The sequence below is a fragment of the Mya arenaria genome, chromosome 5, assembly GCF_026914265.1.
Source record: "Mya arenaria isolate MELC-2E11 chromosome 5, ASM2691426v1".
NCBI classification, from domain to species: Eukaryota; Metazoa; Mollusca; class Bivalvia; order Myida; family Myidae; genus Mya; species Mya arenaria.
The window spans coordinates 74,073,798-74,145,886 of record NC_069126.1 but is presented as its reverse complement, the minus strand read 5'-3'; the positions used below and the strand labels follow the sequence as shown (position 1 = coordinate 74,145,886).

Below are 72,089 nucleotides of genomic sequence, written 5' to 3'. Positions count from 1 at the left end.
AGAAATATTTGCAGCTGCCTGATAGGCTGTTATTCGATATACAACACAGTGTGGAGAAATAGCAAACATATATACACCACAGTTTTAACAAAGTATGTAATTCAAATCAACCATACAGCTTCTTGTGACATATAGCTACACTTTAACGAATAAAACTACAATACATATTGAAACAGCACATACAGTTTCAGTTAGGAAGGATATTGACTGTACGTTTCTGTAATATTTTACCATGATCTGTTTTCACTAAAGCCTAATATTAGTGTTTGATTTTGATAGTCAAGACATTTTCAATGGTGATAAAAACAACAAAGTTAAATGACGCTCATGCAAATTGTATGGCCGTACCTTCCTGTATAGACTTTAAGACTTTAAAAATGATACTAAATACTGTTCAATGTCAAGTGAAGTTTTGACAAGAACATCATATCAGTCAGTACCTTAATGCTTATTAATTTCTCATGCCATTTTTGACAAAAAGAACAACATCAATTATTGATTGTTTAAATAATGGATAAAATCACCATTAATTCAGCCGACGCATATTTGTAATTTCCGTAAAAATTAGACTATGCATAAAATGACAAAGTATCAAAAACATTTCCAATGGAACAGAGAGAGCTGTTTTTAACAATACTGAGGTGTACTGAAGATAACATAATAATATGATTGAATTTGATTTATATGAATTGAAAAGAAAACTACATAAGGTCAGTATATTATTACTGAAGGAAATATGAAGTCAGGAAGTCATGCAGACAAAACACCGGGAAAGCTATCATTTTTTTTTATACACATTTGCATCAATAAAATGATCATTATGAGAATAACAATGTTGCACTTATCATTACTATCAATTAACAACGTCAATCATAAAGAGGAGACTTTCTCAAACTCCAGATGCACCTTGTGAATTCTAAATAAATGTTAAATGTGTAATAATGGGATATTTGAAAAGTAACAAGCAATACTCATAGCTTTATTTTCCGATGACTTAATGGCACCACAGAGTTTGTATATTTAATATATGTATATAGCAAACCACATACATTGATAGCAACATGTCCTTGTAAAGTAATTAGTTGAGCAAACTTTACAAAAAACATTTTATCAGACTTGAATAAAGAATGATTTGTAATCTTAATATGAAATGTCATTATCAAACTTAACAACAAAGTTTAATAAACAATGTTTAGTAGCTTTGTGGTTAAAGCAACTATGGTAGATAATTTTTCCTGTATTCACGACATGTAAATGCAGTATGGGAATAACTTAGAACACGAATATAAATGCAGTACTTACGACAACAAGTACAGATTGACTAAAGCAACAACCAAGGCACCACAGCCTATCATAATACAACTTTATACAAAGTTTAAAATTTAAGAAGATTGATGTACGATATAATCTCAAAAAACAAAAGTCTTTGAAAAACAGTCGGGTTAATCCAGTACATCACTTTCAAAACTAAAATGAAAAAAATACAAAGACAAGCCTAACATTTTTCAAAGTGTACCGAACAGTGTGCTTGTTACTTTTAAATATCTAATATACTGGTTGAGCAGACCTATTTGTTAAAAACAAAGGAATCTATTAAAGGATTTCCTGATTGAAATTCAACAGAAGATCTTTGCAAATAGTAATTTTTTGCTGCATCAGCCATTTTTTTCACTGCAATCAGTGCATTTTTTGTTCTAAAAATGAACACTTTAAAATAAAAATTTGTTGACTGTTTCGAGCAATTCAACATGGCTGTACAGTGTACAAACAGTCAAACAATAGACTGGTATAGCTTTTATAAAACATATATGAATGAAGGATAAATACCATCTGAATCAAATCCACCGACAATGCCCGTGACAACTGCGTGTGTGGCAAGATGATCTGCTCCCCTCCTGAAGATGCCTAAGACCACTGACTTTGTCGATGCAAGGAATTGATACTTAATATCATATTTTCACATCTTACTGTATTAAGTCAACCAAACATCTAGAAGATAACTGATTACTTCAGCGGGAGTTCACAATGTTTTAATTGTGTTTGAAATATTTTGTTTAAGTTAATGATGTATTGACACAATGAGACTTGAGACAATGAGATGCATATATATTAATACATACGTTCAGTAACTTCTGCAAATTCTTATTTACATCTCTTAAATTGTTTCTGCCTCTGTGAACTAGTAGCAAGGTAAAGGTATTTTATCTTAGGTACTTACAGCGTCCCTTCACATTCTGGAAAGTCTTCCGACGCTGTTCGGAGGTTCTAGACTCATAAATTTACTGCAATATAACAACATGAGGTGTTATACTTAACATTATTTTAAACAGAGCAACTCTTAGTTGAACAGTCTATTGTAAACTGTTTCAAAGTATTTCATTAGAATACTTTTAAACGTTTAACTAAATAACCTTTTTGAACGATTTTCATTCATTTACAAAATACACTAACAAGTGTATCATATCACTACAATGTTGATATATATATATGTATTCTCTAAATTAGTACAGTATGTTTCAGTGGAACAATGATGAGTCAGTAATACAGCTCTGCACGGCCCCGTTAACACTAATTGTAATGCAATTGTTGAAAACTGTGTTTAATACCGCATGCAAAATATAAACAGTATGGTTTTTCCTTGATGTCATGCTGTCCCAACAAGAATGAACAATTACAACACATGTACAAATAAGGTAAAGTCTTTTTCAACTATTAAATGTACTGGCCGACAACAGAGGCAATTTCTTACCACTTGGCCGTGCATTTGGTGGAAATCTTTTCTACCCCACACCCTTTTACCTCGCCGAAATGGAGCTCCCAACTATCACGGATGAAACAGAAGGGTCTTACTTTTGCCTTTTGTTTACAAACCCTAAAAGAATAACAACGTTATTAACTCAAATTTCAAGTCCATTGCTAATGTATCTACGTAAATGTCTATGATCAGCATGTAAAATAATTCAAACAAAATGCACGCTATCGGTATCAATAGTTTATTGTAACAATACCTGTTGACTCCATTTACGTCTGCCTATGATGTAACGGCGCGTGCGAGCACCTGCTGACGTAGTCAACGAAAAATACGCTTGCATCATCGACATAAAGTATTCTCAACTGAGTCTGAGTCTAAAATCGTTAGTGAATACGAAAATCCAAATAGTCTCAGCATAGCCTGAGACTGTGACTGAGGCTGAGTATGAGTTTGAGTCTATAAAAATGTACGTAAAAACGGCCCCAGGATGTGACAATCCTGTTGGGAATGAAGATAACTAAATATTTTGTAATTCGATATTTTGCTGATATTATTTTCGGTGATAAACTGTACATACATAAAACACATATCGCATCAATTTGGATATTTGGTGTATGTTTTGAACATGTGTGGAAGTATGTGTTATATACCGAACATCATGTGTAGTTGGTCGAAGATTTGACATTTGACATTAATTGATTTGGTGCTATTGATTTATTCTCATGTGCTCGGATCAGGCCCTTCTATTGCGCAATTTTATGCTAAAATAATCAAAAACTTGCTTGAAATGAAAGTTGTATTTCGTCTCTTTTGCATTTTACTATTCTTGCAAATTATTGGTGCTAGCATTTACTTTTGCGAAGTTTGAAACTGAGATATAAGAACAATGCTCGAATTTAACCCTAAAGCGGTTAAAATGCACCTCATGTTATTTTGACATATTGTTTACCATTCCTTCAATATTTATGCAAAAAGCTAGAGAAACAAGCTCAGTAGCAAAAGTTTAAACATAAACTCGGTTAAGTGGCACTGGGCAAACGCCAAAGACATAGAACACAAAATCACAAACAAGAAACATAGAAGAACAGCACAAAACTCCACAAACAGCTTACATATAACATTAATCTCTGCGGCATTGCTTTTGGTCAGACACCGTTCAATACATGTCATATGTATTCTATAGAAAATGCTTGCGAGATAATACTCATTACACCATATATGGATAGTATTTCCCACTTGTGTATCAATCATTAAACAACATTAGAGAGAGACAAGTTCGTTATAGGCCAAAAATGGTTGAACGTAACCACTATTCGGTATAACTATCATAGCCAATCTATGCGTTCAAGCAGTGCAGTACAAATGAGAACAAAAAGTAGATTAAGTAGATCCAGCATGTTCGGCCTTTTTTTAAATCACCAGCCGGCTTCAAAGCCTTTAAAGATGAAAAGTAGCCAAGGTAATAACCATTCTTTGATTCACTGCCATGTATGAATGATAAGAAAAAAGCCATGTGACAAGGAGCCCATCTTCCCGAATTGGTGTAATTTGCCCTTTCGTCGGATGTTAATCCTTGTGCGACATTCTCAACGGCTTTGCACCGTATTTTCAATTGCGCATCAGCTCGTGAAAACACTTGATTTCTTAAATACTTCCTCATTGTGAAAAAGTAAATCTTCAAGTGTTTGAGTATATCGTGTTATCTAGTATCCAAGTGTACTTTAAAAGGTTATGACTTGCATGAAGCGTTGTCGAATTACTCACATACATAAATGTCCTCAGTGTAAACGTCTTTGGTTGGCGATTTGCAGAGTATTGGTGTTGTAGGATTATCAAAAGATAACTGAGAAGATTATTTTTAAAACATAAGTGATTATGACCTATGTCGCGTTTTGAACTGGTACTCTCCTTCTTGATTACATTGCATGTCGGAAATTGTCCAGTTTGATATGAATTTGTTCGTTCGTAAGGTTTCCAGTTGAAGCGAGGCTACAATTCAAATACTGGCCAATGCAGCAATTTCCGCCTAGACATATAGCTTGGAAGATGCTTCAATTAGGAGACAACCTCATTTGTAAATCAGTATAGGTTGTCCTTGTCGCGATAAACATGCCCTGTTATTTTGAATTGCCATCAGATAAAGAAAAAAGTACATGTTTTTAAACCATAAATCTACAGTCACACCAAAGCCGGACCAAACACGTACCACTCGAAATTAACACGGAACACCTGGCTGGTCTTGGTGGAATTGAGTCGACGGTCCATCGACGGTCTCAAAACATCGGACCAGCCGGGATCCAACACGGCACCATACGGATGAACATGGATTAAAAGCGAGCCAACACGGAGCCAACAAGGAAAGAACATGGAGCCATCACGGATTACACTGGTAACACCACGGCAGTACCACATATTGTCTCGAAATCATCCGGATCATTTCGATCCAACACGATGTCATCATGGATGACATCCCGGGTCATCTCGAATCAGTTACGCCCAGGATCAACGGGGTGCCATTAATATCTTCCTGGGGCCAACACGGTGGCTATATTGACCCTCCCAGACTACCCCTATTTGAAAAAATCATCTCGGGGGGTACCGGACGGTCCTGGATCGCCACGGCAATTTCATTCAATCAACACAGCAGCTTATGAGGCTTTAATGTATTGTTGTGTATGTGCGCCGAAACAATTCCAATCCATATTTCATTCTTACCTGTAAATCGTATTAAACATATGAAATTCAAGTAATCCGCCATTTTTAATATACAAACATATAAACACAAATACAGAAAATATTTAAAAGCTCCATTTCAAAAACACTTAATTTTAAATTATTTTAAGACAACCGACAAGGTAGTAAACTATTATAATTAACCCACATTCCTACATAGACGCAGACATTCAAGCAATCAAGAGTAATTTATTACCAATCATTATTGTTTGTATTTTCAATTAAAACATGTTTTTGACGTTATCCATTTATCTTTTTGGACTCCATATAGGCTATTGGACTGAGTTCTGTACTTTATATTAAGAATGGACAGTCATTGTTCAAATAATGGACAGTCATTGTTTTAATAATGGACAGTCACTAGAAATAGTAGTATGGTAGAATAAAGAGGTGTGTTGACAAACTTGTTTGCATTTTATTGTGTCAAAATATGCACTTATTTAAAGAAAACACTTTCAAAACCTTCTTTTATTAAGGTTTAATAAATAAATAAATAAAATAAGTATAAAATGTAGATTTTAATAAAATTCCGATTTTTTGGTTGTAACAACTCAATGCCCATTAAAGATGTGACTGAGGTTTGCGCAGCCGTTAGGGCAAAGGAAAATGTTTATTAGTTGAATGTCCCTTAAAGAGTAGAAAACAAAATAATTTTCCGTATAAAGTGAATAATGCACAATGAAAACACAGTTTGCACTTGTTATACATCTGTAGAAGTTGAGTTTTAAGTAATAGTAAGATGACATGATTTAAAATCTTGCTACGCTCACTCTGCCCATTCTTAATCTTAAGATTTTCATTCAGTTCATCTAACTGACTTAGAATATAACCTCATTGGCTGAAAGTGAAAGATTATCAACGCAAAATCTGACGCAGGGATTGTGTATTGGATGAGTGGCAGCGGTTGGATCTTTGAACACCCACGGAGTTGAAATTCATGATGATTAAGCCTAGTACTTAATGATTGCCTGTCTGCAATTTCTGTAAATAGAGAGTTGTATTCTAAAAACGATTATTTTAAATTAAAACCAAAAGTCATTACAATTTATATGTACATGTAAATGAACGCAAAACTATTTTGGTTTGCTAAAGAGATTTATATGATTAGTATCTTTCAAATGGTGTGACAGTGTCCAAAAAGATGACAATAGCGCCATGAAATTCATGATATGGGCCTCGTTGTCTACATGTTTTTAGGAAGTGAAACGCCTCAAACTGTCAATTATGTCAGCAAAACAATACCGCCTCGGCACTGCATGCCTCGTAGTCTTCTTTCTCTGAAATAATTTCCAACCTTTCACCCTTACTTTACATACACATACTAACAGAGTTAAAGAATAAACTCAAATAAAATTTCCCATAAAAAACACCACAATGTTAACGCTTTACATACACTCAGAGAGAATTTTGTTTGCAAATTTCTTTCTACAACATTTCAGATACCCTGAATTTCATGATCTTTTCACATCAATGTTTGCTCTGATTGGCTTTACTAGAATTGGGATTGTAGTGGAGAGTCCCACAAACACAATGACAGATGCTCGGTACTCTGGAAACATTGCCCTTAATTCATAACTCTTTCCGTTTTTTATTCTTAATATTAACAAAGACTTACACATTAAAGTATACTTTACAGAAAACAAATTATCGATGCGTTTATTTCTTACTAGTTTTTGAATACTCATTTACACATTTTCGCTATTTTCGAGAACATTTGAATGAAAAAAATAGTCACATATACCTTTGTTTTGTAGTAAATTAAACTGATTATAGATCTATACAACAGATAGAAAAATATGCATGAAATAAAAGGGGCATAATCGAAATCCTCAGTTGAAACAGTATAACAACATTTTTATACAGACACACTTGGGGAAGAGTACTTGCTTGTGAGCACATATCCTTAGGTTTTACTCAATTGTTTCAGTAACGAAGCAGAGGAATTAAACATCATGAGATGAACTACTTGAACGCGTATTTAAATACAGCGCACTTGATTGTTTACGCTGTTACAACAAACCATTAAAAAAGAATAGAAAAGAAAAGGACAACACTTCTACGTTAAGTGCATCATTCAATTGTTGTTGTTTTCTGGTTAATGGCACGAAAGCAATTTTGTTTGGGAATTTTCAACAAATAAATTTAAATAAAAAAAATCTTAATAACCACAAGAAGTTTACGGAACAATGTGCTCATCTTTTAAGGACTGATATATGCCCCACTTGCCTCCCATTGACTTAAGAAACTGTTTTTTGTCGAATACAACATGAGCTGCTGCTTTTTTGAAGTGGTTCCTTGTTTATTTCAAGCGGATCACTGTATATTGGAAATCCATAGCTCGTCTTAAGCTCAACAACCTGATAGAAATTCATGTAACAACATCTGAATGTCAGTCATGTACTTAATTTGTTTTGAAAGAAAAAGGTCAACACATTTAACAACGTAACACTGCATTAATGTGGAAGGCTACCGCTTGGATTTCACGATGGACAATATATGTGTTGTTGTGTTAATTCTACTTTATAATATAAAAGGTAAAACAGTTCATCCTATTCTATTTTTCAACTGGTTAATACATAACTATTTTGAATTAAAATTATTCATACTTAATATACATATTATATCAATGGTAATCATTCAAATTATGGTAGTGGTGATGATGATGATGATGATGATGATGATGATGATGATGATGATGATGATGATGACGACGGCAACGGCGATGACAACGACACAGACGACGCCGATTATGATGATGATGATGATGATGATGATGATGATGATGATGTTGATGATGATCAAGCTCTAATTAAGCAATGATTAGTCAAGCGGTTTAATTTAAATTTTCTCAGAAAAACCAGCAATTTCACGAAATCCGACGGAGCAAAGTCTACATATGTTTCATTATAATACATTCAAGACAAACATTTTCCACCTACCGAGTCCGACATAATTATAAAACATTTTCCGGCTAGTTTCTTAAACAGTTCGTCAACGTAAATCAACTTGAATGCGATTAATATTTAACCCTTATAGTTTGGTGCGTGCTGACATTGTTTTGAAAGTAGACAGATACCAATATTCCGAAAGATAATCCCGTTAGCTATGCACTGGGTTATTGCATATCAATCAAAACATGTTTTTTTCTGCAGATGTTGGTGCCACCTGTGGACATTTAACGTACCAAGAACCTGCAATACAAGGGAGGAATGTAACATTCGTGTTCAGACCGAACACCTTCAAAAAAAACAATAATGTTACTGTGAGATATGATAAAACATCAATAATATATCGAAACTTCCCATTTGATATAAACGATGAGGTGTATTATATACATTTAGATACAACGGTTGACGACTTAAACAATTCCTATATCTTTGTGAAATATGGGAATTGTTTCACAGATTGGAGGAAACTTACATTAATGAGTAAGTTGTAGTAGATAACGTCCACAACCTGCAATAAGGACATAATTTGTACTAATACTGGCTGCACCTCAATCACGTACACCAGAGTGATGTTTCTATGCGTACCATTATCAAACCTCTGATGAATGAGAACACTTCACCTAAGATGGGGTTTTCTTATTAACAAAATGATAGTAGCAAAGTAAAACACACAACAATTTATGTCCTTCTAAACAAATGTAGAATATATTGTGAATATCCAAGAAACATTCGTGTTTTAAGGAAATACCAGTATTGTGATTAACTAGAAGTGAGTTTATTGCTAAGGTGCACTTTATACAGAAACTATATGTAAAAACTAAATATTGATAAACTAAGCATGCATTCGTATGCTATTCCAGCAAAACGTTTTGTTTAATCGCGCGTAGTTTGGTTTAAAGTTCACGGTTTTACAAATAGTATGTTCAACGGTGTTCTCTTGTACGATATCAGATAAATTATTAATAAAAAAGTATGTTGATTTACAAATTCCGTCTGCCAATGAACTCTGGAACAATCTTACACACGTACGACACCAATTATGGATTGATCGCATGTTTCCGGCGCAATGGTGTATTAAAGTAGGGACTTGCGGGCAAATACGTAGAGCTCGCCAGCGCGTCTTGGTAAATTACAATATGCACACAAAATAAATTCGACATATCATTGCATTTCAAATATTTTATCATGTAATAAGTTTAGTAAAGGCTCTTCTGAAACTGAATTAAATGAAAATGAAGTATTCAGATTATGAACGTTTTGATCTTCCTCGCCGACTTTGGGAGCACAACAGATTAACGTATAATGACATAAAGTATAAATGTATATAAAAGACATAGGCATCTGTTAAATCAATATCTACAGGGTCGTCGTCTGTTATTGTTCATACTATTTTTTTTAAATGAGTACGCATTTCTTGACATAAAACAATTAACAAATTATATAATATATTCACCTAATTAGCACCGTGATTGAATAATTCACTCTTGGCCGGGTCACTCGTGCACTATTTCTTTTGGAGCTTCCTCGGTGAAATATATTCCGATCTTACACTGAAACAAACAATTTTCCTTTATTTATTATGTAGTTAGTATACTTTGTTGCTTATATGCAACGCTTCATATCCACAATATTTCATTCTAACCTGTAAAAAGTATATACTTTCAAATTATCGTCCATTTTTGAAAATAATCGTATGAAAGACAAACAAGGAAATAGAGAAATATTTCAAGACTTTATATCACACATACTTGTTTACAGGTTAATGTAAACACAACCGACAAGGAAGTATGCTTCTGTGATTAGCCGAAATTCGTATAGAGGCGCAAGCATTTAAGCAATATTTAGTTTTTCTATTCACATACAAACACTAACATAGTAAAGAAAAAGCCTCAAACATAACTATAATACCTTAATATAGTATGCTTTTAAGCGATCCAAGGTTCTTTATTTTATGCTTGATATATGCTTATGATTTTATACGTTGAGTGTCTTTCGTGACAAATTATAGAAATTGATGAATGCCGGTAAAAAGTGATATTTTGTAAATAAATCTGCGTGCATTAAAGGTCGTGACCTCTCTCCTGTTGTCGGGTAACACATGCATGACTAGATTGTATGAGGCAGAAACCCGCCGTTTCGTTTCGCGATTTTCTTAGGCAGTACTAGGGTGGAAGGCTGAAAATGCCATAATTGGGTAATCCTTATACTAAGTATATAGTTTAATTTGTTTGGTAGCGCTGTGTTTGCAACGATCCAATATATCGTACTTATGTTGTTTCTGATCTTCAAGGAATCTCTTATTTGATAATTTATCTTGTTGTTGAAAATGTATGGCAGTTCAATAACAAAAAAAAAGACTTTTAGACATGTTAACATATAATAGCCCACTTGAAATATATCCTTCTAGATCAGTCAGAAAAAGGACAAACTACTATTGTTGACTCGGGACACACTACTATTATTGACTCGGGACAAACTACTATTCTTGAGTCGGGACATAAAGCAAGCGGAAATGCATTTCTAGACTGGATTGCTGCTGGTTTTGGAGGACTTGTGCTTCTCACAGCGACTGTGGTGCTCATCACTTTATATCTGAGAAAAAGTAAGATTTATCTTAATTTGTTAAATGATGTACAATCTTGATTAAAATAATAAAAATAATCAAATATTAAATTGTTCGTGTCCTTCAAAATAGCACATGTACGTTTGCATTCTGTAGGAAAGAAGCGTGCCGAAAAGCCTGCCCAAAGAAATGATCCGTAAGTTTATTTTTACCCTTTACATCGACCATTTTATTTCAAACGTTACATGTAAATTTCTAATCTTACAATATTTGCAAAGGGGTATTCCATTAAGATCCTTACGCAAATTTTACAAGAATGACATATAAATGCGTCAAAGTACAGAGTATGAATTACTTGATTTCGGAGATCATATTTATGCAATCAACTCAAGTCAGTTTCAATATTTCAGAGACGTTGCTCAATATGGTGAGTGAGATATTATACTTTTAACCGAAACTCCGGTCTTCAGCCGAAATCAAATATAATGCTATATTATTAAAAACATCATAGTTTATCCGTAAGAACTGCTTTTTGATTAGGTAATAATGTTCTTAATTTTTGAATAACAACATCATTCTTATGATGGTTCATTTATTGTGGTCCTTATAATAATACAATGAAAACTACACGAACATCCCAAGTAATCCAAAATGTAAATATAAACCCAGTTTAGAGGAAAGGGCCCTAAAGATACTAATTATAGACACAAATGACAAACACCACATACAAACGTTCGAACACCAAATACACACGTACGCACAACACATACACATGTACAAATACCACAAACCACATACGCATCAAAATAGCTTTACCGATACATAATGGGATACCATTAGACATTTTCAGCGGATCTATACTAAGGGATGGCATGTCGCTGTTTTAAACGAACGGCATATATCTAGAATAACATACTTAATATATCATACACAGTGTGTGTATACCACGTGATAAATAACGTCATATATGCTACGTCGGAAGGCAACATTTGCTAAAAATGAAGACAACAATAACTTTCCTTCTACAACACCATTTTAATTGAAACAAAGGGCAGTCTATACCGCTTAAAGAGCCCCGCCTTCGTTTAATTACCGAAGTTTGATAAGGTGATTAGTTTCATCAATTACTTCGACACATCTGTTTTCAAAATCATGATTTGACAGTGCTCCGTCAGACGGCCCTTTTGTGAAAAGGTTTGTCGAAGTGTTTAAAGAAACTTAACTCTCAATTAAACTCTGGTAAAAGACCAAAGGTAGGGCTCTGTAAGCGGCGTAGACTGCGCTTGTTTCATTTAAAATGGTGAAGAAATAGTGAAGTTATCTTTGTTTAAAAAAAATTCAATCAAAATATTGCCTTCCGACGTAGCATTAATGACGCAATTTATCACGTGGTATACACACATTGATACAAATAGAGTCCTGTTTCTTTAGTGTATCGGCCGGGTCAATGCGAACACAATTGTCTGCTTTGGTATGACCCTACAATGATTATTTTATAAAGTCATCACGATTCCAGTTACACGTGAAGATAGTTCGACCCTGAGCGAAGAAGTAAATGGCACTGATGTAGTGAAGCCTCGCACTGTTATGTCAAACACAGAAGGAGCAGTTACAAAATCAAAGGTAGATTGTTTTCTATTCAAATAGAAACTCCAGAAACAAGCCCTAAGACGGAATATTTCGACTTGAATTAAATGTATGTTCTTAATTGTACTACATCGCATTTTAATTTATTTTCAATAGGGACATTGGGAAACACATATCATTTTCGATTGTTTAAAAAAAACATTAAATGTTGTAGGAATGTTGTACACAAGTCTTTGTTGCATCAACAATTCTGTTAATTCCATGACAGGAGAAAACCACGGGCGCATTGATTTACGCAGACCTTGACATTGAACTCTTGGAAGCGGCACGTAAAGCGAGGAAGGAACAACCCCAATCGGCGCCTACGGAGTATGCGGACATCCGGTTTGCAACGAGGTCACAATTTAGGGGACAGGAAAATTGACATGCATATTAATTTGATATCCAAGCAGAGTTCATTTTCACGCAGTTGACTTCAAAATCAGTCGACGATGGTTTACTTATTTACGTGTGTTGTTGCATCTTTTGGACAGAAATGTAAACTATTAATTTGTGTTAGGTATTTTCGATTAGATGAACTGTCACAGAAAATGGCACCAACATGCATAATCCATCAAGATTATTAACACACTTTCATTCAATAGTTTCAACTTATTTCTTTCATAAAAATATTGATTTTTGCGACAATTATATCAATAGTCTATTAAAGATAATCAGCACTGATAAAAAAATAAACCGGTATCAATTAAGCGAGAGCACCAACACTTCACGTTTTCTTATTACAACATACATTAACTACTACAAACGACTGGTCATACTTGCATTTTAAGGATAGGATAACATTTTTAACAAAAGTTGCTAAAACTTTGCGAATTCATCTATTGCGTTGGTTTGCTTTATGCCACTGTCACATGACATTTTTTACATATTGCAATTTCACATGCCATTTTTACATATTGCTTGTGTTAGATGCATGCCAATTTCACATTACACATTTACATATTGCGTGTGATTGATGTTTGCCAATTCCACATGCCTTTTTCACATATCGCGTGTGATTGATTTTTGCCACTTTCAGTTGACATTCTCACATATTGGGTGTGTCTGACTTATACCAGTTTCACATGCCATTTTCACATATCGCGTGTGATTGATGTTTGCCACTTTCAGTTGACATTCTCACATATTGCGTGTGTCTGACTTATACCAGTTTCACATGACATGTTCACATATCGCGTGTTATTGATGTTTGCCACTTTCAGTTGACAATCTTACATATTGCGTGTGTCTGACTTATACCAGTTTCACATGACATTTTCATATATCGCGTGTGATTGATTTTTGCCACTTTCAGTTGACATTCTCACATAATGCGTGTGTCTGACTTATACCAGTTTCACATCGCATTTTCATGTATCGCGTGTGATTGATGCTTGCCACTTTCACATGACATTTTCACATATAGCGTGTGTTCGATTTATGCCACTTTCACATAACATTTTTACAGATTGCGTGTGGTAAAAGCATTTCATTTTCATGAAATGTTCACATATTGCATGTGCTTGAAGAATGATCATAAGTGTTCCTTTGTGTATTCATTAATGACATAAAGCATTGCAACATTTGATATTATTTTCAAGCATCTGGATACAGTAAACAGCATGTTTTCTATAAAAAAAAAAAGTCAACGTGGGCTCTTCTTTAACGTACACATGTGGAAAAAACGGAGACGTAAGCATTGTTTTGTTGTAAATAGTTGCCAAACAGGTTTAATTTTAGGCTAAAATGTCTTTGATTTGGAGCATGCATTCATTTCAATATTTAATTTACCAAAATTGTCAAGACGATGTATGCATGTTTTCATTATATCCTACCTCTTGGATTTTGATTTTGCTCTTCACAACATTAATCCCTCGAGTTCTTCTGTTGCAAATCCTGGCTTGTAGCCGAACAGCTTGTAGAGTAAAAGACCAAAGCCTAGAGGTCATTGGTCAAATCACGTTTAGTGGTTGCAACGCTTGCTCTCGTCATACAATTCAGAATCACGCGTGTTGCTTTGACTCAAATGTACGATCATCTAATACATTCAATAATAATTATTATATTACACTCCAACGTTAAAAACAACAATAACATTTTTTTTGTGACACAGATGTAATATAACATAGATATGTTTCTGTCGGCCAGACGATATATCGCTCCGCGTATTTGTACACAATTTAATTGCAAAACGAGGCTTAATTTGCAATATTCGTGCAATTAAAACATTTTATCTACTAAGCGTTGTGTTAAATATTGGATCATAATTTTAAGTAAAAATAATGAAAGATAACTAATATCATGTTAGGAGTTGCTTTTGTTCTATGGTAATAAAGGTATGAATCTTGGTTTTAAAACATAAAAAAATTATTTATATACTAATGGTTGGGCTATATATGGGAACGTGTTCGCAATCAAAACTTGTTTTATATCTATATGTTTGAACGACTGAAAAACAGTATATACAAGACTGGAGGGGAATATTTTCTCTAGAAGCAAATTGTTTCCTTATGTAAACTTTAAGAATAACCATATAGTTGAAAAATACAAACATGATATAGGCCACAACAAATTAATCATCTGTTCTTCGGATTTGCCGCACCTAAAAATCGAAAAATGAAAACAAAATAAAAATTGCTCCCGCACATATTATTTGGCTGCGCAGATTTTTTTGTTTAATTCTGAATTACCACTATGTTATATACTAATCACCTCGTACATAAATGACACTATCCGATTGGCCTTGAAAGGCCACATGCAATCCATTCACCCCACCCCTCTGTAAATTTGCATACCTCCCCTCTAATGTTCATACCCCGCATAAGACATAACAAAATGGCTTCAAAGCGAATTACTTCAACATATTTGAAACAATGTCGTCAAATTAAAATCGCACTTTTTTATGTTTGGGCGAGACATATACAGGGGAGCTAACTTATGTTCGCTAATATACTATTTGTTTATCACAAACAATCTGTTTATTGTAACCACCGAATGTTGTGGATGAATCATATCATAGAGGAATCTTACGAGAAATGGTGATAGAAGAAAAAGACACGCAAGTAGTGAGGAAACCAAATGAATTTTAACACAAACATAAAAGGAAGCAATTATTCATCGTTTAAGATCTTAAAGCATGTTTAAGCACGTTACCGAGTGGGGTAAAGCCTGTCTCAATTGCACTTTTGACAGATGTAAATCTAAATTCAGTTTATAATACTTATACCACTCCGAATTTCATCCACATCCTAAATATGAAATGGGGTAAGTTTAGAATTAAATCACTTCCAAAATAAAGCAGATTTTCTATAAAGCACCTTTCTATGTATTTTGTTAATAATACATGTATTGAAACAAATTAAACCTGTACCAGGTAGTGTATTATAAGTCTGGCGGAAAACACTCAAATATAACGAAACACCCTGTTTCACCTGTACAGCTGATGAGCCACATATCGCATAGCAATGCCATTTCGTGCTTTCCATGCATTGCATATCCGAGTTTTAAAATCTACGTTTGAAAATAGAACAAATTTTGACATACAATGCATAAGTAAGTAAGACAAAACAATGAAAACTGATAAAAATTGCCTCTTTTAAATCATGACGTCACACTTGTTTTTATGACATGTCTTTAGTGGAAAAACTATGATATACATAACATATTAAACTAGAAAAGAAAATGACTTCTTTCTTTCTTTTATTATTTTCTATTAAAATCATATTCTCTACTCAAATTAAGAGTAATTATATAAACAAAGTGAGAAAGAATCGTTGAATATAATGTTAAGTATCATACGAGTATATGGCCTCAGACCAAATTATTTATCAATTAAAGGAATATATCATTATAAGAGATGCAAAAGGTCCGACACTTTCAATATTATGAAAGGCAACATAAAATACATGCATTACGTCTTGTTAGTTTCATAATAGGCTGCTAAGTCACTTGAATGTTATCCAGTTCATATTAAACTGCTGATTCAGATAAATGTCTTAAATGTTAAGTCTCCTTTGTGTGTACCAAATCTTCGTACGCATTGCCGAGAGACGTCTTGTTAGTATCCAGAGTTTCATAATTGGCAGCTAGGTGAGTGATACTGTCTTGTATGTCAAGGTATTGTTGAATGTTATCCATTTCATATTGATATGGTGATCCTAATAAATGTCTGATTTAAAAATGATTTTAAAACATTTTGCAAAATAAATCCTACATGAACCGCGAATAATATATCAGAATCAAATGTATTTCCAGTACTTATCTAGTTGCGAAATAACACAGTTTTATATTGTTATTCTTGCTCACCTGTCTGTTTCCTTGCGTTGAAAATCAGTTGCTACAATGAAACAAAATATACATTAAAGATTCAGGAAGTGACAAAAGCACACAATCATATACCTTTAAATGTAAAGGTAATCCAAGTATCGTTCAAATAATAAGTAATATCATCTTGCATTGGGTTTTTTAATATTTTTGTAAACCTAAAACGTTTAATACAATCGTAAGTACAACTTCTTAAAGGCAAAGTGCGGCCTTAACAACAAACAACGCTACCGTCAATAGCCCCCAACTAAATACATCTGGTCTCTTTAGAATGCACGAATATATGCGATATGTGTCGATGATACTCCAGTTGTATCAGGTGGTCAAAAGCTTAATACCAAATCGTTTACAGAGAACAACTAATGACCTCTTATCACTTAATTGCTATAATTTAAAGCATGTAGACTCATGTATTTCATACTTTTAATTACTTAAGGATGTTATTATAGGCATATAGCACCATTGCATAATACGCAAAAAGATATATCCCAAGATGAGAGATAAAAATCATGTTTATTAATTTAGATAGCATTTAGTAGTGGAAACTATTTAGAAAAGAGCAGCAGTCATTCATATGCTTTAAAAAGATTTTCATACCGGTTTTCAGAGAACTGTCAACAGTGTCTCATTTAGGTGTTTCTGTATCATGATTACGTAACGAGATGATCCCGCACATTCATTGACTTCAAACGATACATTTGCAATTGTACCTAACGTCAAAATGTAATGTTTAAAGGCAGATATAATTTTTTCAGTTTGATATAGATCTATAAATTTATACGCAGCCTTAGTTCTAATGTCATGTTCTAGTGGATATACATGTACCCAAACGGGACCAGAATTTGAGTAGATATGTAGTTTAATTTTGCAGATACAGTAGTTATCCAACAGGGCTCTCCATTTTGGAAATATTAAGGCTTTTTTTAAAAGCACGTAACACGATAACGGTAAATGCACGACGTGGGCGTTATACATATTATCAAAATGTCTTATATTTTGTATGTACATAGTTATAGGGAGACGCTACGTCAGCATTGGATATTTAGCCTTGATCGAAATGTTTCCTAAGGCATTGTTCTTTATATTATTTGTGGCGTATTCTACGAAATCGTTGCTCACTGGGCAGTACCAAATCCCAGAATTTAGCGACATAAAAGGCTATAACACCATAACCAGGCCAAACACTGAGCCCAGTCAGGGTATACGAAATTGTTGGGAACGCCTTTGGCAGAACATCGAAGGGAAAATTCGGAGAATGTCGAAGTAGTGTTAACTGCTTCAATCAGAACATCTGGTTAGCCTGAAATGAACATTGAAACATAAACAAAATCAATTTTCGTGGGAAAAACGGCATCGTGTTTCGCTGAAAAAATGCGACTACCTTTATTTTTTTTTTAAAACCTGTTCATTTTTTTTGTTATTTTTTTAAATATATATTTTCTTCAAATTGTATTTCAAATCTAAATTACTTGGCATGGAATATGCGTAAACACAGCATATTATAATTACTTTATACAGTATATTTAAGCGTTATCTGAAAGACAAATGCTTAATGTCTTAACGTACATTGAACAATAAGGCTAAGTGTAGAACTATTCTATTTTAGGTACGCCTTCCACGACAGAAAGAAAACAAGTACAATTTCCAGAACGATATCGATATGTCCTAAGAGAAAATATTCTGAAAAATGTCGCTGTGGTATTATCTGTATCGTTTTTGAAATTCCACAATTGTGTGCATCCGGGCTTGCAAACAGATGTGCAAACAATTTGATCCATTTCCTCTCATTTAATGACGACATACGGTGTCTTGTCGCTTATGAAATAAGCATTTGGCCCAACTACAACTATACGACGTGGTTTGAAGTGTAGCTTTAGATATAAGCCACGAACATAAGCACTTACAAAAAAATTATTATGCGGATATCCGATCTGGGTCAATAGTTAGATGTAAGTTACTACGCTTACAGGGTTTAACAGTAGTTTATTAACATATAACATTAGACGCAGTAGCATTGCTTTCGTCGGAGTTAAATTCTTGTGTGTCTTTTCCAAGGGCTTTGTACTTTATTTACAATTGTGCATTAGCTCCTTAAAGCTATTGAGTTGTTAGATACTTTCCTCATTGTGAAAGAGGAAACTCTTGAACTGTTAAAGTATATATTGTTATTTTATAAGTGTAGTTTAAAAAAACAAAGGTTACGCTTGCAGGAAGTGTTGTCAAACTACTCGCCCACATGCATGTTAGGGTATTGCCCTAGTTAAAGCAATATGTAGTTTGTTGATGTGGTAGGATTGCCTTGAGTAATAAAATACACTTTATTCACATTTTAACACTTAATTATATGGAGTTTCAGCCAATGTGTGTCAAATGATAAACGTTTCAATATAATAGAACCTCACATCAATTATTGCAACAGTAACTACACTTATAAAAATAGGAATGTCAGCACTTATTATAAGTCGAATCAAAAGCCTACTCCTTTTAATGACGTATTTATCGTTATCGTCTTATACACAATACAAAATGTTATGGTATAGACATTTTAGAGACTACTTTTGAAATAGGACACACCACCGGTACCAAGAATAATCAATTACTTACATACCGATCAAAAGAAGGGTAATTGTTTTTAAGATACCGCCTGCAGATTTGAACGGGTACTCTGCTTAATAACTATGTCGGAAAGTGTCCGGTTTGTTGTTAAAATATCCATTCGTATGGTTTCCACTTGACGCAAGGCTATTTCAAGGACTGGTCATTGAGCAGTTGCCACCTTGACATATGGCTTGAAAGATGTTTCCATTTGGAGACACAATGACAACCGAACCATCGTTTTTTATAGTTGTGGTTTTAAATCGGTTTTGGTCGGTCGCCTGGTCGCAGAAACACGCCCTGTTGTTTGGAATTGTCATAAGATAAGACAACAGTAGTGCATTGTTTTGTAACTATCACTAGCATCTTTTTCACATTATAGTCGAACAGAAACAACTCACCAACAATACTAGACATCTCATTACAATCCAACACCTAACTTTAAAGCATCTCTCGCAAAATGGTTCTTCCTTTATATGAAAGGTGTTATGTTGTTTTTTTCTTTTGATGTAAGTGCGTTAAACTATTGTAAACTGACGTCAATTTCGATCCTCCAGGAACCGCAGAGCAGACAGAGTTTCCCTCGTCTTAAACTAAAACTATAGAGGTCTTTAAGTGGCGTTTATTGTCCGAACATTTGATTCTAGCCGGTGCAGGATTGAACATTGTGGACATGGCTGATTATTGCTTGTTGTGGAAAGCTAATTTACGTCTGAGGGACCACTCCAGCTAGGATAGTCGACAGTAGCATTAGTACAATATCTATGTAAAAAACTACAGAAACAAGCCCAGTAGCTTATCTTCATACACTCTGTTGCAGCTCACCTTTCCAGAAATAATAGAGCCCACCTTTCTGTTCTAGCCAGTATATTATTTACGAATAAAGAACAATAAGCAGATTCATATATAGTTTTGTTCTAAAGAATGCCATTTTTAACCAAATTAATAACAATAACCTCTCAAATGATAAGAAATTTCGTTACACTGTTTTTAAATTCCGCCACAATTACAGGTATTGTATACATGGTTCACAAAACCATCTGTATACCCTGGTGTAATGGATGTTTTACATTTGATCACATACAAAATCAGCTAATGTTCCTTTAATGTCCATACTATCTATGGTATGTAGACCATCCATCTTTTGCTGTGTATGTGGCATATCCAATTCATTTTTTGGGGTCCTAACCTAAACGTCTGCTCAATTCTGGCCACTTTAAGACGTATAGTTCAGCTAAGTCGTCCATGCACCATGGAGTTACTATCTTATATAGTCTTGAATGGGGTTAAGAGCTACTCGAAACCTCTAACTTCTTTGCAAATATCTTAACTTGAGCAAAATGAAAAAGAGGAAATAGCTAATTCATCCAATAAATGTATCTAACGTTAGTAAAAAAATATAGAAATATATGAACGCCTTTGCTAATGTTTGTTCAAATTTCCTATCGGTTAAAATCTTTTGCGTTCATAAATGATACATAATTAAGAAATGTGAACAGATTTGAAAACATGATACCAGCATTAAACTTGAGAGAGTTGGCATTAGGCCTTTATATATGTAAAGCAAGATTTAGCTTTGAAAACCATGACACTAAATTGTCAAATATACAAGACAGCTGAGATTTAGAGAAAAAAAGTTTGTCAATTGTGTTTGCAAATTTATTTCTACATCATAATTATAAGATATCGCCTATAATGATTGGCTCGAAAAGAAACGCGATTAGACTGGGAATGGGCCATTAAGACAATGTCATATATAAGGGTATGTTTGTTACTCGTTATATTAAAGAAACGTTTCGCTTAATGCGTTATTTCTAACAAGTGTATATTTCTTACACATTTAAGCTTATTAAGATTATTGAAAATGTTGCATCGCATACAACTTTTTTTGTTGTTAAAAGAACTAAAAATTAATGTTGACAAGACGATTATCCCTCTAAACATATGCAAATATAAAAAGGGGTTATGAATACCACTAATTTAGATGGTATAACCACATTTTCTAAGGCACACCCACACACCCAGAATTGAGGAATAGTTATTTGTGTGCGTTATTTCCTTGTGAACATTTGTTGAAGTGCTTTTAATTTTTTGTAAGTAACGAATAATTAGAAACTGAAGTTATACACTATTCGAACAAATATTTAAACATAATGCAATTGATTGTTTTCGCAGAAACCACGAAGGGATTAGACGTCCTATATCACATATTGAAGCAATTAGAATAGGAGATGGGTATACACATTTTTAGTTTTAAGCACAATATCTTGTTTTCATTCAGGTAAATGATACACGACCAATTTAGCTTTGGATCTTTTACCAACAAATTGTCATATAAAATGTTAAAACATTACGTTAGTGGTTAATTGCGCTGTCATTATCGTAATAAGTATTTTACTGCGTTACTTACAACAACGACTCTACCGTATAATGGGGCCATTTGACAAACGTGCGTACGACAACATATATTAATATTCAAGATTTTCAGTTCAATAGTATGTCCGTGTTATCAATTTAATTGAACTTTCTATTAGCAAAACTCCCAAAACTGACTAATAAAGCTCTAAGTTTCAAAAAAGATAATACATCTTCTCAGACAAATTTACTCGAAAAGCGATCGTACGATACCGGCGTTGATAATATGGCCCCAAATGTTCTTATCTTTTAGAGCTGTCATAAGCACCACTAGACTCAACTAACTTAAGAAGCGATTATATTATTTACAAAATACATCAAGAGTCCCTGCTTTACCGAACTTGTATTTTAAGTGTTTCCTTGCTTATTTCTAAAGTTTCAGTGTGAATTAGAATTACCAATGCTCGTCTAAGGCGAACAGTTTGATAGAAATTCATTATACAAGGGTACCTAATTGGTTTAAACAAAATATTAAAAATATATGTATTTAGTTATAGTAGTATTGTAATAGTGTGGGAGGCTACTGTTCGGATATCACGATGGACATCAGATGTGTTTCTGCTTTACTTCTACTTTATCATACAAAAGGTAAACTAATTCCTTTTTTTATATTGCAACTGTTTAAAATATATAAAAAAAATAATCAGAACAATTTGGAAAAAGACCCTTCAACGAATAATAATAATAATAATAATAATAATAATAATAATAATAATAATAATAATAGTAACAGTAATAATAATAAGTGATGTTCCGATGATCGATTATTATCGATTATTGGTTGCATTTGGTCATAATTGATTATCGATTCAACCGGCGTGTTGGTTTTCTTCTTTCATCTCGTTATTTGCGTTCGGTTAATGTCTGCAAATTTTCTCCTCTGAGCTCATTTATACATTCGGAAGTGTTCAGCTGTAATTGTTAGCAATATGGGCGAAGGCAACAACACTCAATATCTTTAAACATACACATACCATAATCATAGTTAGGAACAGAACAGAAACAGAACTGAAAATTAAATAACTCAAATGTGGATACATTCCCACTGCTGCCTCCAATATAAAAGGCCTCGAGCTTCATGGCGGGGTATTAAACCAGCATTGTAAAGATGTGACGAGCGTGGCATGTTTGACGCAAGACTGGCAAAGTATAAAGAAGAAAGAATCACTGTTCCTGAAAATTAAGGCTTCGCAGACAGTCGTCTGTTTTTATTTAGAACAGCATACCCGGGAAAACAAGAGTTACCGCCTGGCTTGTTTGGTTAAGGATATAACAGGTGTACACTTTGGGGCTCCCGATGCCTCTGAAGACGTCTACGCACATGCTTCAATTCTGCAGTTGCAAACTAACCTAGACAAACTGTCGAATTGTGTTACTGCCGTGCCATTCGTGACATTCCAGCTTCATAAAATAAAGAACAAAAAACTATTCAAGGGCTCATATACAACGTTTGTGGATCAAAGATTATATCAAAAGCACAGGCAGCGCGCTTATCCATGAGCGGACTTTCAGTACATCATTAAAGAAAAGTATATTCAATGGGGGGGGGGGGGGGGGGGGGGGGCTGGCAGGCAAAGTTAACACAAAGTTGGCATCCGCGCTGGATACAATTTTTAGCAAGATTAAAATTAATTTAACTTAGAATCGATCATAGCTTATGATTGTATCCCAGTTTTAATAGGTTTCATACAAGCTGCAAGTTATAGTTTCATATCTCAAGCAACAACTATGTTCTGATATTTTACTGAATTCTGATCCTGACAATTAGATTAAAACAAATAAAATGGTTCAAAAAAATGCAGATACGATCATTTTTGGAAGAATATGACATTTCACTTCACAACTAATCAATTGCATCAAACACACCCATGGCGTCACTAATTTGACGTGTTTTATATTGACGTTGACGATGGCGTCGAGATCACACTAACTTATCAATTATCTTAGAAAACTTATATTTTTCAGCAATTTAACGCACCGTCAAATATAAAAAAATATATATATATAAAAGCTATAAAATGATATTATTTCACGGTTTTATCAACGTTTGCGCTAAAATGCACATGTCCACTAGGGGCTCTGTAGATTAACAAACTGCGGGATTGTTTCAAGAAATATACGCCTCGTAATAGTACAGTCATTGACGATTGTTTGATCCAATACTTATGTGGAAAACTACAGAAACAAATTAAGTAGCCAAAAGTTTAATCATTAACCCCGTTTTATGGCACAGGGTAAACGCCAAAGACATAGAAAACAAAAAAATAATCACAAACAAGAAACATGGAACAACAGCACAATACTCCACAAACAGCAAGTCAATTCAAGTCAAGTCAACAGGTTTCTTGAGTAATTAAAGCTGCACTCTCACATATTTACCATTTTTACAACTTTTTTTATATTTTTGTCTTGGAAAGGGCAATGTTTTGCGTATATATCTGCAAACCAATGATATAAAATTGCTGAGAAGAAATCAGATCGTAGATTTTCATACTTCAAAAATTAATGTTTTATGGCTTAAATTGTTTCTAACGGTTTAAGAAAAAGGCATAAAATATCAATATTTTAACTTAAATATAAAAACCCGCGATATAATATTTGTCAGCAGTCTTGTATAACTGGTTTCCATGAATTTTCGCAAAATTTGGCTCGTTCCAAGACAGAAAATAAAAAAGTTGTCAAAACCTTCAATCTGTGAGAGTGCAGCTTTTAAAGGCCACTGACCCAAAAAACATAACATACAAGAAAGGCATGAGTTGTGTCTGGGTAAATTAATCGATATAAGCAAAGTGTAAATAAAAATCATGATTACTTCCCCTTAATCTTTAAGTTAATTTTTAATGTTCAAAATGAGATGGTATACGTAGTAAACTATTTTTTGTTAATATTCAGATTGATTTGTGTTTATTAACCTATAAAAATCTTCTAAATCAGTACCATTAAAATACCAATTAAAAAAGTATTACCTTCGCATATTATTATATTTACAGCATATAAAGAAAACATGGTATTCTAAAACAGAAATGTTAATATTATCTAGACAAAATCGACAAACGCGTTCCTCTCTTGGGATAAATCTATGCCTACCAGTTTCAATAAACAATTTATGATTTGAACATCTAAATTTGCTGAAAGCTAATTTATGTTTGTCAGATATGTTTAAAGATAAATGACGCTCCATATTAATGTGGATTAAACAATATACACATGTATTTATAAACATATGTTGTTTTTATAATTACGCCACGAAATAACCATTTCGCATTATTTCGTAAAGGGCCACCATTTCGAAAAACAATTATTTCAGTATTGTTAAGATTGACCTCCATACCGGTATTTGAACAAAAACTATCTAATACGTTTAATTGTTGTTGCAATTTAAAAAATTGGCACTATGGCTTGTAAACAGAACATGTTATCGACTGTCGAATAATTACGACGAAACCCAGCTTTGACATTCATCAATTTGATGGTTGTCTTCAGCCCAATTTAATAGCCTTTTATTGGCAACTGAAAATATTTTGTACATTGTATTAGTTATAGATATCCCCCGGTAGTTCCCTGGTACAGTAGTGGGTCCAGATTTGTACACAGGACATCTGATACTTTGCCCCCAAGACTAAGGAAAAATGCCAATCGACAGAATGCTATTAAATAAGTGTAACAAAATGTCGTATATCAGAACAAGTGTATTTATAAAACTCGGAAGGGATTCCATCTGATCCACAGCTTTTAAAATTTACAAGATTAGATGTAGCAAGTTCTATCTCATTTAAGGCAAACGGATCGTTAAGTAGGCTAGCACTATAATCAATTGAATTTTGTTTTTGAAAGTATTGGGACCAAAATAATCGTCATGTAGTAAGCTTTTGAAATAATCAAACCACTCATTTTGGGAGATACTACACACATGGGCATCGTCTTTGGTTTCTTCGTACCAAATTTCAGTTGTTTCCAAATAGAGTTGGGATTAAGACTGTTTAAAATGTTCAATTTGTTTCTACGTTGATAGTCGTACTGTTTCACACAGCAACAGGTCTTAAACGTATTACGTTAATCTTTGTTTGTTCTTAAGTCATACATATTATTTGAAATGAGCGTAAAGCAGAATTGTTGTGTTGTTTTATGGTGTAACACTCGTCATCCCACCACGGAGGTTGATCAGACACATATATTGCTCTAAATGTCATACATACCCCAGCGTCTTAATATAGCGTTGTTAACTTGTTTATATATTGGTTAACACCCTCATTCAAAGACTGTAATATTTCATGTTCGTGCAATTGTAGTTAATGCCGGACCCTGTAAGCAAAACTATCCTTAAACGAACTCCGCCAACAGTAAGTTTCTGTTTTCTACTACTACTATTACTACTTATATCATCTAGAAATTCTCTACTTTGTGACATATCTTTCGCCTTAAGTTTCAATTTACATGAGATAGAAAAATGATCAGATTCGTCCTTATTCAAGGCTGAAAAATCCGTGAAATATTGAAAATAATAACAAGAGGCTATCATAAAGTCAACGGTACTAACTTCGTCGTTTGAAAAGCAAGTATATTCTCCCCTTATATGACCTGGAAATCGTCCATTGAATAGATTCACATCAAAAATACAGCAAAATTTCACTAAATGTTTTACCAAAATTGTTCCCTCGAATAATATCTTGTTGTTTCGTGGAATTTCAAAATTACTTTCCTCGTATTCTACGTCACCATATATAAAGTCAAAATTATCGTTTGGGATAATTTCTAAAACGTCTCTCGTAAATGTAAAGGTAATCCAAGTATCGTTCAAATAATAAGTAATATCATCTTGCATTGGGTTTTTTAATATTTTTGTAAACCTAAAACGTTTAATACAATCGTAAGTACAACTTCTTAAAGGCAAAGTGCGGCCTTAACAACAAACAACGCTACCGTCAATAGCCCCCAACTAAATACATCTGGTCTCTTTAGAATGCACGAATATATGCGATATGTGTCGATGATACTCCAGTTGTATCAGGTGGTCAAAAGCTTAATACCAAATCGTTTACAGAGAACAACTAATGACCTCTTATCACTTAATTGCTATAATTTAAAGCATGTAGACTCATGTATTTCATACTTTTAATTACTTAAGGATGTTATTATAGGCATATAGCACCATTGCATAATACGCAAAAAGATATATCCCAAGATGAGAGATAAAAATCATGTTTATTAATTTAGATAGCATTTAGTAGTGGAAACTATTTAGAAAAGAGCAGCAGTCATTCATATGCTTTAAAAAGATTTTCATACCGGTTTTCAGAGAACTGTCAACAGTGTCTCATTTAGGTGTTTCTGTATCATGATTACGTAACGAGATGATCCCGCACATTCATTGACTTCAAACGATACATTTGCAATTGTACCTAACGTCAAAATGTAATGTTTAAAGGCAGATATAATTTTTTCAGTTTGATATAGATCTATAAATTTATACGCAGCCTTAGTTCTAATGTCATGTTCTAGTGGATATACATGTACCCAAACGGGACCAGAATTTGAGTAGATATGTAGTTTAATTTTGCAGATACAGTAGTTATCCAACAGGGCTCTCCATTTTGGAAATATTAAGGCTTTTTTTAAAAGCACGTAACACGATAACGGTAAATGCACGACGTGGGCGTTATACATATTATCAAAATGTCTTATATTTTGTATGTACATAGTTATAGGGAGACGCTACGTCAGCATTGGATATTTAGCCTTGATCGAAATGTTTCCTAAGGCATTGTTCTTTATATTATTTGTGGCGTATTCTACGAAATCGTTGCTCACTGGGCAGTACCAAATCCCAGAATTTAGCGACATAAAAGGCTATAACACCATAACCAGGCCAAACACTGAGCCCAGTCAGGGTATACGAAATTGTTGGGAACGCCTTTGGCAGAACATCGAAGGGAAAATTCGGAGAATGTCGAAGTAGTGTTAACTGCTTCAATCAGAACATCTGGTTAGCCTGAAATGAACATTGAAACATAAACAAAATCAATTTTCGTGGGAAAAAACGGCATCGTGTTTCGCTGAAAAAATGCGACTACCTTTATTTTTTTTTAAAACCTGTTCATTTTTTTTGTTATTTTTTTAAATATATATTTTCTTCAAATTGTATTTCAAATCTAAATTACTTGGCATGGAATATGCGTAAACACAGCATATTATAATTACTTTATACAGTATATTTAAGCGTTATCTGAAAGACAAATGCTTAATGTCTTAACGTACATTGAACAATAAGGCTAAGTGTAGAACTATTCTATTTTAGGTACGCCTTCCACGACAGAAAGAAAACAAGTACAATTTCCAGAACGATATCGATATGTCCTAAGAGAAAATATTCTGAAAAATGTCGCTGTGGTATTATCTGTATCGTTTTTGAAATTCCACAATTGTGTGCATCCGGGCTTGCAAACAGATGTGCAAACAATTTGATCCATTTCCTCTCATTTAATGACGACATACGGTGTCTTGTCGCTTATGAAATAAGCATTTGGCCCAACTACAACTATACGACGTGGTTTGAGGTGTAGCTTCATATATAAGCCATGAACATAAGCATTCACAAAAATAATTATGCGGATATCCGATCTGGGGCAATAGTTAGTTGTTAGTAACTATGCTTGCAGTGTTAAACAGTACTTTATTAACATATAACATTAGACGCAGTAGCATTGCTTTCGTCGGAGTTAAATTCTTGTGTGTCTTTTCCAAGGGCTTTGTACTTTATTTACAATTGTGCATTAGCTCCTTAAAGCTATTGAGTTGTTAGATACTTTCCTCATTGTGAAAGAGGAAACTCTTGAACTGTTAAAGTATATATTGTTATTTTATAAGTGTAGTTTAAAAAAACAAAGGTTACGCTTGCAGGAAGTGTTGTCAAACTACTCGCCCACATGCATGTTAGGGTATTGCCCTAGTTAAAGCAATATGTAGTTTGTTGATGTGGTAGGATTGCCTTGAGTAATAAAATACACTTTATTCACATTTTAACACTTAATTATATGGAGTTTCAGCCAATGTGTGTCAAATGATAAACGTTTCAATATAATAGAACCTCACATCAATTATTGCAACAGTAACTACACTTATAAAAATAGGAATGTCAGCACTTATTATAAGTCGAATCAAAAGCCTACTCCTTTTAATGACGTATTTATCGTTATCGTCTTATACACAATACAAAATGTTATGGTATAGACATTTTAGAGACTACTTTTGAAATAGGACACACCACCGGTACCAAGAATAATCAATTACTTACATACCGATCAAAAGAAGGGTAATTGTTTTTAAGATACCGCCTGCAGATTTGAACGGGTACTCTGCTTAATAACTATGTCGGAAAGTGTCCGGTTTGTTGTTAAAATATCCATTCGTATGGTTTCCACTTGACGCAAGGCTATTTCAAGGACTGGTCATTGAGCAGTTGCCACCTTGACATATGGCTTGAAAGATGTTTCCATTTGGAGACACAATGACAACCGAACCATCGTTTTTTATAGTTGTGGTTTTAAATCGGTTTTGGTCGGTCGCCTGGTCGCAGAAACACGCCCTGTTGTTTGGAATTGTCATAAGATAAGACAACAGTAGTGCATTGTTTTGTAACTATCACTAGCATCTTTTTCACATTATAGTCGAACAGAAACAACTCACCAACAATACTAGACATCTCATTACAATCCAACACCTAACTTTAAAGCATCTCTCGCAAAATGGTTCTTCCTTTATATGAAAGGTGTTATGTTGTTTTTTTCTTTTGATGTAAGTGCGTTAAACTATTGTAAACTGACGTCAATTTCGATCCTCCAGGAACCGCAGAGCAGACAGAGTTTCCCTCGTCTTAAACTAAAACTATAGAGGTCTTTAAGTGGCGTTTATTGTCCGAACATTTGATTCTAGCCGGTGCAGGATTGAACATTGTGGACATGGCTGATTATTGCTTGTTGTGGAAAGCTAATTTACGTCTGAGGGACCACTCCAGCTAGGATAGTCGACAGTAGCATTAGTACAATATCTATGTAAAAAACTACAGAAACAAGCCCAGTAGCTTATCTTCATACACTCTGTTGCAGCTCACCTTTCCAGAAATAATAGAGCCCACCTTTCTGTTCTAGCCAGTATATTATTTACGAATAAAGAACAATAAGCAGATTCATATATAGTTTTGTTCTAAAGAATGCCATTTTTAACCAAATTAATAACAATAACCTCTCAAATGATAAGAAATTTCGTTACACTGTTTTTAAATTCCGCCACAATTACAGGTATTGTATACATGGTTCACAAAACCATCTGTATACCCTGGTGTAATGGATGTTTTACATTTGATCACATACAAAATCAGCTAATGTTCCTTTAATGTCCATACTATCTATGGTATGTAGACCATCCATCTTTTGCTGTGTATGTGGCATATCCAATTCATTTTTTGGGGTCCTAACCTAAACGTCTGCTCAATTCTGGCCACTTTAAGACGTATAGTTCAGCTAAGTCGTCCATGCACCATGGAGTTACTATCTTATATAGTCTTGAATGGGGTTAAGAGCTACTCGAAACCTCTAACTTCTTTGCAAATATCTTAACTTGAGCAAAATGAAAAAGAGGAAATAGCTAATTCATCCAATAAATGTATCTAACGTTAGTAAAAAAATATAGAAATATATGAACGCCTTTGCTAATGTTTGTTCAAATTTCCTATCGGTTAAAATCTTTTGCGTTCATAAATGATACATAATTAAGAAATGTGAACAGATTTGAAAACATGATACCAGCATTAAACTTGAGAGAGTTGGCATTAGGCCTTTATATATGTAAAGCAAGATTTAGCTTTGAAAACCATGACACTAAATTGTCAAATATACAAGACAGCTGAGATTTAGAGAAAAAAAGTTTGTCAATTGTGTTTGCAAATTTATTTCTACATCATAATTATAAGATATCGCCTATAATGATTGGCTCGAAAAGAAACGCGATTAGACTGGGAATGGGCCATTAAGACAATGTCATATATAAGGGTATGTTTGTTACTCGTTATATTAAAGAAACGTTTCGCTTAATGCGTTATTTCTAACAAGTGTATATTTCTTACACATTCAAGCTTATTAAGATTATTGAAAATGTTGTATCGTATACAACTGTTTTCTGTTGTTAAAAGAACTAAAAATTAATGTTTACAAGACGATTATCCCTCTAAACATATGCAAATATAAAAAGGGGTTATGAATACCACTAATTTAGATGGTATAACCACATTTTCTAAGGCACACCCACACACCCAGAATTGAGGAAGAGTTATTTGTGTGCGTTATTTCCTTGTGAACATTTGTTGAAGTGCTTTTAATTTTTTGTAAGTAACGAATAATTAGAAACTGAAGTTATACACTATTCGAACAAATATTTAAACATAATGCAATTGATTGTTTTCGCAGAAACCACGAAGGGATTAGACGTCCTATATCACATATTGAAGCAATTAGAATAGGAGATGGGTATACACATTTTTAGTTTTAAGCACAATATCTTGTTTTCATTCAGGTAAATGATACACGACCAATTTAGCTTTGGATCTTTTACCAACAAATTGTCATATAAAATGTTAAAACATTACGTTAGTGGTTAATTGCGCTGTCATTATCGTAATAAGTATTTTACTGCGTTACTTACAACAACGACTCTACCGTATAATGGGGCCATTTGACCAACGTGCGTACGACAACATATATTAATATTCAAGATTTTCAGTTCAATAGTATGTCCGTGTTATCAATTTAATTGAACTTTCTATTAGCAAAACTCCCAAAACTGACTAATAAAGCTCTAAGTTTCAAAAAAGATAATACATCTTCTCAGACAAATTTACTCGAAAAGCGATCGTACGATACCGGCGTTGATAATATGGCCCCAAATGTTCTTATCTTTTAGAGCTGTCATAAGCACCACTAGACTCAACTAACTTAAGAAGCGATTATATTATTTACAAAATACATCAAGAGTCCCTGCTTTACCGAACTTGTATTTTAAGTGTTTCCTTGCTTATTTCTAAAGTTTCAGTGTGAATTAGAATTACCAATGCTCGTCTAAGGCGAACAGTTTGATAGAAATTCATTATACAAGGGTACCTAATTGGTTTAAACAAAATATTAAAAATATATGTATTTAGTTATAGTAGTATTGTAATAGTGTGGGAGGCTACTGTTCGGATATCACGATGGACATCAGATGTGTTTCTGCTTTACTTCTACTTTATCATACAAAAGGTAAACTAATTCCTTTTTTTATATTGCAACTGTTTAAAATATATAAAAAAAATAATCAGAACAATTTGGAAAAAGACCCTTCAACGAATAATAATAATAATAATAATAATAATAATAATAATAATAATAATAATAATAATAATAATAATAGTAACAGTAATAATAATAAGTGATGTTCCGATGATCGATTATTATCGATTATTGGTTGCATTTGGTCATAATTGATTATCGATTCAACCGGCGTGTTGGTTTTCTTCTTTCATCTCGTTATTTGCGTTCGGTTAATGTCTGCAAATTTTCTCCTCTGAGCTCATTTATACATTCGGAAGTGTTCAGCTGTAATTGTTAGCAATATGGGCGAAGGCAACAACACTCAATATCTTTAAACATACACATACCATAATCATAGTTAGGAACAGAACAGAAACAGAACTGAAAATTAAATAACTCAAATGTGGATACATTCCCACTGCTGCCTCCAATATAAAAGGCCTCGAGCTTCATGGCGGGGTATTAAACCAGCATTGTAAAGATGTGACGAGCGTGGCATGTTTGACGCAAGACTGGCAAAGTATAAAGAAGAAAGAATCACTGTTCCTGAAAATTAAGGCTTCGCAGACAGTCGTCTGTTTTTATTTAGAACAGCATACCCGGGAAAACAAGAGTTACCGCCTGGCTTGTTTGGTTAAGGATATAACAGGTGTACACTTTGGGGCTCCCGATGCCTCTGAAGACGTCTACGCACATGCTTCAATTCTGCAGTTGCAAACTAACCTAGACAAACTGTCGAATTGTGTTACTGCCGTGCCATTCGTGACATTCCAGCTTCATAAAATAAAGAACAAAAAACTATTCAAGGGCTCATATACAACGTTTGTGGATCAAAGATTATATCAAAAGCACAGGCAGCGCGCTTATCCATGAGCGGACTTTCAGTACATCATTAAAGAAAAGTATATTCAATGGGGGGGGGGGGGGGGGGGGGCTGGCAGGCAAAGTTAACACAAAGTTGGCATCCGCGCTGGATACAATTTTTAGCAAGATTAAAATTAATTTAACTTAGAATCGATCATAGCTTATGATTGTATCCCAGTTTTAATAGGTTTCATACAAGCTGCAAGTTATAGTTTCATATCTCAAGCAACAACTATGTTCTGATATTTTACTGAATTCTGATCCTGACAATTAGATTAAAACAAATAAAATGGTTCAAAAAAATGCAGATACGATCATTTTTGGAAGAATATGACATTTCACTTCACAACTAATCAATTGCATCAAACACACCCATGGCGTCACTAATTTGACGTGTTTTATATTGACGTTGACGATGGCGTCGAGATCACACTAACTTATCAATTATCTTAGAAAACTTATATTTTTCAGCAATTTAACGCACCGTCAAATATAAAAATATATATATATATAAAAGCTATAAAATGATATTATTTCACGGTTTTATCAACGTTTGCGCTAAAATGCACATGTCCACTAGGGGCTCTGTAGATTAACAAACTGCGGGATTGTTTCAAGAAATATACGCCTCGTAATAGTACAGTCATTGACGATTGTTTGATCCAATACTTATGTGGAAAACTACAGAAACAAATTAAGTAGCCAAAAGTTTAATCATTAACCCCGTTTTATGGCACAGGGTAAACGCCAAAGACATAGAAAACAAAAAAATAATCACAAACAAGAAACATGGAACAACAGCACAATACTCCACAAACAGCAAGTCAATTCAAGTCAAGTCAACAGGTTTCTTGAGTAATTAAAGCTGCACTCTCACATATTTACCATTTTTACAACTTTTTTTATATTTTTGTCTTGGAAAGGGCAATGTTTTGCGTATATATCTGCAAACCAATGATATAAAATTGCTGAGAAGAAATCAGATCGTAGATTTTCATACTTCAAAAATTAATGTTTTATGGCTTAAATTGTTTCTAACGGTTTAAGAAAAAGGCATAAAATATCAATATTTTAACTTAAATATAAAAACCCGCGATATAATATTTGTCAGCAGTCTTGTATAACTGGTTTCCATGAATTTTCGCAAAATTTGGCTCGTTCCAAGACAGAAAATAAAAAAGTTGTCAAAACCTTCAATCTGTGAGAGTGCAGCTTTTAAAGGCCACTGACCCAAAAAACATAACATACAAGAAAGGCATGAGTTGTGTCTGGGTAAATTAATCGATATAAGCAAAGTGTAAATAAAAATCATGATTACTTCCCCTTAATCTTTAAGTTAATTTTTAATGTTCAAAATGAGATGGTATACGTAGTAAACTATTTTTTGTTAATATTCAGATTGATTTGTGTTTATTAACCTATAAAAATCTTCTAAATCAGTACCATTAAAATACCAATTAAAAAAGTATTACCTTCGCATATTATTATATTTACAGCATATAAAGAAAACATGGTATTCTAAAACAGAAATGTTAATATTATCTAGACAAAATCGACAAACGCGTTCCTCTCTTGGGATAAATCTATGCCTACCAGTTTCAATAAACAATTTATGATTTGAACATCTAAATTTGCTGAAAGCTAATTTATGTTTGTCAGATATGTTTAAAGATAAATGACGCTCCATATTAATGTGGATTAAACAATATACACATGTATTTATAAACATATGTTGTTTTTATAATTACGCCACGAAATAACCATTTCGCATTATTTCGTAAAGGGCCACCATTTCGAAAAACAATTATTTCAGTATTGTTAAGATTGACCTCCATACCGGTATTTGAACAAAAACTATCTAATACGTTTAATTGTTGTTGCAATTTAAAAAATTGGCACTATGGCTTGTAAACAGAACATGTTATCGACTGTCGAATAATTACGACGAAACCCAGCTTTGACATTCATCAATTTGATGGTTGTCTTCAGCCCAATTTAATAGCCTTTTATTGGCAACTGAAAATATTTTGTACATTGTATTAGTTATAGATATCCCCCGGTAGTTCCCTGGTACAGTAGTGGGTCCAGATTTGTACACAGGACATCTGATACTTTGCCCCCAAGACTAAGGAAAAATGCCAATCGACAGAATGCTATTAAATAAGTGTAACAAAATGTCGTATATCAGAACAAGTGTATTTATAAAACTCGGAAGGGATTCCATCTGATCCACAGCTTTTAAAATTTACAAGATTAGATGTAGCAAGTTCTATCTCATTTAAGGCAAACGGATCGTTAAGTAGGCTAGCACTATAATCAATTGAATTTTGTTTTTGAAAGTATTGGGACCAAAATAATCGTCATGTAGTAAGCTTTTGAAATAATCAAACCACTCATTTTGGGAGATACTACACACATGGGCATCGTCTTTGGTTTCTTCGTACCAAATTTCAGTTGTTTCCAAATAGAGTTGGGATTAAGACTGTTTAAAATGTTCAATTTGTTTCTACGTTGATAGTCGTACTGTTTCACACAGCAACAGGTCTTAAACGTATTACGTTAATCTTTGTTTGTTCTTAAGTCATACATATTATTTGAAATGAGCGTAAAGCAGAATTGTTGTGTTGTTTTATGGTGTAACACTCGTCATCCCACCACGGAGGTTGATCAGACACATATATTGCTCTAAATGTCATACATACCCCAGCGTCTTAATATAGCGTTGTTAACTTGTTTATATATTGGTTAACACCCTCATTCAAAGACTGTAATATTTCATGTTCGTGCAATTGTAGTTAATGCCGGACCCTGTAAGCAAAACTATCCTTAAACGAACTCCGCCAACAGTAAGTTTCTGTTTTCTACTACTACTATTACTACTTATATCATCTAGAAATTCTCTACTTTGTGACATATCTTTCGCCTTAAGTTTCAATTTACATGAGATAGAAAAATGATCAGATTCGTCCTTATTCAAGGCTGAAAAATCCGTGAAATATTGAAAATAATAACAAGAGGCTATCATAAAGTCAACGGTACTAACTTCGTCGTTTGAAAAGCAAGTATATTCTCCCCTTATATGACCTGGAAATCGTCCATTGAATAGATTCACATCAAAAATACAGCAAAATTTCACTAAATGTTTTACCAAAATTGTTCCCTCGAATAATATCTTGTTGTTTCGTGGAATTTCAAAATTACTTTCCTCGTATTCTACGTCACCATATATAAAGTCAAAATTATCGTTTGGGATAATTTCTAAAACGTCTCTCGTACGTAAATTAAAATCCCCCGACAAAAAACAATAAAATAACCGGATACTCAAGGTTAATGGCTTCAAAATGGTCAACCAATTGCAAAATACTATTTTTCTCACTCATTTGATTATAATATTTGGATCCTTCAGTGGGAATATTTGTGAAGTACATAATAACATCTTTACAATCATACAATAAAGACAAGTTTATATGTAATACAACACACTCGTTATAATGCGTAGATATACGTTCAATAGTATTCAACTTATACAGAGCACTACTTATAAAAACGCTGATTCCCCCACAATTTCGTATAGCATTATCAGTCATTGTTCTAATACAATCAAAGTGAAAATTTGACTTGATGAAATTATCAAATTCGCCCAAGTTTTACTCCAAGTTTCACAAATGCAAATAATGTCAAATGAGCTTAAAAATATTCAATGAATTTTTTTCACAGTGTTTGTTTAGCCCAGCAATGTTTCATGTTACAATGTTTATATTCGAGGTTCCGTATGAGTAGTCATTTGGTATATCTCGGCCGAATCCCTAGTCGGTTGACGCATCGGAGAGTAAGTCATATCCGGGTGTTTCCGTCTCATCGCTTATTGGTGCATTCTCATCAACCTGTATACCCTGCGCTCCTACGTCACGACCCTCGCGCTGACAGCACAGTGCATATAAACAAATACAAAACTAGGTATATTTATCAAGGATGGATAGGTACCACCTTGGAATGGTCAGTAAAATGTAAATTTACTGGGGGTTTAAACCAGTGTGTGTGCACAACCTCACTCTTATCCCAACAATCCCGTATAAAGTAAAAACGTAAATGGTCAATCTTATCAACGTATGCATTAACTTGAGGAAACATAAACCCCGTTCAATGGCACAGGATAAACGCCAAAGACATAGAACACAAAAACAAACAATCACAAACCAGAAACATGGAATAACAGCACAAAACTTCACAAACAACTCCGTACATATGTACCATTTGAAAACCAATCAACTAGGGGTGTTTATCATGGTGTTAGGTACCGCCTTTGAACTGTCAATTAATGTAAATTTACAGAGGTTTAAACCAGTTTACGTCCACAAACCTCACACTTATCCCTACAATCCTGAATAAAGAAAAAACCCAAAAGGTCAATCTTATCAAAGTATGCATTTACTTGAGGAAACTTAATAATAAAACAAATAATAATAAACTAATAGGTAGACCCAAAGTATTTGAATGATTGCAGATAATTTCGGATCCCAACTTTATCTTTGATAGATTGATAGATCTTTTATTTCCTCCATATATGGAGAGCATTACATATCTACAGCAGCAGGTTTAGTTGGTACCAAAGTAAAATATAAATGTCACATAATACATGATTCTATACACACAACAACGGAAACAAATAATAACATACAAAGTAAATGAAATGGTGGTTTTAAATTTAAGGGATAAATTCCTTAAAAAATAAAAGGTTTGATACTATGTGATCATAGAGTTTCATAATAAAAAGCATCATTGTACTAAAACTGGGAACAAATAAAGAAAACGTTATTAAAATAAAAGCGACATATATAAGCTAATCTTTTCTTCCAAATGATTACCCATGTAAAATATTTGAAGAAAATGACGCCACATGACAAAACATTCAGAGCCAGCCAAAGACGGTTTAAAGATAACGTGAATCTGTTAAATTTTCATAAAATCAAAGGACTGAAAGCTTAGTTATGTAAGGATGCTATATTCAACCCTATATTTTGTTTCAGAAATTCATCTTCCACGGTTTAAATAACTCCAAGCAATTCATTATGTCTATCTGCCCAACTACCTGCTACATAATTTTACGAACTTTCTTTAAAACATCACCATATAAATCAGGATGAGCAATACTATTAACAATCAGCGATTTAAGTCTACTAGTGTACTTTGATATAATATTATAGTGACCATTAACAAATTTTGAGCAAGTTTTCCTTAATTTATAATATCTCTGTTTTAGAAGTTTTTCCGTCATAAGTTTACTGCGAGAGCTGAAATTCATTTTTATCGGAAGAACGTGTTCATGTACCTTCAGCATAAACAGATCATCGTCATATTACACAAATCTAAAATACAAATATAGAATACACACATACAATCAATCAATATATACATAAGTACATATCAATGCGTTTTAAATGATTTTTGTATTATATACAGTTTTTTAAGAAATTGCTCAGAAAAGTAAAACAAAACAAATAAACGTCAACACAGTTACCATATATCAACGTGTATGATGGTTGATTTGAAAGTGACAATGTTAAATAGATAATTTAACACAGAAACTATGTTAATTGCGAAAAGAAAAAGAATGAGACATGAACATAGAAGCAATATTGCAGAAAAAAAGGAGCCTAATACATACATATATATCACAAATAAACAATTTGTAAAAACAACAACAGAAAAACAAAACAAAAAGCATGTAAAAAGGTTCTTTTAACATATAATGAGCAGCAACTTTCCATACCCACTCTCCAGTCTGAAATATAAATATTTCGTAACCAAAGGAACAAAGAAAGTCATATTTACTGATTCTGGATAAAGCAACACATCATAAAGTCCCGAATGTTGTTAAACATTTCGAACATTTGAAGCTCAATTTCTAACAACAGGTTTTGCATATATCTCTCTTAATTCTTTATTAAAAGTTGTCATTAAAAAAACAATTATCAGTTTGAGAAAATATTTGATCATCCGAATATATTGTTTGATAAACAGCGGAAACCGACGTAGCTTACTGTATAAAGACAATGTACTTGTAGACCTTTTCTCTTTAAGTATCCATTTACAAAATATTTTTTGCACTCTTTCCAAGCTCTAATATTTTTCCAAATTCCCTAATCTCCTATCCATGATTAGGTATTGGCACAACATATGAATCAAACATATTAAACATGATTTTAACTCGAACAATTGAATCTTTGAAAATAGAAAGTAAGCACTTTATTGATTGAAAAGCTTAAACAACTAAAGAGTTTTAGCTTCTTCAGCAAAAGAACCATCAGACGTTAGTATTACACCTAGGTAATTGAAAGATTAATTATTTTAACATCAACACCTTCATATATCCATTTATCAGTTCGCGAAAGTTTATCACCTTTTTTTGAAGAAAACAATGTATGTTTTCTCAACATTTACTGAGAATTTCCATCGATTACAATAACTTTCCAAGTGATCTAGTGATTCCTGGAGGTTTTCTTTTTACTCAGAGCGGCATCGTCAGCAAACAACAATAGGTAAATACTAAGCTCATCAATGGTGAGCCCGGTGTTGGTTCCTTGCTGCATATGTAATTCAATGCCATTCAAAAATAGGGAAAAGCAGATCGAAGAAGTAATCAACCCTTGAAATAATCTGACATTACTATAAAAAAAACACAATGTACCTACATGTTTACCATAAAGCTTCACTTTTTCGTATATTGAACGTAACACAGCAAAAAGTTAACATCGATACCTCATTTTATTAATGTATACCACATCCTGCTCCTATCAATGCAGTCAAATGGGGTTTTTTAAAGTCAACAAAACAACTGTATAACTTCTGCTTATAGTTTAATTGCCTTTGATTCAGCGAGTTCAAAATAAAGATAGTATCAACGGTACCACATTTATTTTAAAGCCAAATTAAGCATCAGTGAGAACATCATACCGAGTAGTCCATTCTTTAAGCATACCGTTTAAAATAACTAAATAATTTTGCAAAGCAACTGATCAACGTATTAACCCTATAATAATTGGGATCCGACTAATCTCCTTTTTCTTATACGTGAATGATTGCGCCGTTAGCCCAGAACTTGGGAAATGTTTCCCTATCAAGAATGGTATTGAAAAATAAGTGTAAGGGCTTAATCAAAATCGGGACACTGGCTTTGAAATACTCATACAAAATGTTATCAATGGAACATGCCAGGTTATTTCCAAGTTTACTAATCGCCTTCAATATTTCTGCTTCACTTATAGGTCTATCAATAACTAAGGCCAGATAAAAAAAAATAGGTGCGTTTCAGGTAACGCTGCCAAAAAATAGGGTAGGTAGGTCGGATTTATTTAATATTACTTTTTTTATATATATTGATTTCAGTAACTGTTGATTCAGACTGTCACAAAAATAAAAGTCATCAATTTTCAGGTTTATCAGCAGTTTTTAAACATGTTCCATGCTTCAAAGGAAACATTCTTTATTTGTTTGGTTAAATACTTTGACAATGATGCTTGGATTTCAACTAAGTTATGGTACACCACTCTGCTATTTTTTAAGACTTTCCAGGAACGGTTTTACTTTACTTTATGCACCCTTTTGCTTTGAATCACCCTCTGTAGTATGCTAACCTTCCTGCTACATAATTATATGGAAAGTGGGACAGCAAAATTTACCATATAAGCCATCAGCCAAGGAAACCTCAATGCTGTCAAGAGCACCTGAGGGTTCAGGTTTGAAGAACTAGTAACATGCCGGTTTTATTGCCAAAATTGTACACTTAAGTCTGACATATCAATCCGAAAGTCAGTATCTGATACATTTGTATCTGACAAGGAAATATAGTTCATAAATGAAATATACTTGCCACACAAGAACAAACTACACGTAGTTCACCTTAGAGTTCGGACGCTCTAAAAATTTGGACACCCATTTTTATTTTCCAAAATAAATTTATTTTGCGTACCTAATTTTCTGACATCCAAAGGACATCGATAATAACTTATACAATTACTAAGTCTCACAGACAAAGATTATTGATCTTTATCCTTTCAATGTATTTGCCTGGCTAGATTACCTAACCGTATACATCACTGTGACAAGTTAATAAGTTACTACCCATCCTAAACGATTTATTGCCTGTTGAAAAGGACGTGTGATACATTTAATGGAGGATTAAACAAAACAACAAGGGTAATCAAGAGATTAAGAAAACACAGACATGACATGTTTGTTAAATGATCCGCCAATAAACTTTGAAACTTGTACCACACTTTTAATATAGACTTTATGAAGCAATAATCGTACGTACAGTAATACTCATTGAAACATCAATAGAACAATAAAAGTCAACACATTCAATGATACAGGTAACTATTTAATGTGATGAATTAAAGTTAGAAATGCAATACTTGAGTTACAATCGAAGAAACAACCCAGACACATTAATCCTGCATAACAATATCCATGATCTCCATGAGATCTTCGTGGGTATAACTGTGAATTATGTGACGTCACATAATGTGACTGTTTGATCTGAAGCCGAAAGAAGGTGTTTATTCATTTCAATGCATGTATAAAATGGTGTTGAATGGGATTTTAATTAAGTTGATGAAGGATTTACACTTATAGGCGTTATAACCAATGATAACTACGGATAAATTTATAATCAGTGGTAAAATGCAGACATGAAGAAAAAAGGCAGGTTTAACATACATGTAGATAAAATGTAAAAATGGTTATTTTCTATGAATTCGGACAGCGAAAAAAATTAATTATTTTAAGTTGTCCAAACTCTAAGGTGAATTACGGTAAAAACAATCAGAAATCCAACTCTTATATTGTCAACTTTTCGTATACATTTCGTAACACATGCTTTTCGTACCAAAATTACATTTTTTCAGGGAAAAATAGGTTAGGGTCGGCGGGAAAAATAGGGTCGGTCGGGTAACCTGAAACGGACCTATTTTTTATTTGGCTTAATACTATTTCTGTCAAAATCAGATAAATTTCAGCGCTTTAATCCTCAATATCGCCCTGCAAACCAGACTTAAGCCCTTCGAAATAGACATTTAAATCGTAATTTTAGCTTATAATTTAAAAATCTTCCAAAATATCCTCGGTGTTTTTCTAGGCATTTCATTCATATGTTTACAACGCTGTGAATGAAATGGCATCATAGACTATTGTTATTGGAATCTGTTATGCCCTTGTAAATCCTTTTTCCTTCCTTCAGTATTCAACATTGAATTATAATTTGCTAAACATTCCTTTGCTTTACTATAATCTTTGGTTTGCAATCTTCACAATACCAATTTATTAGTATTTGTATCAACTTCACTAAAAAAGTACGATTGGCACGGTTCGACTTTTTTGCATTGAAATGATACTCTGTAAATATAGAGGTTAACATATCGATTGTACACGCATTATTGATTTATGCAGTTAGATCTCTCTCGAAACAAAGTAAATCCATTGACAAGTCTTCAACAAAATAAGCCCGGATATTAGGATCCCATTTATAATAGGTACCTTAATGAAAATTATCTAATGACGTATGTAAATAATCCACTAAACTTTGTCACGTACATGAAAATCGCGAGGAAATGGATCAGACTACCATTTACAATTCGTATATTGGTAGGCTTACAAAAGTCAAGCATGCAATCTCCAAAACGATTGGGTGTGAAATCACGAAGTCGAGGAGGCGTTTGATAATCTATCTGAATTACGTAATCGTTGTCAAAACTACGATCAAGCTCTATGTTATCCTTTTTCTGAACTACTTTTCTATTTGAATCAACAAGTGTTTGTTTAACAGAAGTTAGATGGAGGAGTATTTATCCAGTCGTGAATATCTTGGGCTAACTCGTGTTTTTGTTTGTACTCAATGACTTGACACCCACGTGCTATTTGATACTACAACCAACTTTCTATGAATGAAAAGTATTATAAATTTGTGAATGACATTCCAAACGTGGATATATAGTGAATTAGTTGCAGCAATGTTTGGTAAGTTGCAATAATTTGTATGATATAATTCATATATATATATATATATGTGTATGTATATAATGTACTCTGAGGTTATTTGCATGGTATATATATTTTGCCATATTGATGGTTGTGTTAATGGTTTCTTCGCATAATTATTTTGTAAACATATTTATATTAGGCCAGTGGCAATAGTATGGTTTAAATAATTGTTTACGTACATCCCGAAATTTTGGACATACTAAAATAAAATGGTATTCCGATTCTACTTGGTTTTGACTGCAGTTTGTACAAATTCTCTGTGTTCTTGGTATTTTGTTATATCTCCCCGTTTCTATTTGTAGTCTGTGAGAACTGGTTCTAAATTTTGTTAATGCTATTCGGTATTTTTTACATTTAATTCGGTCTAGATAATTTTCAAGTACAAATTCGGGTTTAAATAGACAGTATGTTTCAAGTTTACTAGAGTTGTTTATTCTTGAGTACCATAACTGCTTATAGCCAGTGTATCGCCAGTGTGATTTGAGATTTAAAAAAAATGTTTTATCAAATTTTACCCAAACTGTACAATCAATATAATTTCGAACTACAGAAACATCTTTTTTAATACTAATATATATATAAATAATAATAAAACCTCTACTAGACCGTTCTGCTTTGCTGTTTTGAAATCTTATTAAATAGTGAATGGGTTTAATAGAAAAAAGAAAACTTAATATTTGATTTTGAATGTGTCCATGTTTCATCTAAGCATATAACATCATAACCAGAAATGAAATAAAAAAAAACTCGCGTGATGTTCATTTATCCACGCGTAATCCTTCAATGTCCCATGACAAACATCTGATAACACTTTCACTGTTTTCCTAGTTACTTCATTTATAAAGTTGCTTGTCGAGAAACAGTTTGTCGACTTTGATGTAGGTGTCATTTTGTTGTTTAGGGGCTTCGATCATGATTGGTATGATTTCCTACATTTCTCCATGACCTCGCGGGAGTACTGCTCTGATATACCAAAGTTTGTTTCCTTGAATTGTTTGGTGGCCTGGCGCACGTGCTCGCGATTGGGGTATAGCACAAACTTTGAGGATAACGAGTTATTGCACTAGAATACAAATACAATTAAGGTCTTGTCATTGTATTATCGATATTCGGTTACTTGAATGGAACCGAATACCGATAGTCAAACTATAATAATAATAATAATAATAATAATAATAATAATAATAATAATAATAATAATAATAAATTGATAATAATTATCATCATAATAATCATCACAATAACAATTATAATTTCACAGCACCTATAATGGCCTTTATATCACTTTGACATTCAAGTTTAGAAATTCACAGCACCATAACAGTGTTCTTGTTTGTTTACATTGATAGTTTAATACAGAATGTTCCAAAGAAGAAGGTACCCCCCCCACGCACACACACTAAATAAAGTTATTTAAAGGTTATATATCACTATTATCGGATGGTTTCATTAATGAGTAGTAACAGAAACATAATCTACACTTTAAGTTGTACAATATAATTTCTTAGCTCATGTATTGCCATTATTCAAAAAAGGTGAAAAGTATTTGCCCTCAAATTATAGACCAATTTCCCTAATTAGTTGTGTTGGCAAGGTTATGGAAAGAGTAATACACAAACATATCCATAATTATCTTATACAAAATAATCTCATATTCAAAAACCAATCAGGCTTTTTACCAGGACATTCGACAATATACCAGCTCGTAGATATGTATAATCAAATTTGTAAATCGTTTGACGATAAAAAGTCAACATGTATTGTATTCTGTGATATTAGTAAAGCATTTGATAGAGTATGACATAAAGGTTTATTATTTAAATTAAGAAAATACGGTATCAATGGTGATGTTTTAAATTGGCTTTCAAGTTACCTTCAAGGTAGATCTCAAAGGGTTTTTGTAAAATCATCATTCTCTCAAAAAATGTCAATAAATGCTGGAGTCCCTCAAGGGTCCGTGTTAGGCCCTTTATTGTTCCTTATATATATTAACGATATAGCTGATCCGTTATTAAGTATAACACGCCTTTTCGCCGATGATAGCTCGCTAGCTGTTACTTCAACTGATGTTAATTACATTGAACGTACATTGAATCATGATCTTGATAAAATACATCGTTGGGCAGAGCAATGGCTCATAACTTTTAACTCTGCTAAAACGCAAGTTATGTTCTTCTCAAGAACCAATGATAACCGTCCAACTCTTATTTTCAATAACAGCCAACTCAACTTTGTTGAACACCATAAACATCTCGGAGTAACACTTAGTGAGAATGGAAAATGGCATGAACATATTAACTCTATAATTAATTCTGCAGGCAAAGTATTGGGCTCTATGAGACTACTTAAATATAAACTGAAGCGGAACACTATTAACCAAATATATATTTCATACCTTCGTCCAATTCTAGAATATGGGTCAATAGTCTGGGACAATTGCACTAAATATGAGAAAGACATGTTAGAAAGAATTCAGTATGAGGCGGCAAGACTAGTCACTGGACTTACCCGTTCCGTCTCTATTAACAATTTATTAAATGAAATAGGTTGGGTATCTTTAGCTGATCGAAGAAAAATGCAAAAACTAATATTGATGTATAAATATAAGGGAGGTTACTTGCCACATTATTTAATTGACGATATGCCTCAACTTGTTAGAAATAATACCCCATATAATCTTAGAAATAATGATAACCTTGAAACACTGGCAAGAAGAACTGAAATGTATTCTAATTCCACGATACCATCCTCAGCGAAATTATGGAATGATCTTAACCCAGAAATAAAAATGTCTGACACACTAGCAGCTTTTAAATATCAGCTTAAAAAGATGTACAAACCCCCAACAGTCCCAAACTACTACTATCATGGTGAGAGATTAATGCAAATTCAACACACTCGAATAAGAAACAAATGTAGCAATCTTCATGCAGATCTTTTTAACAACTTTCTACGTGACGATCCATTTTGCGAATGTGGCAATAGTTATGAAGATGCTGAACATTATTTCTTCAGATGTCCTTTATATGAAAATGCGAGATTAACTTTATTTACAAAAACTAGACCATATCACCCTTTAAGTCCTGATAAACTCCTGAATGGTATAGACAGTTTAACTGATGACGATAATAGTAAACTCTTTCAACAAGTCCAAGCCTATATTAAACATACAGGAAGATTTCACCAGCAAACTACCTAAGCGAGTATACGAAATAGTAAATAGCCATGTGGAAGCATAAGCGCTGTAACATTTGATGTAACGCTATGTGAGGGTTGTGGTTGGGGTGTGTGCTTTTGTCTCCTTTATATGTTTTTTTCTCTGTCCTTTTTTTTCTCTCGTCAGTTTCTTTTTCTTCTTCTATATCAATTCTTCATTTTCTTGTTTGATACAATGTTGTTTTTCTTCTCTTTTTTCTAATAATATAACGAATATTACTTATACACGCAAATTCACAAATTAAATACATTATATACTTTTAGCATATTATGCATTATGCTCTTTTTAGCATATACTACTTTACATACCAATCATCTTGTTAACTCTAACGAAACTATAAGGGGAGGGCCGTAACTAATGTTGTTGATAACTTGTGGCCCGACCCTTTTGCATACAACTTTGATAACATTTATTTCAAACTTTTCTATAAACATGTATGTAAATATTTTGACAATTGTAATAATGTTTATAACTATGCAATAAAATATTATTAAATAAATTAAATATAATTTCTTAAATTGAACCGCACGGTAAACGTATTTATACTAACTTGTATACAATTACAAGCATGTCTGTGGATAATGTGTAGTCACATCATTCTTGCCGTGTTTCTGTTTTCAGACGTTTTTCAATGTATCCGTCAAATAGTATTGTCTGTTCTCTTGGGTGATACGGACTTACAGAAATATGCACGTTCGAAACGAAGCAGGAATATCACTGAATGTGTTATTTACGTTTTAAAAATAACAGTGCCTCTTTGTTGTATTTCAGTCGTTATAATTTACATCAGTCCTTTAAATTTTTACATGCAATAAGACTTCTTTAGCTTAGTCAATCCACGCTGTCCTTTTAGCAAACTCATTGTGATTAGTGTATTCTAAACGATTTACTAAGCTATAACTTTAATATGCATTTATGGTAATCAAGCATTGAAACATTTCATCTCCATCGATCCAGTTGCTCTATGGATTTCCTTTTAAAGTCGGCTATTGTTTAAACATGAAACAAAACAAAATATTTGTTGATTCATTTCAACCATCACACTTAAGTTATTTACAACGAGTCCTGCTGCTATAAACTCTTCAAATATGCGGTTCTAGTTGCCACTTCTGAATTATCACGACTTCCTGTTGCAAAATCATACTGTTTTTCTCTGTTGGCTTTGGTATCGGTGTGATGCAGTCTTTCATATATGCATTTGTACTTTGAAATCATAGGAAATGGTGGAATCAAATTATTACGATTTTTTGCAGACAATAGTCGGGTAAGACACAATCGATTCAAGGCATTTCCCCACAGAGTCACTCTAATGAATCCTACTGATGCTTTAAGTGCTGTGTTGTTTGTAAATTTCAGTGTGTAATCAAGACTCACATTGTTGAACATTCCTCGTGTTAGTTTTCATTGTAAAGTTGTAAAGCCGATAAACATATATTACAGATACGAGTACATTTGTACTTCCAAAGGTTAAGATTAAAACATCAAAAGTGTCCGAAGAACATGAAAGTTCTAAACATTGGTCAAATCATTTAAAATGCATTTTATATTAAGGAGCTGTCACGAGTCGTAATTTAATGCACACATTTATTCAATGAGTACAGGAGATGTGTTAGTTAGCGAGCCTCTGGCGAGCTTACTAACATATTTCCTGTACGAGGTGTATACACTTGTGTCCTATATGAAAATTCGTGACATTTATTTTTATTAAAAAACAACAACAACAGAAAACACTTGTAGACAATAACTGTGCTTGTTTCACCTGCTCTGATGATAAGCGAACACCATAAACTGAAAAGGCAGTGCAATTTTCCGCGCTAAATGCATTGCAATAATGAAGATCCAGGAATAATTTAAAACAGAATATTCATCTGGTCGTTTTACATTCCGGTGGATTGAATACTGAGATTATACTCAGTAAGAACCAAAACATAATGTATACACTAAACCTTAACTGGTGACGTCACACATGGTTAGATGACATTATGATATAATATGATCAAGACGTCATTTCCTGTGTAAATACATTAAGTCGTGAAAGTTTTAATTAAAGGTTGTATGAAATCAAAAAAGATTGAAAATAAACTGCTTTATTTAAATAAATCTTTAATCATAAAAGAAAATAAACGTATGACTTACTGGATTAATTAATTACCAATTAAGCAATACCTGTTTCCAATTAGTTTTTTTACAAACGCGCGGATTGATAGTGTTTAATTCCAATGGTTAATGTTTATATCAAACGGAAACATGTGATTTTTTATAAAATGCCAAAGTTTAAACTTTTATAGACAACACATATAACCGAGATTGTTCTTAATAGTTTATATATTATTGTGAAACAAGAGCAAATTCTGGAATGTGATTAATTTGTATATTAAACGCGAAAATGAGTAGTAACTTATATTTAGTTCATTATCCAAAAATAGGAAGAACTTGCGCTCAAATGTATAATGATGTCATATGACATTAAAATATACGACAACAAACAAATGGGAGAAGTATTTCCTGGGACAGCCACTTTGACGATCCTTGGTTAGATATATAATGAGGTTACGTGTTTGTTTCCGTGTATATTACACCGAATTAGCATCAAAAACTATATTTCTCGAGTGGCGAAAACACGGAGTGAAATATCTTGCGATCTCAAACTGAAACAAACAATTTTCTTTAATTAAATGCCTTTATAAAATGACATTTTATTTTACAAAATGCCGTTTTCAAAAATTGTGCCCTAGCCCCTGTGCGCGCTTACGTTTTATTTGGACGTGAGATTGAACTTAAATATCCAAAGAGAGAAAAATATTAAATTGATATTTTCACTGTTTGAAACTGTGACACTGATAAAGATCTTTAAGCCGCAGAAAAGCAGAGTAAAACTACCTATTTATTTCTGTTTTCCTTTCTTTGTATTTATCTTATTGACATTAAATGATACTTTTTTGCTTAATGGTCACACTGAGAAAATTAAATATTTATAAACTTTAAGCGCTCGGCTATTTGGAATTATAGCAATTTAAACCATCCGCTTTAAACAATTTTTTCTAGACAATTGAATGAACACAAACAGTTAAAGCCTATAATTGCTCCTAACAATGAAGTCAATTAATTTAGTTAGTTTTTAGTGATCTGTATTAGCTGGATCGCAATAATATTCGATTTTTAAGTTCTGTTTTGTCATATTTTCTTTATGTCTCCCAACACAATATCAAAATAGTGACATGAAATCATACGTTATACAAATTTCATTATATTTAATGAGTTTAGTCCTAGTCAATTGCTTTTTGTACCATGAATAACTTTATGTCAAACAGTGAAATTGAAATTTTGTTCCATATTCTACATGTCCTTACGAACCATTTGAAATATGAAAGTACCTATTATCTGACGTTGACCGATTAGGTGCTCCAAACCGCCTTCCGTTTACTACAGATGCGACCCATGATACAAAAGAGGACAATGATAATTTCGGGAAATAAGCGTCCTTAACTCTAAGTGTTTAAATTGTGTGTCGAACTACAGTATCAATATTTGTAATTTTAACATACGTCAATTAATCAATATCAGTTCAAGTTTATGGTATTATAAAATAGAAATAGGATTTGTGTGCCCCGTTAATACATGTGTGTTATGACAGAGGAGTGTTCTGAATGGATATACCTTATTCGTTAATGTGGCTCGTGCTAAGTGTTGCAAGAGGTACTGGTTTACGTTTCATGCACTTTTTACTTAACAAATCTCATTCCTTCAACAGATCTTCTATGATCAAAATTAACAACGTATTAAAAGCCAATCGCTCGGCTGTCCCTGAAGATTTCATAGTACACTTTGGTAAGTATATATGTTTGTATATATGAATTAAGAAACACAAAACTGATTGCATCGGGGACAACCTTAACAATTACCTATATTCGTAGCAATAAATGACTTTCTAAGCATAAAATGGCTTCTTTAACAACCAATGACTACCTTAGCAACCATATAATTTCCAAGCTTCCATTTCCTACCGTAGAAAAGAATGACTACCATCGAATGACCTTTCTAAGCAACCAATTCCTTCATAAGCAAACACTCACTTCTCATCAACTATCTACATCCATAGCAACTTGTGACTTTCTTAGTAACCTATGACTTCCCTTTTTGATCACAGAGCTTAATTAAATAGCAGCATCCTTCATTTCTTTATTTTGGGTGTATAATTGAATCCCACATTTTGTATAGATTATAAGGTTCATTGGTATACTTTTTCTCCAGAAAGCAATGATATGGTAGACAGGCAGTTACATTATGCATTACTACAACTCATTACTTAAAGAGACACTCTTATTCAAAATCAGCAGATCTGCATACATATGTATAACAAAACAGTTTAAGTGATAAACCTTTAACTACTAAATAATTCATTTTTGGAAAATAAGAATTCCTGATAACCAGACTGTAACCGTATATTAAATAGCTGAAAACGCAAAAACATTAAATTATTGCTAAATGCTAAAAGATTTACCGTGATCTATCATTCTCATAAGGTAGAAATAACGTTTTTTCTGCACCTTTCTATCAAATAAAATTCGGTATTCTTCATAAGAACCATTATTTTCGATATTTATTCATCCTTTTTGGTATAATAAAACCATTGTATTAATTGTGGAAAATTTTCTTAAGGAGTAAGAGTGCATTTTTGTGCATAATGCAATTACTTTCGCTGTTGATGTTGTAATTGTTATTGTTGTTGTTGTTGTTGTATTTTTTGTTTTTGTAGTTGTAGGTGGGGCTACCTGTGGTGATCTGAAATATCGCGATCCAGCAATAAAAGGGAGGAACGTGACGTTTGTGTTCAAACCGGACAACTACCAAAGCGAACTACTTCCCATTTTAAAACACCACAGAAATAATAACTATTTCATTTCAAATGCAATAGTGAGGAATGACCAAGACAATCATCTGTATTATATTGTTTTAAACTCTACGGACCATGGGTCAACGTCATATGCTGTCATTTACGGACGATGCTGGTCAAATGTGGTAAACCTAATTTTAAAAGGTAGATGACGCTGTTACAATGTTTCTCCGTTGAACCGTAATTTTCACACATACGAATTCGTTGTATGTGTGAATAATTTGTACACATTCCTTAAACAAGTGTGACATATAGTTACGTATATGTCACGTGTAAGTATCGTGAACATTTCGAGCCCCTTTCTTCACCACCTCTTAGTACCAACGAAATTTTCACAACCCGTATATCGTTCATTTATTTTGGCAGATGGACAATTTATTGACTAGTTCATAGTAAATCGTCACAACACATACAACAATTTGACAACGTGTATGAGCAATGATAATAACAAACAATAACAAATATACATTACAACATACAAATTTGAAGAAAAATTCATTAAACAATCTATAAGAAGGTGAACATGGGTTATAAAAGTAATTAAGTATTGACATTTAGTAAGCTTGTTCATATTTAAGGATATATTTTAACAAAGATACATACTTTCATAAATTCCGTTCTGTTGGCTGAATTTAATAATTAAACATACTTAAACACTGACGGCTTTACAAGTACATATATAAGAGCATCAAAATAAGAACAAATACATGTAAAGTGGAACTCCTCTTCGATATCCAAGGAATTACAGCATTGACAATACCTTTCAGCTCTAGGTTTGTTATTTCTGGCATATCTACCAGATTGAATACGAAGTTGATGTACGGATAAACGTAAACGTAATCGACTAAAAAAGTAAAATCTTAAACTTCCTGGTAAAATATCTAAGTAAGTTTCATATGCTGAATAAGATTTGACTATTCTCTATACATGTATATCCAATACCCTTCTATTTTGAACTGTTCTGGACCATTCTCGTTAAATAATCTGCATTCGAAAGCTTCAATAAATACATGTAACTCAACATTACCAAAAACCTTGCTAAGGCCAAAACCATCTTACATATTTTAAACATTATAAACTCAATTGCGACAACCTGTAGTGCAATAATGCACAGCTTGGTTAGATACTATTTTTCTAACAATATTGTCAGTGGTAACAAGCTTGAACCAATATTTTATTGTATGTAAACTATGTATCTATACAAATATGAAGGGTATCTGCCTCAGAGTATTAAGGTACCGAGGGCCATTTAATCAATGAGAGCTCCTAACTAGCCGCCGTACCTAAGACTGAATATCAGTTGGCTAGTAGTAGCCTTCCTCATTGATATTAGTTTTCACCAGAAACCAGAATATTTATGGCCCTTAAAACAATCCAAATACAGTTTTGGTGATAATGTGATAGGCACTTAGGTAAGTTATCGAATTTGAAACCTAAGTGAATGATAAAAAAATAAATAGGTACCTTTCCTGTGCCGGACCAGTACCGGCAGAGAAATGGCATTTGGACTTAGATTTATGGATGCATTTATTGTAAATATATATATATATATATGTGTGTGTGTGTGTGTGTGTGTGTGTGTGTGTGTGCGTGCGTGCGTGCGTGCGTGCGTCCGTGCGTGCGTGCGTGTTGTTGGTACATCAAGGGCCATACTTGTAACTGAAACGTCTGACTAGTAAGCCCAAATGTCTGAAACTCAATGCCCAACACACACGCACGCACGCACGCACGCACGCACGCACGCAAGCACGCACGCACACACGCACACACTTAATAACATCATTATAGTTTTATAGTTTAAATCAACAAGGTTAAGTGCACTCTGCCTTTGATCTTTGAGATTTTGACCTTGTTTTTGCACTTCAGATATCTTAATATGTTTACACGTGTGCAGAGTTATATGGAAATCGGTCATTGCATCATAAAGTTTTTGATCGGATACAAAACGCTACGGACAGACTATCGGACGGTCAAACAAACGTAATGGAGCAATCCTAGTCCCAAAAAGCAACAACGATATTCTATTTATTAAGACCAACTCTTCTTTGTTAAACTAATATCAAGCTATTGAATGTTAAAGGGTTTTAAGATTTTTAAGACTCCTAATGACCTTGACGTTTTGACCAATTGACTCCTTAAACCATTGTTGAACTTCTTCTACACTTTGAGAATTTTGAGAAGACTATGAAATATCTGTGTCAAAAAATGTCAAAATGTTAAGAGTTAAGAAATTGGATATTTACTCCATATGTTCTAGCATGAAATATGAGAACTCTATCAGGCAGAGCAACACAATATACCCACTGATTAGTCTGATAGGCATTTATGTGTTTGGTATGTGTTACATTTTCTTATATTTCACAGATGTTTTTGTTTTGTTTTTTGACATGTGAATTTTACGTTTTTTTCTGCTTTGACGGGTGATGGATAAATGTACTTAACGAATCCTCACAAATATGCGCCATATTCGTACGTATTTGCCACACATGTGAGAGAGGTCCGTACGAGTTCTTTTATCACAAATGTATATCAAACTCGTACATGTGAATTACGGTTTAACATTGCTCAATTATAACAACCAGTTACTTAAAATACTTACTGCTTGTCGTTTTTTTACAATGATGTACCTATAGTATGTTTGCAAACAGTTAATACAGAGAGTTATTGAATATCCTGTCAAAGTAGTTCTCTCTTGTGTGGTAAAATAATACAAAGTTATATAAAACGTTGATTTTCAGCTCTTTCTGGTTGCGGATATTTGTATATTCGGACCAAAGTAATTACCGCAGGAAGTACTGTCGAGTTGGGCTACTTTCCCAATACAGCCGTGATTAACAATATAACAGCTAGTTATGTTCGCCAATGGCATAACGCGACCTCCTCATCGGATATGCACTTATCTGCTGGTCATTTGTCTGAGAGTGAGGATCCCAACTGGGAGTTTGTACTGACAATACACAACGTAGACCGATGGATGACTGGAAACTACAGTGTGAGATGCACTGACGGCCGGACTGGTGGAGACAAGTTTACACAACCCGTTGAAATAGCCGTTATTGGTAAGTTTCTAGAATCTAAAAAAAAATCTAAATATTTCCTAAATATTTTACAGAGATTTAGAATACAATTTCAACCACGTAATGCAGTTTTTAGTATTTTCAAGAAGCTGCGTTTATCATTTAAAACAAATTAAGAAAAGCAAACCAGTTTTGTTACAATCCTTTTCGGTTGCAAGTTTATGCTACGTCTACCTGTATACTACATTTTCGTTAATTAAGTTCCATCAGGTAAACCGTCGCTTCATTCCTACAACCATACTTCTGATTGTGAAGATTGCTTAGTCGGGATAGACGGTAAGGATCTGGACAAACATATTTACTGTCACACAACCGGCGGATCGGTCCCAACAATATATGTCGGAGAGAGCAATGTAACGGTACACTTCATTAGTAATGATACATACCAGCCGTTGTATGTTGCGAGAAAAGACGACCACATGAAAGTCGTTACATGCAGCGTCTTCAATGCAGCTATGGTATCGCCACTTAACACCAGTTCCAAACTTTATGTGGCTGGTAAAGATAAATTTTGGATATTTACTCAACTTAAGCGATGTCACTTAATTGGCGTAAAACATTTAAATTTTGAAACAAAATTGCTAATATTTTAGATTTGCTTAGTATGATTTTCTGTTCCGAAAAAAGAAACTATTAGTATGAACTGTTCATGATTTGAGTCCAGCTTAATGCATGTACATTATGTTTCAGTTGTGTTTTGTTTCACTTTATTTTTAAAAAAGCTTGTAAAATATCAAGAACTAGTTTACAACGTTTACCAGTTAGGCCAGACAAAGCAGTTCTCAACGTACCTGAACTAAAAGAAGGACAACCAGCTAACATTACATGCACTACCACGGGAGGGAGACCGTCGTCGACATTAAGTCTTATGCTCAATGCGAACAACATGTCTTCAATAGTGATAACCACAACCCATTATAACGACGATTTAACCTACATCTCATCGATTTATTTAAACGAAAATGCTAAAAGGGAGTGGCATTCTCTGAAGGTCGCATGCTACCAACATACTCACTTTTTTGCGGCCTCCTACATGACCGAAGAGGAAACTATATATTGTAGATGTAAGTTTGTTTTAAAATTGCAAAAGTAAAACATAATATTTTATTATGTTTTGTTTTATAAAACTAGAATATCAAATTCTAAAATACCTGTTATATTGAGGTACTATTGCTTGGTCTCTTAGGAAATCGTGTTAAGCTAAACAAAGTGAACAAAGAGCTGTATACAGTGATGTCTTTGTTTGTTGTGTTGCTTGTTGCGCCGCCAAGCAACTGGTGTAAACACACAGTGCTGTACTAAGACAATACCACTACATTCAAACTATGAGACCACCCAAAATTTTGTCATATTTCTCTAGGTCTCAACTATCAACAACATACAATTAAGTTCTAACAAATGTCCCTCATCCTTACATATAAATGGATAAATACTATTTATAACATAAGGGGGGTGCATTTCTGCATGTTTGGTAAGTCAGGGCAAAAAATATACAGCTTTCTTACTACTACTTCTTCATATTTGACCTCCCTTTGCTAATTGTTCAAAGGTCTCCCAAAAGTTCTGATGACTGAATTTGTTTTGCCGTTCAAACATAGGCCACTCAATCGTAAATAAGAAAAGAACAACAACGGCTATTATCTATTTTGGACAGAGAATGGATTTTCTGATTTTCTTTGCATAGAACATCCTTTATGACTGTGTTAAAATTAGTTTTTATTAGCAAACCACCACAGATTTCAAACTAACAGTTTTAATAGGTCAACTTACCCCACACTTCAAGTGCGATTTTAAAGTTTTGAGCCCTGCCCCATGGTAAAATTAAGCTAAGATGTTTTTGATTTCCATTTAAAGGGCAAATTACAAACCAAGCTGGGAGTGACTACTTACTGTTAAATGCGGTGTTGTTGTTTTTTCTTCTTAAGTATCATATGCCAGTGATGAAAGCACAATTATACCATATCAGACCATTTTATCATTGCAGTGATTTCAAACACTGTTAAACATGCTGGATCTACTTGATCTACTTTTTTGTTTTGCTTTACACCGCATTGGTCATACACCTATGCATGGTTCTGTGATTGCTGTCATTCCACATATGGTGTAAGAAGTCGATGAAGATTAGGTTTCAGTGTTTTATTGCATGCAAATCGGTCAATTCACAATATAATGTACAGACAATATATATATAGGGGTATGTAACCTTTAAGTGTTAAACCAGGTGTACCTTAAACTTCCATAGTATATGTAATGTGACATGATTGCATTCCAACAGTAGAATTGTGACATTTAAACTTTAAAACGTTTCAATATTAAAATTCTTGGATTTTGAATGTGTCGGTAAACACTTTGGAAGCCTATGTTGTTTCTAAAATCTTCAATTAACATGGACATTCAGCTCCAACTTTGTTCTACATAGTAATGATTTACTAAAGTGAATCGTGCATTGTCGTAAAAACCAGGATCTTAATTGGCAAATAACATCAATCGGAAGTGACCAGTCAGTTATGTGTTTGGTTTTACCATAGAACATGACAGTGAATCAAAGCATAGGTATACTATATCAGACCCTTTCTACTCTCCATCTTTGTAGCTTTTCGAAAAGGACGACTTGATTTAAAATACATGCTATACATGTTGGATCTACTTGGACCTTTTTTTTTTTGCTTTAATTTTCTTTTAAGAAACGTATCTTTTTATGCAGACTTACATGGATCATTACTGATACTGAATTGCTAAGATTGAACCCTGACAAAATTACATAGAATACGCGGCGTGTGAAATCATGTTGATGATGATGATGATACGCTTATAAATTTAGTTAATGAACATCGGAAATGGGTTAGATGAAAGTAGATTAAGTTATGTTGAAATAAAACCATAGTTCCATTGTCATTTATTTGCTCACAATGTGCCACACTTAACTTTTTAACCCAAAGTTGCAATATTGCGTTAATCTCTGCTTTTGAAGGTGATAACGGCAACTGAACACGCTAAACGAAATATAACAGTATATCTATACTTAAAGTAAAACACAGCGATATTATAAACTTCCATTGTAAAAAGATAAAGTACAAAGAAATAGGTTTTGAAATATAATGGCAAAAAATTAAATACAATCCATATTGTTTGGATACTTTTCATTTATTGTCACACGTGTATCACTCTTACAGCAGTAACATTGTACAGCTCTATAAAAGCTGTTTTGACTCTACAGTTTATATATACTTTGCAGTTTATGTTCATTAAATTATGTCAAACACCTAATGTTTACAGATCCACCTTCAGAGATATTTCTAGAGAAACCTGTTATACCTTCCAAACTTCAGGACATCTACCATCTCGTCTTTACATGTGAGGTAAAAGACTTTAACGACAACTGTAGCCTTCAATGGACCTCAGACAAACCTTTGCTCTTAAAGGATAGACATCCTGAAAAGAGAACGAATCTGAAATCCATGATGTCCATACTGAACGTATCTGTCACCAAGGAGGACTTTGGCAATGTGCTTTGCTGCAGTGCTGTTTGTTCCAGCTTTAAGCGTATCATCTCGAAATCACATACTCTAGTGGTGCCTTGTAAGTTACTTCAATCGCTTGTTATAAGTTTAAGGCAACACCAGATACCACTCACCAAATACTGCTGGAAATGGCGGCTAAGACACATAGACATCTACGAAGCAGACGTGTTTCGTACACTGGTCTACTGCATTGAAATAAAGGTCTTAAACGTCCCATATTTGTAAAAAATGTTGTTAACATAAAAGGCCTTAAATGTTCGCATGTTTGTACAAAATTATGTTGATATAAAAGGTCTTAAACGTCCCATATTTGATCAAAATGCTGTTAACATTAAAGGCCTTAAATGTTCGCATATTTGTACTAAGTTCTGTTCATATAAAAGGCCTTAAATGTCCCATATTTGAACAAAATGTCGTTAACACATGGAATGGTAAATGTATATTGTATAGGTATCTATGCTTTCGCTCAGTCAGACACCGAGATTCTGAATTTTAATACCTTTATTTGTACTAGAAATCATGTTAGATTTAATAAGTATAAAATGACTTTGCCATGACCTTTTGCCTGAATGTTTTTACATCGCCAATCAGTAAGCCGAAACAGCATAATGAGTAATATACTCTATTTTTATTTTATATAAATATAATATATTATATAACTATGCCATGCTCTGTTCAAAATTACTGAGCTGTGAGCTGTAGTTTTATTAATCTGACATATAGGTTTGGAACACTTGCTGATACAACTTTTCAGATATTAACTTAACGAATATCATTTATCATTTCAGATGTGCCAGTGTTGTCACTTTCAGTTGGAAAGGAACTACTTTTGCTCAAATATGAGTCAAAGACTGTAACCTGTAGTGCTAAAAGTTATCCTCTTGCAGACATTGTATGGTCAAGCGAATTCTCAAAACCCCTTCAAGAGTGTCAAAAGAAGGCCGCTTGTACTCTTACTATTGAACATATTTCTGTTGATGAGCGAAAAACATATATTTGCAGGGCCTCAACGGCGTTCGGAAATGCCAGTTCTTCTTTCGTCGCAATCGGTACAGGTAAATGATTTAAATACTTATAACCCATGTCTTAATGTTTTCCTGTTATCAACATTCGAATTTTAAAGTATTTCTGGCATCGAAACAAACACTTTTGTTATCAAATAATCTGAGTTGTTACATGGTTAACTCGTCAATATTGACCATGGTATGAATTCAGAAACATCATAAATCGAGACCAATGCTTCGGAAACACTTAATACACCCTAAGTTTGAAAAAATCATCTTTGTTTTTATCGACGCGTTTCGTTGACAGCAATTGTAACATGAGCTTGCAACATTGTGAGCCCCCTGTAAAGGGGTATTCCGAATGCAACAAATATGAAATGGTCACGAACGACCTCAAATATACGCGATACGGAGCAGCCTTCAATCTGCAAAAATATAGAAGGACAAAACACACAAACAAGTACGATTATATTTAATTGAGAATCTTGTTTTGGTGCTTAATTTTATTGCACGGTACAATAAAGTAGTTTGGGTTCAAAAACTTTCTTGCACTGTCCTGTTATTTAGGTACTATATACCTAGACCAGGGCTTAATAGGCTTTAATATATTATTTCGATAAGCAAAATGACATATTTGAACTTTATTTTACAGAATAATAAATCAGTTCATCATGATAATCACAAAAATAACCTGTGTATATTGTGTAACAACTACTTAAAATGTGTAAATAGCACACAAAAACCAACAAATAATTAGTCAGCTTAGTTTCATCTTGTTATATTCGGACTTTATAATGTTCGAGAAAGTGGAGCGTTGGAATGTTTAGGTTCTTATTTGGTCCACCTCTCCAAATTCCTTTGTTTTGTGTTTATTTGGGATCATTTGAATATGACAGAGAGGTTCTGGAAAATATTTAACTGCTAACGCTAGTGCTATGGCGACCATTTCTGTCGAGACTGGTGTTTTCATAGCCTTGGTGTTGTTTGTGCTTCCGGATGATTGGGAATGCATTCAGTGTAGTCTTATTTTTACAGGTAAACATGATAAACAGGGAATAAAAGAAACAAAAGGTGCATCTCCGTTACCTTGGATAGCTGCGGCAGTCGGATGTCTCATACTAATTATTATAGTTGCCGGGTTGGTGGTGATCGTCGTCAGGAAAAGTAAGATGCTTTCTTAATATTTAAGAAGATTTAAACTAGTTGAACGTCTTGTCTCGTAATTGTCATTACTCTGGGCTTTTTCGTCGGTGTCAAGGAATGTAAAATCCTTTCCTTAACAGTAAAACAGACAACTAATTTTATGATCTGTTTAAATTGTCATAATTGTGGGCTCTGTGGACGCTGTCAGAAGAAGTAAAAGGCTTTTCGAAATGTTACAGACTTACAGTAAAATTGTTTGCAGACATCAGAATACAATTACCAGTTTTAGGGTTGATTGTATGATCATAGGTTGAATAAAAGACATGTATATGAAAAAAAAGGAAAATATATATAAATCTAACTTAAGTTTAAGATATTAACATCAGGTCAATACACTTTCATTGTGTATTTTTACTTTCAGTAAATCAACCAAAAGGAACGTTAAACACACGGAATGAACCGTAAGTGTAAATTTATTTTCAAATAATTATGTCATTTATTATGTTGCTTAACGATATACTCCGGGAACAATTGTTTTTGTCATTTCTTTAAAAATGATATACTTATGTTGGATCTGCTTAAAAAAAATACCAGGCCCCCATTTTTCGAAACAGTTTAAGTCCCTTATTAAAGAATTAAGCTAAATACATCATTTTTGTGTTGGTATAAATTGTTTTTATGCTTTGCTTTGTAAGAGATCTGTGTGATATTAAAGAAAATTGTTTTAAAGACATTCATAATAAAATGACATTAGAGCCAGGTCTTAAAATGTCGAATTAATAAAACAAGGTCACATGATATGAGACAGTTTTAAGTTGAATTGGTGTGTTAAAATGGAGATTACCTGCAAGAACTAAACGAAACTATCTTCATTAATGCAGAAGACAAAAGTCTTATTATGAACACTTACGTTTTGTTAAATATGTCATTTTTTTCGTAATACAATAACATTTTCCATTAATTTGATGGAAAATTAATTTTGTCGTTGTTTTTAATAATGATATACTAACTGTGTATCTACTTGTACAATCGGAACGAAGTATTTCTACATGTAAAAACATACCCGGTGTTTTAATGTTCCCACCAATAGCACCTTACAAGATGACTTCATTCTGAAAAGTGATAAGAAAGATCCCCCGCTGTATCGTTGCATTAAAATTATCAATAAAAAACTTACCGAATAGATCATTAGAGAAAAGAGGGTCTGACGTTTTACACTTTTTTCTTTCGGATTGTATATTTGTACAATATTGTTGTATGCACTTGATGTTTTATATTGCACTATAATGTGTATATTATCATTACACTGTAGGGACAAAGCTCAAAATGGTAAGTAAAATACATTACATTTTCTCTGTGTAGCAGATCAACATTTTTTTAGAAATCGCTTTCAATCTAAACCTCATTACAATTTAAACTACTCCGCAACAGGTGGGTACCACATGAAGAAACTAATATATCTCAATACGTATAAAAGGCTATTTGTTATATTCAAGTCAATTCAGCTCATACAATGTTCTTCATAGAATTTGTAAACGATTTGAATAAAAAAAAGAAATAGTGATCCCATTGACAGACCAAATGTTAAGAGACCCAGCATGAAGTCAGTATTTTACCAATGGTTGTTTGTGTCATTGTCGTAAAATATAATATATATATATACTCACACATTCTTCTTCAACAATTTGATTTAAATAAATTTATATTGATGTAATCGACCATCCACATATAATACTCCCATTCGTCGTCTGGGGATAAAAACCCAATCAATAATTATGGCTCACGATTAATTGATTTGTGTAAATCTATAGGCTTGTGCATTGCTACTCGAAGATGTGGTAGAAATACTTGTAATAATTGAAATTTACTTAATTATATATGGCTGTCTCCTCAGAATTCTTCATGTGTAAGTGAATTTAATGTTTACGACTTTGATCGATAATATTATGATGTACATTATTGTACAACAACTAACTTAAGTGTTATTGATATGTTGTTAAATATACATGAAGTACGGAAATGTGTTGATGGTGCGAAAATGACAATGTGCCCTTTTTAAATAAGGAAATTGTTAATAACAACAGAAATTATTGTGAAAGGTAAGCTAGAGACAAATTTACTACTTGTTTTAAGGAACAAGACAGATAATATCTCGAGCTTGAGATGAATGTTATTTTTTTTGTGAATAAGTCTTACTCTTATGTTTGTATTGATACCATAGTAGAAAAAAATTGCAAGTGTTGTTTTTGAAACTGCTGATAACTGTTACCTTTTTCTTAACACAAAGGCATCCATTTGCTAAGATAATGCTCAAAGGAAAATGTCAGAGAAAACGCCATGACTTAATTATGACTGTCAAAATGCACGGCATAAATATATGCATACTTAGTATATGACGTCACATTAAGGCCAAGTTGTTAGGACTTTCAGGAATTTTCCACTGTTGGGAATGCACTTACGCATTTGGGGGATTGACAACGGTTGTGGGGAAAGCCACATATCAGAAGAGTCTTATATAAATATGTGTATACTGTGAAAGCATTGAAAACTTGTATTTTACTTGCCTGTCTGAAGAAGGTTTATATGCCATTTTACAAAAATATTTTAAAGTCCTTGAATAAACTATTTTTTTTCTTCCTCATAACATGTTAATATAAAGGAATAAATACAACTTAAGTAAATTTAAGAAACGTACTTTTAGCTTATATTGCTTGGATGATTCATACATGTATTTTCAGGAAATGTTGAAACACTCGAGACCTCTCCTGGCAATGACGATACCACATACGCAATGGTTGACAAACCGCGAATAAAAAGGACGCCAGAAAAGACACGTCATGTGCCAACAAAGGTAATACGACAGTCAAAATATCTCGTGCAAACGTTACTTAAATTCGTTTGTTTACAAGTCTTCTATAATAATTGTGATCATCAAGGGGAAATAAATAATCCTTTAAATAATAAACCTTTCAATGTTAAGCCTGCAGTTGAAGTATCACATGCTCACGAATGTAGACTGAATGTCACGTGACTTGTTATCATTCGAGTGTCATTTGAAAGAGAGAAAAAAGTGTAAAAAGCTATACCGAAGTTGTATTTCTTTACCATAACATATGGCAAAATTGGACATTTCACGCTTTCATTGTTATATTTAGTTGAACAAATTAATAGAAAAATATAGCTCAAAGAACTTTATATAATTTAACATATTAATGACCAACAAGCAACACCTTTCGAATGATACCACATTTATATAAGGACACCAAAAATCAAATTATGATTATAGCAAATGGCTCGATGGAATGACTAATTTAATGATACATTTGGTACATCAATCAATTAAGCAACAAAAAATATAGTTTACTTTGTTTATAATTAATGTAATCAATGTACCACTGTTTTTAGGCGACATACGATGACACATTGGTTTACGCTGATTTGGACATTGAACACTTGGAAGAAACCAGTAAATCTGTTCAAAACAAAAAACGATCGACGGATTCTGAGCCGGTGGAATATGTCGAAATCAACTTCTCAGCGAGAGCCCAGATCTCTGAAAGCGAAAACATTTACCAAAATTGATGAACGTATTCATTTTGAAAACATTGACAATGTCAAGTGTGAGAGCATTTTCTGGCAAAGATGTACATCGGAAACACAGAACAAGTGTATAATGACTTGTAAGAGATTGAACTACATTAGCGCGTTAAGAGATTAATGTGTAATGTAACTGCCCCATAATTATTAATGATTTATTACGGGAATATTGCTTTCATCTTTGATGTCTTATAAACAAGTTACAGTACCTTCGTATGTGTTAATATACACGGAGGTATTATTGTGTCCGTTTTCACTCTGTATTTTTCATGTACAGTCCGTATATTGACAACCAAATAATAACGTATACATGCATTTTTTTATATTTTGTTACGCATGAATCAAAATCAATAAAAGAATATTTTTATTTTAACAATATGCCAAATTTGTTCTGTATATTTATTGTAATGTAATTGAATGTTCTCTTATTATGTAGCAATTAGTACAATGTCATGTACCTATTTTGAATACTAGGGTACATAATCCTCTTCAATGGCCCTTCAGGAGGAGTATCTGATTTTAGAGAAACTTCTTCTCCAAAGTTTGAGGCAGGTAACCTCATTTTTCTTTCCACTATCCAATTATGATTTTCCCCTGACCTCTGGTTATCTTTTCAACACCCTCACTATGGTCCTTACTGAGCTTTAGTCCTTTCGTCACATTTCTACAACAGTGTCACTCTTCAGATTTACATATTTTTATATTGATATTCTATCAATAAAAATTGGGGAACTCGTTCCTTTTTGAGTTCTTCTTTACTGTTTACAAAGTTAAGAAGCCAGCCAGCAGATGAATTACATGCCGACATTTTTTGGGGAAGTTATGTTCTGAGAATGAAATATTAAAGAGTTCTTTAGCTATTTGCTTTTTTGGTTTTGATGGCTCTTCTGTGTCCACTTTAAATTTTCTGAATTTTAATTCAATGGACTTTTTCGGTGTAAATTTCCTTTTCCGTGGGTTGTTAAACTGGTCCCAAACACATTTATTTGATGTTGAAGCAATGGTTCCATCTTTCTTCTTTGTCGAAATGTCCAAAAGGGCATACATTATCGCTACGATGTGATTGTACGCTTCACCCCTCCTGAAAGTGAAATATATTAACTAAAGAACTTGTCACATCAGTTTAACTTCAATGCACTCCTGGAAACTTGTGTAGTATTTTTTTCATTCTGTCAACTTCAATCATGTATTAATAATTTAAATTTGTAATTAAGAGTCATCGTTGAATAGAAAATACAATGGGAGAATCAGCAAACACACCCAGTCCCTAGATGGCACAGTTAAAGGTAAGAAAATTAAGTTGCTAAAGATATTCATGAGTCTCATAGAATTATAGATTTGAAATTTCTAAGGAAATTTGTCAACGTTTAATTCAGCCTTGTTTGGGCGTGGCAGTAGGAGCTTGGCTAGGCCATTGTAGCTGCTTTAAACTGCTTTCACTTATATCATTTAAACAAATTCAGCGCTAATAGGTTAATAGTACAGAAATGTATTTCAACATCATATTTCAATAGAATCCGAATGTCTTGCATACGTAATCACACTCGTCCAGTTGTACAACCACAATCTGCAGAATGTACCTGACCAGTGACGTTTGACAGGCAGAGCTAAACATTGTGTCCTGGATTGTCTTTGGTAGTGGCACTTGGCAATGATGGCATAACCTTGCACTTCACAAAACAATGCTCATACTTCTCATCAATGCTGCTGTACATGATACTGTACATATGTCTGTCTGCATAATCGACCTTCGACCTCAACTGCTTCTTAGTGTTCATCTTAAGAACAAAGTAATTGTAAATATCACTATCACTGAAGTAGGGAATGTTCATTAAATCACTGGTCCACGAGATCAATGTCTTTGGGTGCGGCAATTTCTCACCAAGAGGTGTAACAAGTTTGTCGCATTGTCTTAAGTTCACTTCCGCGTTTATCTGCACTTCATTTCGATCTATTAATGCGGATTTTTGAACCCCTTTCGTACGCAGTACAAGTTCAGACTTTTCCCTGATACATACTGATTGTGATCCCGTCAATAATCTTTCAATTGCGGCACATTAAACTTATATATTTCGCAGTTTGACAGGTATCGATTGTTTTTTTATCTAAATCACACGCCATTGTTTTACTACCCAGCGGCAGTTCTTTCCTCCTTTAAAAGAGTATTCAAAAACGGTTAGTCAATTACTGAAAAAGGCTATTGAAATAGCCCATTTTATTTAGAATTAACACATTGTTATTGAAGGTTCCCTGTTATTTATCAATTAATAATTGTAATTGAATGTTCATATACGTGTTGTTTGTTTTATGTTTTTGCCATGTATATTTAATGAAATAATGATCAGTAGATATATATACATAAATCAAACAATTTGTATGTATTAATGAATTTGATGAATGAATGACCTTGACAATATTTAGCAATAAACACATTGCAAATGAATGTTCCCAGCTTTTAAAACAATAAACAAAGTGCAATTTTCAACAAATCAAAACAGCCTTTACACCAGTATAACAGCTTACCTGTGTGACAGAAGCGAAACATAGTATAAGATTCAAGGCTTCCTTCGTTAGTATGGCGTTATTATGTTGTTATGTGCATATATCACTTGTCTTTACTTAATTATTATTTCCATAGTGTATCCCTTCATTATGCTCTAACTTTGTTTTTCTTAAATATGTAGTGTAGAAATAAATCTTGTTTAAACCAATTGAATCGTCCAACGTTAATATGACTCGTTTAAAACGATTAAATTAAATCAGTCACTTCCTTCGACGGGCTTTAGCTGGACAGTTATAAGTATGTTACCCGCATTTGTATATACAGTAATTAGAACGATTTTCAATTGTTCGTTTCTCCTAAAATAGTTCATGCTCAACTCAGTCTCATTAATTATTCTGTTATGGGCCTTGCCAACATTTGGGAAGTGTTACTGGTAACGAACTTAATAGAACTAATGTTCAATTGCACTAATCATGAGGTAGGATGCGACTGTCTCCGCAAACGATCAAAGAATGTAACGTTTAAAATTTGATACTAACGACAAAACAATGACTTTTTTAACAACCGCACACTAATGAAATAAATCGCAGCATCGATCTTCAACTGAATCTAATACTTTTATTATATAGAGTTAACGAACATCATTATAAAAAAAGTGCAAGTAATAGTCCTATACTAATGAGCATAAGCAAATAAAGATTGCTTAATGTGTTCAGAATCTAGATTCAATAATACATATTCATTAACTTGTATGGTAGTGATTTGAAGCAAACGTCTAATTAAAAATACATACACATCTTTTGTGAATACATATTTCATTATTATGTTAGAATTCCCCTTATTTTACATGATAAATGTTTCGTACACGGTTTACTCATGTCGTTATAGTTCAGACTGGTTCAATGATAAATCATCATCCAAATTCAAATAATGATTAATTAAGAGTGTGAGAGAAATAGCTGTGATTCGTCGAAATGCTTGTAAACTTTTGAACATTATGGTCTTTGGGTTTTCGTATACAAAGTTGCCTTTAAATGGATATCGTGTCCTTGCTGTTAATTTTACTCTCATAAATGAGGACATAAAACTCAATATTCTCAAAGCTTAAGAGCTCATGTACAATCTTAAGTCGGGTGTCTATCAGTATAAGCCAGTTTCAGCTTAGGTATTACAAATTGAACAAACATAACTATTCCAGCAGTTCTTACTGCTCCCCTTGAATGAATTTCTTTAATTCCAAAAATTGCATTCAATTCTAAAGGACATCAGCAATATAAGTTTTTTTGGGATTTGTTTTATTGAATGTTTTGAATGTTTCACGAATTATGGCTTTTTCAAAACGGTTAACACGACAACGCCAATGGCAACGAAAACAATGTTTTGACAATACTTTGCCGTTTTTTCCTTAAAAATATATGAGTGAAAATTCAAAGCTTAAGTATATGTGCATTTTATTCTGGTAATTGGTTTTTACGACTAACTTGGTGAAATAATTGTACTGGTAAATTACATGTTAAACTTAACTACTTATGATCTATTTACTTGAGTTTTAACGCTCAAATAATAGATCATATATAGTACAGGTATGACAAATAAAACTAACTTTTAATTCAAGTTGTCGTTTATACGTTGATGAACTGAATAGGAAGATCATGACAATACCAATGCTGGGTGTTGGTTGAATTGTTTGACTGTGACTTTAGACAGTGGGTTATTCTGTACAAGTTGGAATTAATCGTTTGACAAGGCCTGAGACCTGCATCTAGGAAATGGACAACCGTTTATTTTCAAAGTATCTTCGATGCCTTAAAATAGTCATTTTATTTTAAATCCCATTCATGTGTTAGTTTAGACAAGAATATTAGTCTACAATAATCTTTAACAATATAAATCAACACTAATTTTATTAACGAGATTATTATAATCCACATTGATGTTAACCGTCAGTTGCAGAGCATAGTTTTGATATTATATTGAATTATTTATATGAAAAACTGCAGAAACAAGCACAGTTGCCAAAACTTTAGACATAGATCCCGTTTAATGGCACAGGGTAAACGCCAAAGACATAGAACAGAATAACCGTGTTTAGCCTTTCAATATGATACCAAAACTGTGGCCGTTATTTAACCTTGTCTGAGAGCGTATGGTTTTGTCCGTCCATACAATAACTCTCCTGTCTAAACAGGAACAAGTCAAACATGCGCAACTGTTATATAACTATCTATAGTAAACCACGATTTAGTAGTAGTAGTTGTTGTAGTAGTAGTAGTAGTAGTAGTAGTAGGAGAAGTAGTAGTAGTTATAGTAGTAGTAGTAGTAGTAGTAGTAGTAGTAGTAGTAGTAGTAGTAGGAGAAGTTGTAGTAGTAGTAGTAGTAGTAGTAGTAGTAGTAGTAGTAGTAGTAGTAGTAGTAGTTGTAGTAGCTGTTGTAGTAGTAGTAGGATAAGTTGTAGTAGTAGTTGTAGTAGTAGTAGTAGGAGTGGTGGTGTTGGTGGTGGTGGTGGTGGTGGTGGTGGGGTGGCGGTGGCGGTTGTAGTAGTAGTAGTAGTAGTAGTAGAAGCAGTAGTAGTAGTAGTAGTAGTAGTAGCGGCAGTAGCAGTAGCAATAGCAGCAGCAGCAGCAGCAACAGTAACAGTAGTAGTAGTATATTATGCTAATTCACTATCGTAGTCACGATATTGTGTGTGATTGTGGTCTTTGTGAATATGAGCCCAGTGCATGGAATTAATGTAACTAAAAGATGTATAATTTCGTTTTGTCACTTGGTACTTAGTCATTTCACTCACGTGAAGTTTTGACGCATCCAATTTAAACTTGTTACATTTTTCTAGTTTTTTTTTACTTAAAATTATGAAAATTAATTTATTTTCTTATAGCATATTTTCAACCGATCGCATCCTTCTAAATCGAGAATAAATGCTACCATGCAGATCGAAGGTTCAATTTTCGTTATTGTTTTACTCGCTTATCTACCTTGAATGAAAGCGGCGAATCGACTTTTTTCTACTTCGAATGATAATAAATCGAATTGAACGACAATGTGTTTTTTGTGCTCGTTACATGAGATCTTCACATTGTTCCAAGCATATATCCTACCTTTCAATACACAATGTTGAAACTGAAGTTTCTGCGATCTTCATCACAACGCCAGCTAAGAGTCTAATGCAGTTAGAACATAACAAACCCGCTAAGCAATTAAACCACGGAGTGCATTTTTTTAAGCATACCTTTTTTATAGTTGCACTTTTATGTATTCGTTCTCGTTCTATGCTTTTTTCTTTTAAATATTTAATTTCTATATCCTATGAAATTTAAAATTAAAATTATACATTCAGCACAATCCCCGGTAACAGCAGAGAGACGTTCTACAAAAAAGGGTGACGTTAACCAATTCAACGTAAGCATTTTAATTACATAATAACTACGCGAAGTCGCTGGTTGACGTTATGTTAAGAAAGGGGAAGGTCACGCCCGATATTTAGATAGCATATGTAAAATATGCTTTATTATGACGAATAATGTTGTTCCATTATGTTCCAGATTAAGCTATGAATTATTTTATTTTATTTATTTATTTATTTATTTATTTATTTATTTATTTATTTATTTATTTATTTATTTATTTATTTATTTATTTATTTATTTATTTATTCATTTATTTATTTATTTATTTATTTATTTATTTATTTATTTTTGGTGGGAGGGAGGTATCATTATCGATCTCTTTTTTATTCATTATTTCTGATAGGTTAACAATCACTATTATGCCTCGCACTGACAAACAAAGAATGAGCAGTTACAAAAACACAGGTATAATTACTTTCTATTTCAATATATCACAGGAACTCCATAAACAAATCCTTTAAATAAAGATTTCGATTTAATATAACTGTATCTACTAAATACTACGTTCTTTTAGTACTGTTTTACATTTTAAATTTACTTTCAATAAGGTTATAGCTAACCCATATAATATTCGATTGTTTAAACACTACATAAAATGTTTTAGGAATGTTGTACACAAGTCTTTCTTATTTCCATATGCATCAATAATTATGTTAATGCCATGGCAGGAGAAAACAACGGACACACTGAAATACACGGACCATGACATTGAACAACTGGAAGCGGCTCATAGAGCGGTATCGGAACGAGCACCGTCGGCGACTACTGAGTATGTGGACATCCGGTTTCCGACGAGGACACATCCTAGTGGACAGAAAAATATTGATGCAAATTTGTTGCCAAGAAGAGTGAATTTTCACGTAATTGACTGCAAATAAATCGAGGATGGTTTACCTATATACGGTTGTGGTTGCATCGTTTGAACAGGAATGAAACCTCATAAATTGTGAAAGGCGTTGTTTGATCGAAGGAACTCTCGCAGAAAATGGCACCAACATATGCATTATCCACCAACATATTAAACACACTTACATTTAATACATTCAACTGATTTCATTGATAAAAAAAATGATTTTGGCCACAATTATATCAATACTTCATCAGCCTTAATGAGCACTGATCGGAAACTCCAGCTCAAATTAAACGAGAGCTGTAACTTTTCACGTTTTTTATTACTACATACATTCACTACTACACACGATTGTTCATACTTGCATTTTAAGGACAGGAAAACATTCTGTAACAAACGTTGCTTAAACGGAGCCAATCTATGAGAGAGTTTATTGAAATGAATTCTATTCAATTTTATTAAAATTATTTGGGGCATGTAACTTGCAAATGATATTTTCACATAATGCGTGTGATTGATGTATGCCACTTTCACATGACATCGCCTATTGCATGTGCTTGGCGAATGCTCATTAGTGTTTTTTGGGGTATTCATTAATGACGTTAAGCCTTGCAACATTTGACATAATTTCCAAGCATCTTGATACACGTAAATGCATGTTTCCTTGAAAACCACTTCTGTTCTTTAACGTGTACATGAGAAGTTAACAAAAACGTAAGCACTATTTTTGTAAAAAGAAGCCAAACATGTTAAAATTTAGTAAAAATGTCTTTGACTTGGTGCGTGCAATTATTTCAATATTTTGTTTATGAGTATAATGAAGACGATGTCTGAATGGTTTCATTATCTCGTATATCTTGGAGTTTGGTTGTGATCTTCAGATTGTTTTTCCGTTGATGTGTTATGCTGCCAAATTGTGGCTTGTAGCCGAACGGTTTGTCGTGTTGGAGACAAAAGCCTAAAGCCCCATTTAGTGATTAACACTTTTGTAAAGCATGCCGCCGTCAAACAATTCATGGTCACGCGTGTTGCTTTGGCTCAACTGTATGACCATCTGATATATTTTATCATATTTTACACTCCTAGGTAAAAACAACTAGTACGTAGTTAGTATTACGAATGTGTAATTGATTTTTGTTCGGCAAGAAACTATATCGCTACGCGTATTTGCTCACTCAATTTGTGAGTGAACTAACTATTCACTTATCTCAAAATACAACAACACAAACAGTTCAGCAATTGGCAATGTATTTGGTGAACATGAACACATGAAAAGGCAGTATTTGGTTGCTGGAAGATTGGTTATAGCGTCTTAGCACATTTGGATCGTAACCTTGGTCAATCGTGACCACGTCCGCCCTTAGAGTCAGCAACATCCATAACGACTGGTATCTTAGAAAACATCATGAAACAACTGAAACGAAACTAAACATACTTTAAATCTTAAATTATAAAAGTAACAAATACGTTACTTACTTAAGTTAGGCCATCAACAGTGGAACTCTGTTAATGAAAATAAATTTGCCAAATAATAGAACACCTGTGTCAGCAAAATCAACCTGAAAATAGGGACGGGATGGCCGAGAAATATGATCAAATTTCTATCTTCGCTTTAATACATTTCAAAAAAACTTTTTATTTCACCAAATACAAAACCTCGAGTGACGAAAACAGAATAGTTT

At 33.3% G+C, this 72,089-nt stretch overlaps 2 protein-coding genes across 2 annotated transcripts; both read left to right on the top strand.

Annotated features, from left to right (window-relative positions):
• Positions 1-7,809: 7,809 nt before the first annotated feature.
• Positions 7,810-16,380, top strand: LOC128234252 (uncharacterized). Its single transcript, XM_052948359.1, has 7 exons — positions 7,810-8,019; positions 8,638-8,913; positions 10,841-11,035; positions 11,153-11,192; positions 11,407-11,423; positions 12,513-12,619; positions 12,852-16,380. Exons 1-7 carry the CDS (start codon positions 7,971-7,973, stop codon positions 13,005-13,007), a joined length of 840 nt encoding a protein of 279 aa, XP_052804319.1. The 5' UTR covers positions 7,810-7,970; the 3' UTR covers positions 13,008-16,380.
• Positions 16,381-32,079: 15,699 nt separating this feature from the next.
• LOC128235950 (uncharacterized) lies at positions 32,080-64,384 on the top strand. Its single transcript, XM_052950735.1, has 12 exons — positions 32,080-32,241; positions 51,168-51,449; positions 54,044-54,364; positions 54,584-54,880; positions 55,144-55,446; positions 57,659-57,961; positions 58,692-58,958; positions 59,943-60,071; positions 60,472-60,511; positions 61,363-61,379; positions 62,789-62,901; positions 63,456-64,384. The coding sequence occupies exons 1-12, from the start codon at positions 32,193-32,195 to the stop codon at positions 63,630-63,632; spliced, it is 2,298 nt and encodes a 765-aa protein (XP_052806695.1). The 5' UTR covers positions 32,080-32,192; the 3' UTR covers positions 63,633-64,384.
• Positions 64,385-72,089: the final 7,705 nt, after the last annotated feature.

What these genes read in the sequence shown, in the direction of transcription:
- LOC128235950 (XM_052950735.1), top strand. Translation starts at nt 32,193, where the DNA reads ATGGACATCAGATGTGTTTCTGCTTTACTTCTACTTTATCATACAAAA. An exon ending in GGTAAACCTAATTTTAAAAG is followed by an intron (nt 51,450 to 54,043) that starts GTAGATGACGCT and finishes GTTGATTTTCAG; the next exon opens with CTCTTTCTGGTTGCGGATAT. An exon ending in CGTTGAAATAGCCGTTATTG is followed by an intron (nt 54,365 to 54,583) that starts GTAAGTTTCTAG and finishes TCGTTAATTAAG; the next exon opens with TTCCATCAGGTAAACCGTCG.
- LOC128234252 (XM_052948359.1), top strand. Translation starts at nt 7,971, where the DNA reads ATGGACAATATATGTGTTGTTGTGTTAATTCTACTTTATAATATAAAA. An exon ending in GAGGAAACTTACATTAATGA is followed by an intron (nt 8,914 to 10,840) that starts GTAAGTTGTAGT and finishes ATATCCTTCTAG; the next exon opens with ATCAGTCAGAAAAAGGACAA. An exon ending in GAGCAGTTACAAAATCAAAG is followed by an intron (nt 12,620 to 12,851) that starts GTAGATTGTTTT and finishes ATTCCATGACAG; the next exon opens with GAGAAAACCACGGGCGCATT.